The 61,661-nt window shown below is 45.7% G+C and overlaps 6 protein-coding genes across 6 annotated transcripts; all 6 read left to right on the top strand.

Moving 5' to 3' along the window:
• Nucleotides 1-2,940: 2,940 nt before the first annotated feature.
• On the top strand, nucleotides 2,941-5,183 carry LOC134732558 (proline-rich protein 20E-like). The gene is made up of 2 exons (XM_063618492.1): nucleotides 2,941-2,992; nucleotides 4,482-5,183. The coding sequence occupies exons 1-2, from the start codon at nucleotides 2,941-2,943 to the stop codon at nucleotides 5,093-5,095; spliced, it is 666 nt and encodes a 221-aa protein (XP_063474562.1). The 3' UTR covers nucleotides 5,096-5,183.
• A 7,964-nt stretch (nucleotides 5,184-13,147) lies between these two features.
• LOC134732557 (proline-rich protein 20E-like) lies at nucleotides 13,148-15,385 on the top strand. The gene is made up of 2 exons (XM_063618491.1): nucleotides 13,148-13,199; nucleotides 14,684-15,385. The coding sequence occupies exons 1-2, from the start codon at nucleotides 13,148-13,150 to the stop codon at nucleotides 15,295-15,297; spliced, it is 666 nt and encodes a 221-aa protein (XP_063474561.1). The 3' UTR covers nucleotides 15,298-15,385.
• Nucleotides 15,386-24,157: 8,772 nt separating this feature from the next.
• On the top strand, nucleotides 24,158-26,400 carry LOC134732556 (proline-rich protein 20E-like). The gene is made up of 2 exons (XM_063618490.1): nucleotides 24,158-24,209; nucleotides 25,699-26,400. The coding sequence occupies exons 1-2, from the start codon at nucleotides 24,158-24,160 to the stop codon at nucleotides 26,310-26,312; spliced, it is 666 nt and encodes a 221-aa protein (XP_063474560.1). The 3' UTR covers nucleotides 26,313-26,400.
• Nucleotides 26,401-34,365: 7,965 nt separating this feature from the next.
• On the top strand, nucleotides 34,366-36,603 carry LOC134732555 (proline-rich protein 20E-like). Its single transcript, XM_063618489.1, has 2 exons — nucleotides 34,366-34,417; nucleotides 35,902-36,603. The coding sequence occupies exons 1-2, from the start codon at nucleotides 34,366-34,368 to the stop codon at nucleotides 36,513-36,515; spliced, it is 666 nt and encodes a 221-aa protein (XP_063474559.1). The 3' UTR covers nucleotides 36,516-36,603.
• An 8,772-nt stretch (nucleotides 36,604-45,375) lies between these two features.
• LOC129463467 (proline-rich protein 20E-like) lies at nucleotides 45,376-47,530 on the top strand. Its single transcript, XM_055244022.2, has 2 exons — nucleotides 45,376-45,427; nucleotides 46,917-47,530. Exons 1-2 carry the CDS (start codon nucleotides 45,376-45,378, stop codon nucleotides 47,528-47,530), a joined length of 666 nt encoding a protein of 221 aa, XP_055099997.2.
• An 8,053-nt stretch (nucleotides 47,531-55,583) lies between these two features.
• LOC134732554 (proline-rich protein 20E-like) lies at nucleotides 55,584-57,820 on the top strand. The gene is made up of 2 exons (XM_063618488.1): nucleotides 55,584-55,635; nucleotides 57,119-57,820. The coding sequence occupies exons 1-2, from the start codon at nucleotides 55,584-55,586 to the stop codon at nucleotides 57,730-57,732; spliced, it is 666 nt and encodes a 221-aa protein (XP_063474558.1). The 3' UTR covers nucleotides 57,733-57,820.
• Nucleotides 57,821-61,661: the final 3,841 nt, after the last annotated feature.

Genomic DNA, 61,661 nt, shown 5'->3' with positions numbered 1-61,661 from the left:
CAATCAACTTGGAAAGCAAATTGATAATGTGAAAAACTCTAAAAATAACTCTTGATATTTCACCCAGAAATTTCACTTGTAGATATCTACCCAACTAAAATGGAAGTATATGTGTATCCAAAGGCTTGTACACTAGTGTTCTTAGCCTTTTGATTCCTAATAGCCCCAAACTGGAAACAACTCAATCAACCTGTCTGTCGGCTGGTAGTGACGGGATAAACAAAGGGTCGATTATTTGTGGAATGGGACACCGCTCATCAATGAAAATGAATGAAAGACACCTGCATTCTGCAACATAGATGGACCGCAACAACATTATGTCAATCAAGAGAGACCAGGCAGAGAAAAGGGGATCCTGTATGCTTCCATTTATGTGAAATTCTGGAACAGGAAAAATAATCTGTAGAGATGAAAAGCGGATCAGTGGTTGCCTTGGGAAGAGGATGGGGGAAGGGGGCTTACGGCAAAGGACACAAGGGAACAGTCCCCGTGATGAAATTATTCTTCTTTTAATTGTGGAGGTGGTTACCCATGTCTACATGTTTATCAAAACTCACCAAATGGTGTGCTGCAAATGGATGCGTTTTACCATGTATAAATTGTACCTTAATAAAGTTGACTTTTTAAGAAACAAAAGAAACAACAGAAACAAAAAATACTGAGAATCTAAATGGAATTGTATTATTTATACCCCCCCCCTCCGACTTTTTTTTTGTGACAAGGTGTCACTCTGTGTCCCGGTTTGGAATGCAGCCACGCAATCTCGGTTCACTGCAGTCTTGATCTCCGAGATTCAAGCAAGCCTCCCACCTCAGATTTCCTAGTGAATGGGACCCAAAGGCAGGCACCACAACACACGGGTAATTTTTTTTTTTTTTTTTTTTGGAGAGATGGGATTTTGCCACGTAGCCCGGGCTCATCTCAAACCCCTGTGCTGAAGTGATCCTCTCACCTCCATCTCCCAAAGTTTTGGGATTACAGACATGAGCCACCATGCCTGGCCAGAATTTTTTAAACAACAGTATGGGAGCTGGGCGTGACGGCTTATGCCTGTAATCCCAGTGATTTAGGAGGCCAAGGCAGGAGGATTGCTTGAGGCCAGGAGTTTGAGATTAGCCAGAGCAACATAGCAAAACCTAAACTCCACACAAAATAAAAGCGAAAAAGACAATAATTAGTCAGGCACGGTGGCTTGCACCTGTGGTCCCAGCTACTTGGGAGGATTGAACAGGGAGGAACGCTTGAGTTCAAAAGTTCTAGACAAGCCTAAGCACATAGCGAAAACTCATCTCTACAAAAAATACAAAAATTATCCCGATGTGGTGGCGCGAATCTCTAGTCCAGCTACTCCGGAGGCCCACACAGGAGAATCACTTGAACCAATTCTCCTATCTCAGCCTCCCAAGTAGCCGCAGTGAGCCGAGATCGCGCCACTGCACTCCAGCCTGGGCTACAGGACGAGAACCCGTCTCTGTAAAAAACAAGTATGCAAAGCAACCAACTAACCCACTGTGGGTTCCCCTCCAGTGTCCTGGTGTGTTTCCTGCTATCTTCCTCTACCCGTGTGTGCACCCACAGCAATAAACGCCAGTGGTGTGTGTCTCACAGGCATCTGCAGCCCCATCGCCACCGCTCTGAGCTCGACTCTTTTCACAAAAGGCCGTTTGACATCTTCCCTCGGCAGCCCAAAGGCGACTTCAACCCGATGTGCGCAAGCCAAGCTCCGCATCTTCCCATTCAGAGCAGGTTCTTGGTCCACCTCTGTCTGAATGAACGGGCGGGCTACCAAGGCTGCAGTCTCTTCTCCAAGGCCTTTCCACACTGGGTCTCGCTTTCTCTTGTAAATTTCTCTCCCACCAGGGAAATTTCTCCTCCTCTGCCACCCCCAGTCCTAGTGTATAGGACCGTGTGCCCGACCCCGAGGGCTGCAATAGCCTTCTTGCCTCTCCTGAGTTATTCTGTGGACCCTGGGTTGGCTCTCCTTCACAGCCCTGCTTGTCGTTTTTGAAATGGTAACCCACTGCAGGACACCCTTATCACGGTTTTCTGCTGCCTCGGAACAAGACCAGCTCCTGCGCGGCCCCTGCCTCCACCTCGCACCACTTCTGGACCCGGCCCTGGCCTCCTCTCCATTCCCAGAATGTGCTGGTCTCCCTTGCAGGCCGGGCCTCAGCACACTTTCTTCACTCCCCTGCCTCTCCCAGCGCGGTTCCGCGTGACTAATTTCAAAGTTTGTATTCGAGATTTCACCCCAAATATGCCCCCTTTGGATGCTTGCCTTGAACATGCTCAGATCTAATCTAGTCACATCTTCCTATTTGCCACTTTCAGGGCACCACACCTCCGTTTCGCTGACACTTTAAGGTGATTATGCATATTTTTCCTCAATGATTAGATTAATCAGTCAACCATTGATGTCTAGAAACGGCGGCATCTAAGCGGGGCCCCATTTGACAGGCAGGGAACTGGCCCAGTGCACCTTCCAAGCCCAGCCAGGCCCGCCCCAGCCAGCCCCCCTCTGACCACGCCTGTCCCTTACTTGATTGCCTTGCTGCCATATAAGAGGGCCCCGGCTCGGCTTCCAGCATTCGGCTTTCTGCAGGGCTCCCCGCCAGAACCTGCTGCGCGCTCCCTCCTGCCTTGCCTGCCTGGCTGGGGAGGACGAGCTCAGAGCTACAGCGGTGAACCTGTGGACACCTCCAGCTCCTCGGGCCTCTCTTCGTCGAAGAGTCTCCTAATTTTCAGATCTCCGGAGCCAGCTGTACGAAGATCAGGTGTGTGTCTGGGTGGTCCCTGAGGGGTGGATAGAGCTTGGAAGGGTGCAGCTGGGGACACAATCCTCATTCTCCTAGAAAGGCCACGGCCACCCCCCTGCCTTGTCAGGCTGTGGTTTCACTCTACTGATGTGTTTTTCTCCCCACCCGCTCCCGCAGATTGCTCATGGAGGAACCAAGGCGTTCGAAGCGACCTCGCTCCATGGCCACTAATCAAGGTACGTCAAACGCCTGCCACTCTCTTTTTCATTTTTTCTGGATGTTTACTTTACCTTCGGTATTGACTTACAGAACTTCAAGAGGCAAATGTGGCGTGTTATGAAATGCAGCACCTCCTGCTCCTTCTCAATCTCCCACACCTTTGGGCTTTGGGAACACCACCTCCATGTGTGTAGCCAACTTTTTAGCATTCCCTCTCATTCTTTAAATAACATGCATACACTCCTGCTATTTCTTTTCCCATTTAGGGTTTAGTTACGGTCTTCCCTCTAGAGCAGAGGAATATTTAGCTGTAGTTTAAACATTGCCAGCCCCACCACCAATCACCCAAGCGCCAGGCCACACACTCCCCAGGACACACACCCTCTGTCCCTCCCCCAATGCCCAGGAGCGGGGAGAATATTAGGAGGATTATTTTCCTCTTCCTGCATAACTTGAATTTTCCAGGACTTAATACTTACCTTGGGTGATTATGGGCTTACTTATCACTACTTCGTTCCCCAATTCCTCCCCGATTGTTGAGATTCAAACTCAATCAAGCATTCTCTGTTTCACCTTCTCATAGCCTGCTTCAACCTGGGCTGCTTGCTGTAAGTCAGTTCCCAGCTTCCACATCATCTGGGAAATTCCTTTCCCTCTTTTGAGTTGTATCCCGTTTCCCAAATCTGGTGGTTTTTTTTGTTTTGTTTTGTTTTTTTCTTTTTAGTTTTTATTTTTCTTGTTTTACTGTTTCTCTGTAGTGGAGCAAGTCCTTTTACTACATCTTGATCTATAATAAACCAGTACTTCCACCTTGTTCTTTTCTAGAGGAATTGAAATTTTACGTCTATTGCCATGTTGCTCTCCAAAACATTTCCCTTCATACACCGAGTGTCCTAAATCTTTTAATCTTGTCTAGTTCGATAGATGCAGAACAATAAAGCGTCCATTGAAAGGAAATTATTTAAGATCTTGCTTGTCTGAAACATCTTTATTCAACCCTCCCTGATTCTTAAGTGAAACTTTGGTTGGATACGAAATTTTAGGTGGGAAATCCATTTCCTTTGAAATTTTGAAGACATTTTCTGTTAGGTTCTAGAATTAACTGCTGCTTTTGAGAGGTCTGATTTCTGAGACATGTGGAATCCTAACCCTTTCCATGTCACCTTTCCTTTATTTCTCTTTCTCCCGCTCTCTAAAATCTTTTAGAATGTACTCTTCGTTGTCAGCACTCTGAAATTTTACGGTCATCTGTCTCAGTGACAATATACCTCTAGTTTTCTTATATTTTATCCCTCTTTCCGTCATTTCAGATTTTTGCTTTCTTTTCTGGGAAATCTTCTCCACTTCATTCTCAGATTTCCGTGGACAGTTTTGTTTCTTCTCTCATAATTGTAACTTCAAAAATCCCTATTTACTCTGAGTATTTATTTTTAAAAGTATCCTCTAACTGATTGATGGGTACAATTCCTTCTATCTCTCTCTGCTCACACTCTGCTTCTCTTTTAGCCTCAGGTGGGCCTCCTCCGGAGCCAGGCTGCTCTGGTGTGGACCCTGAAGACTCCGTGGAAGCAGACGAGCCCGCACAGCCAGCCCAACCCGCAAAACCCACCGCTTACGTGACACCCTTCAGATGGCAGCCCCCAGCTGGCACAGAGCCAGCTCGTCCTGCAGAGAGAGGCCGGCGCCGGGGAGGAAGCCGGCGGCCAGGGCGAGGCCGTGGCAGAGGGGGCGGGCCCCGCAGGGACGCTGGCCAGAGACAGGGCGCAGAACGCTTGCCGGGACCGGACTTGCACATCCAACTGGACCACCATGGAGAGCCAGGCCACCAGTGGGAACTGGAAATCTGGGAGACCGCAGCCTCCTCTCTTTCTGAAACAGCTCCTGTGCCTGGAACTGTGCAGGAAGGCCCTGGCCCCGACGTGGTCCAGCCTGAGCTGGGGCTTCAGGAGCCACCCCCTGCCTCTGGGCCTCAGGCTGTCGCCGGGCAGCCCATCTTGACCGTCTATCCCTGCATCGGGTTTAGGCCTCTGGGTGGCTCAGCTGCTTTACAGGTCATTCAAACCCCCCACGGCACCTATGTGCAAGGGGTCCCAGTGTTCGTCGCCGACATTGCATACTGACCTCTATCTGTCACCCACGTTGTTCCCAGCCTCCCTTTCCTCCACCTGGACTTTCCCCCCCAGCCCCAAACTCCAGCCCCATTTCTGCTCCACTCCTCCGCTCCCATCCCAACTGGAGCCCTCACCTTACCTTGTCGGAATGGAACCTCCCAGCAGTCCTCCCAGGATCCTGACAGTAGTCCATCGGCTTCCGATGCCCCTCTTGTCTCTGCTTTGTACCTTCTGTCAAAGTCACACATGCACGGAGTTCCTCAGTGGTTGTTAAAATAATCCAGAAGATTCCCTCATTTTATTCTGCTTCTATTAAAACCCAATTGGAGATACTTGGAATGAAAAACAAGGTTGTTGGAGTCCAAACTTATGTTGATGGTTTCAATCACACAGTAGATAGGACAGAGGAACAAATCAGTATAAACTAGGTGCTTAGGCAAGAGAGAGACCGACAGTGCCACACAACAGTCATCCTGGGGACTGGAGGTCATCTAAAATGGAACTCTCCTTGGAGAGCCAGAACTTGTGTATGACATCACGGTACAAGGAAACTATGGCTAATGGTTTCTCCCAACGGAAGAAACAGATGAATCCTGAGCAGGATACGAGAATAACGCCCAATGACAGAATGAAGTATGGTGAAGAGAACATCCCAAAGGCTGCCTGAGAGCTCAAACCTACAAGGAGAGCAGAATTAGCGTGACATTACACTCTGACTGACAGCGTGGATGACTATGGAAAGCAACGGTGAAATATCCTCAGAACTTCGAGAGGGAAATCACTCTCAATCTAGTGTTCTGCGAGCAATCAAAGAAATTGTTGGGGAGAGAAGGAGGCAGACAGTGTCAGCTCAAAGGCAAGGCCACATGAAAGGAGGAATGGCATGGAAAACATGCAGAAGAAGGCAGAATCCTACTCAGACTGGACCTGAAGCCTGAGCTTCCCCTGAACTTAGAGTACACAACTTATAATGTGCAAGCTGCTAAGCCCCCTTTCTGTACGAGGCCATCGGAATGGAACGGAACTGTTTTGTACAGTGAAAGTACAAGTCATGGTTATCGGCCAGGAAAAAGCCAAGCCAGACAACCTGGAACGAGTGGGAGGCAACAAGTGTCAGTAAGCAACAAATTAGGAAACTGTGTTCTTAAGTCTAGAGAAGTATGATTCTGGAAGAAAGATGGATGGCCTAGAATTAAAATTCCAGAAGACTTTGACATAGACAGGTGGGGCATGGGAAAATTCAGAAGGAGCTAGAAGTTACTAAAGTTCTTGTCTAGTGCCCGGAGATGTTAGAGTGGCTGAATAGAAGAGCAATGAAACTCCAGACTCTGACACATTTTTCAGTCGCAATGTAGGAGCCCACTGGGAGCCACTCGATGAATTGGAATAGAATGTAAAATTTCAAACAGATTGAGGGAAAAGGGGATCCAAGGACATTTGATGAATGAAACAAAAGGTGTGGGGGCGGTTAACTGAAACAAGGAGAGTGCACGACACCTGAAAACGCGAAAGAAGGAATCAGTAATTTGATGGCTGCGTCCTTGGCTTCCTCCTGGCTTTAATGGGAATATTTTGAATGTTTCGCCATTAACCAAGATGTGTGCTGTAGGTTTCTCATAGATGTTTAAGTTGAGGTAGTTCCCATCTTTTCAGAGTTTGATAAAAGGTGTATTATGAATTTTTGTATTTTGTATTGTAGCTTGTATTTTATTAAGTAGGCTTTTATTAGCTGATTTTCACTCATTTGTAAATGTCCAAGTCAAATAAAGATAACGTTTTACATCAAAGATTTTTTTGTGTATTCAATCCTTTTAAATAAACCTTCTGTTAAGACTTATTTTCTACCACAGTTCTTTCACTAAAATTTCACAAATTATAAAGATAAAATGCGTTTACTTAAACCAGGAGAAAAGGTAGAAAACTAATGTCTACGCTCTCCGGTCTCCATTCGTATTGTATCTAACAATGCCCAACCCGTTCAAAGCCATTTAGGTTGTACATTTTTCCTTTCATTCGCTTTTCATACCATGCGGCCTCAGCCAAACCTCTTCTTTCAAAATAGTTGTTCCACCAGAATTTCCGTAGAATTGGTGTTATTTCTTCAATGAATGTTTAGGAGAACGAACCAGTAAAACCATGCCTGTGGCAGCGTTCTCTTTTGGAACTTTGCGTAATATTATACTACTTCACGTAGAGTGTAAGGACTACCATGACATGCTTTCAGTCCTCTCTCCTTTGGGCTTTGCTTGTTATAGATGTTACTTTTCATGTGTTCTAAAACCCACCATATATTACTTACTATTTTTGCTTTAGACAATCATCTTACACACTAATGTTGGGAGGACTGAACGCATGAATATGTGAAAACTACTGAAAATAATGCTCAGCACATGGCAGTGTCCAATAGATGTTATCTATTGTTAGCTGATACAAGTTTCTGATCTATTCTCATCCAATAATACAACTATTCCTTGGCCAATGCCGTAGCATTTTGATAGCTGGGAAAGGCTGAACTCACCGTTATTCTTTTTTATGGCGTTTTTCCCCTAAACCTTCATTCTCCCCCTAAAATTTAAAACATGTCATCCACTTTCAAGGGAGAAATAAACGACCAGCATTCCTTTTAACAAATCATGCTGGAGCAAATCGGATACCCATAATTAAAAATACAAATCTCAAACTTTACTTCAACATCTACAAAAAAATTAACAAAAATGCTTTGTTAACCTATGGGTAAAAGCAAAAACTGTAAAACTTCTAGAAGAAAATATGGCAAAAGTCCTCATCACTTTGGAGTAGGCAAAGATTCCTTGGATGGCACATAAAAAACATGAATTGTACAAGAAAGCATTGATGCAATTTATGCAATGGGCACTGTGATTTGCCACCAGACCCTTCTTCAGAAATAAAGGATTTGTGATCTCAGTTATGAGAACTGCCACGGGACAGCCCTCAGCCCTTGGAGATGGACTCTAAGGGAGTGCCTTGGCTGTAGACACTCCCCCGTCCTTACCCACAGACACACCCATCCACCAGGAAGCTTCCATCCAGGGACATTCAGTGGGGACATTAAAGCCTGGCCCTGTCGCCACAAATCAGAACAGCTCTAGTAGCACACTTTACCATAAGAACACCCCATGGGGTCGGCTGAGGCACAGCATTGAGACTGTGCGGTCCTGCTTTCTTCCCTCCCACATCCCTAAAAGGCACACCTTATACATCTTCTGCACTCTAATGTCCATCTCACTGTTGGTTTCCTGGGAATTCCAGCTTGAGACACTGGGCCTTATTACAAGTAACATCTGTTCTTTGAAAGACACTGTTAACAAAATGAAAAGGCAAGCCGTAGCCTGGGAAAACATATTCACAATATGTATCTTAATCAAAGACATGAATCTATAATGCACAGCGAACTCTTACAACTCAATAATAGATAGTCAACCCAATAAGGGCCGGGCGCTGTGGCTCACGTCTGTAATCTCAGCACTTTGGGAAGCCGAGGTGGGTGGATCGCCTGAGGTCAGGAGTTTGAGACCAGCCTGGCCAACATGACAAAATCCAGTCTTTAATAAAAATACAAAAACTTGCCAGGCATTGTGGTGGGCCCCTGCATTCCCAGCTACTCAGAAGCCTGAGGCAGGAGGATCCTTTTAACCCTGGAGGCGGAGGTTGCAGTAAGCCAAGATTGCTCCATTGCAGTGACCCAAGATCATGCTACTGCCCTCCAGCCCGGGTGATAAGAGCAAAACATTGTCTCAAAATGAAAAAAAGAAAAAAAAAAAAAAGCCAACCCAATAAAAAAGATAAAAATTTTGAACAGAAACTTCACGAAAGAATCTATAGGTGTGGCTAGTGAGCACATGAAACCCCAATAAGGATGAGAATATACAAATAAGCATGGAGCATCCTGTGGTGCCAGGGAGAAAGGAGCAGTCCACAACCAAATGAAAACAGAAGTCACGGTGATGGGAGGTTGACAAAAAGACACAGAAGGGAACTACCGTAGCTCCTGGTGGCCAAGGCTGGTAACTTTGAGTACCAAAGTAATTAACTACATAATTAATAATTAAGTATTTAAGTAAAATATTTAATAAAATAAGTAGCTCAATTATTAAATAATTCATCCCCTGCAGTATTGGGTTGTAAACCAAAGCGTACAATATATGTCCGTAAGTCCATACTGATATAAATAAACGATTAAATAAATAAACACATGGGGAAGAATAGGCAAATCCTCCACTCCACGCAGGAGAACTCCAAATAATTTAGGTTGCTATTCCCTGGCAAAGAGGTAAACTATCACTTTCCTTTTTTAAAGTATAGCCTATAGGTAGTGACTTCCAAAAAGTACAGTAGAGAAAGAGGTGGGAAAATCACTTTATGGAGGACAAACCTAATCAACACTGCCCCGGCCAGGTGACCAGGACTAATAGGAGCAGTGATAAGCCATGTTGATGGTGTGTACTCTAGTCAGGATGGGATGGGAATGACACTTCCCCTCTGCAATCTTCCCTACAAAAACATGTAATTCCAGTCAGATCATCAGGAATACATCAGACAAATGTCAGGAGAGGACATCCTACAGTATATCAGAATGGTATTCAAAGTGTCAAGGTCATCAAAAACAAGGCAAGTGTGAGAAACTGTCACAGCCAAGAGAAGCCATGACTAATTGTAATGTGGTACCCTGGATGGGGTCTTGGGACAGAAAAGGTATGTTAGGTCGAAACCAAGGAAATCGGGACCAAACATAGACTTTAGTTAATAATGATGTATTAGAGTGATTAACGTACCAACAATTATTATTGCCATAATAATTAGGACAAATGTACCCCACTGTAAGATCCTAGGAACAGGGTAAATTTAGGGCAGATGAGAACTTTGTGTGTTTCCTCCAACTTTTCTGTAAGTCTGAAACTATTCTAAAATGAAAACACTTATTTTAAAAAATCTATTAAGCGCATCATTAGTCATCAAGGAAAGGCAAGTTAGAACCTCAATGAGACCCCACTCCATAGACACTAGAGTGGCTTAGAGAAAAAGAATCAACAACACCAAGAGTTGGCAGGGAGAGTGGAACACCTAAAACCCCAATACGCTTCAGGAAGGAATGTAAAATCCCACAATCAACTTGGAAAGCAAATTGATAATGTGTAAAAACACTAAAAATAACTCTTGATATTTGACCCAGAAATTTCACTTGTTGATATCTACCCAACTAAAATGGAAGGATATGTGTATCCAAAGACTTGTACACTAGTATTCTTAGCCTTTTGATTCCTAATAGCCCCAAACTGGAAACAACCCAATCAACCTGTCTGTCAGCTGGTAGTGACTGGATAAACAAAGGGTCGATTATTTGTGGAATGGGACACCGCTCATCAATGAAAATGAATGAATGACGCCTGCATTCTGCAACATAGATGGACCGCAACAACATTATGTCAATCAAGAGAGACCAGGCAGAGAAAAGGGGATCCTGTATGCTTCCATTTATGTGAAATTCTGGAACAGGAAAAATAATCTGTAGAGATGAAAAGCGGATCAGTGGTTGCCTTGGGAAGAGGATGGGGGAAGGGGGCTTACGGCAAAGGGCACAAGGGAACTGTCCCCGTGAGGAAATTATTCTTTTTTTAATTGTGGAGGTGGTTACCCATGTCTACATGTTTATCAAAACTCACCAAATGGTGTGCTGCAAGTGGATGCGTTTTACAATGTATAAATTGTACCTTAATAAAGTGGACCTTTTAAGAAACAAAAGAAACAACAAAAACAAAAAATACTGAGAATCTAACTGGAATTGTATTATATATACCCCCCCAACATTTTTTTTTTTGTGACAAGGTGTCACTCTGTGTCCCAGTCTGGAATGCAGCCACGCAATCTGGGTTCACTGCAGTCTTCATCTCCTAGACTCAAGCAAGCCTCCCACCTCAGCTTTCCTAGTGAATGGGACCCAAAGGCAGGCACCACAACACACGGGTAATTTTTTTTTTTTTTTTTTTGGAGAGATGGGATTTTGCCACGTAGCCCGGGCTCATCTCAAACTCCTGTGCTGAAGTGATCCTCTCACCTCCATCTCCCAAAGTTTTGGGATTACAGACATGAGCCACCATGCCTGGCCAGAATTTTTTAAACAACACTATGGGAGCTGGGCGTGACGGCTTATGCCTGTAATCCCAGTGATTTAGGAGGCCAAGGCAGGAGGATTGCTTGAGGCCAGGAGTTTGAGATTAGCCAGAGCAACATAGCAAAACCTAAACTCCACACAAAATAAAAGCGAAAAAGACAATAATTAGTCAGGCACGGTGGCTTGCACCTGTGGTCCCAGCTACTTGGGAGGATTGAACAGGGAGGAACGCTTGAGTTCAAAAGTTCTAGACAAGCCTAAGCACATAGCGAAAACTCATCTCTACAAAAAATACAAAAATTATCCCGATGTGGTGGCGCGAATCTCTAGTCCAGCTACTCCGGAGGCCCACACAGGAGAATCACTTGAACCAATTCTCCTATCTCAGCCTCCCAAGTAGCCGCAGTGAGCCGAGATCGCGCCACTGCACTCCAGCCTGGGCTACAGGACGAGAACCCGTCTCTGTAAAAAACAAGTATGCAAAGCAACCAACTAACCCACTGTGGGTTCCCCTCCAGTGTCCTGGTGTGTTTCCTGCTATCTTCCTCTACCCGTGTGTGCACCCACAGCAATAAACGCCAGTGGTGTGTGTCTCACAGGCATCTGCAGCCCCATCGCCACCGCTCTGAGCTCGACTCTTTTCACAAAAGGCCGTTTGACATCTTCCCTCGGCAGCCCAAAGGCGACTTCAACCCGATGTGCGCAAGCCAAGCTCCGCATCTTCCCATTCAGAGCAGGTTCTTGGTCCACCTCTGTCTGAATGAACGGGCGGGCTACCAAGGCTGCAGTCTCTTCTCCAAGGCCTTTCCACACTGGGTCTCGCTTTCTCTTGTAAATTTCTCTCCCACCAGGGAAATTTCTCCTCCTCTGCCACCCCCAGTCCTAGTGTATAGGACCGTGCGCCCGACCCCGAGGGCTGCAATAGCCTTCTTGCCTCTCCTGAGTTATTCTGTGGACCCTGGGTTGGCTCTCCTTCACAGCCCTGCTTGTCGTTTTTGAAATGGTAACCCACTGCAGGACACCCTTATCACGGTTTTCTGCTGCCTCGGAACAAGACCAGCTCCTGCGCGGCCCCTGCCTCCACCTCGCACCACTTCTGGACCCGGCCCTGGCCTCCTCTCCATTCCCAGAATGTGCTGGTCTCCCTTGCAGGCCGGGCCTCAGCACACTTTCTTCACTCCCCTGCCTCTCCCAGCGCGGTTCCGCGTGACTAATTTCAAAGTTTGTATTCGAGATTTCACCCCAAATATGCCCCCTTTGGATGCTTGCCTTGAACATGCTCAGATCTAATCTAGTCACATCTTCCTATTTGCCACTTTCAGGGCACCACACCTCCGTTTCGCTGACACTTTAAGGTGATTATGCATATTTTTCCTCAATGATTAGATTAATCAGTCAACCATTGATGTCTAGAAACGGCGGCATCTAAGCGGGGCCCCATTTGACAGGCAGGGAACTGGCCCAGTGCACCTTCCAAGCCCAGCCAGGCCCGCCCCAGCCAGCCCCCCTCTGACCACGCCTGTCCCTTACTTGATTGCCTTGCTGCCATATAAGAGGGCCCCTGCTCGGCTTCCAGCATTCGGCTTTCTGCAGGGCTCCCCGCCAGAACCTGCTGCGCGCTCCCTCCTGCCTTGCCTGCCTGGCTGGGGAGGACGAGCTCAGAGCTACAGCGGTGAACCTGTGGACACCTCCAGCTCCTCGGGCCTCTCTTCGTCGAAGAGTCTCCTAATTTTCAGATCTCCGGAGCCAGCTGTACGAAGATCAGGTGTGTGTCTGGGTGGTCCCTGAGGGGTGGATAGAGCTTGGAAGGGTGCAGCTGGGGACACAATCCTCATTCTCCTAGAAAGGCCACGGCCACCCCCCTGCCTTGTCAGGCTGTGGTTTCACTCTACTGATGTGTTTTTCTCCCCACCCGCTCCCGCAGATTGCTCATGGAGGAACCAAGGCGTTCGAAGCGACCTCGCTCCATGGCCACTAATCAAGGTACGTCAAACGCCTGCCACTCTCTTTTTCATTTTTTCTGGATGTTTACTTTACCTTCGGTATTGACTTACAGAACTTCAAGAGGCAAATGTGGCGTGTTATGAAATGCAGCACCTCCTGCTCCTTCTCAATCTCCCACACCTTTGGGCTTTGGGAACACCACCTCCATGTGTGTAGCCAACTTTTTAGCATTCCCTCTCATTCTTTAAATAACATGCATACACTCCTGCTATTTCTTTTCCCATTTAGGGTTTAGTTACGGTCTTCCCTCTAGAGCAGAGGAATATTTAGCTGTAGTTTAAACATTGCCAGCCCCACCACCAATCACCCAAGCGCCAGGCCACACACTCCCCAGGACACACACCCTCTGTCCCTCCCCCAATGCCCAGGAGCGGGGAGAATATTAGGAGGATTATTTTCCTCTTCCTGCATAACTTGAATTTTCCAGGACTTAATACTTACCTTGGGTGATTATGGGCTTACTTATCACTACTTCGTTCCCCAATTCCTCCCCGATTGTTGAGATTCAAACTCAATCAAGCATTCTCTGTTTCACCTTCTCATAGCCTGCTTCAACCTGGGCTGCTTGCTGTAAGTCAGTTCCCAGCTTCCACATCATCTGGGAAATTCCTTTCCCTCTTTTGAGTTGTATCCCGTTTCCCAAATCTGGTGGTTTTTTTTGTTTTGTTTTTTTCTTTTTAGTTTTTATTTTTCTTGTTTTACTGTTTCTCTGTAGTGGAGCAAGTCCTTTTACTACATCTTGATCTATAATAAACCAGTACTTCCACCTTGTTCTTTTCTAGAGGAATTGGAATTTTACGTCTATTGCCATGTTGCTCTCCAAAACATTTCCCTTCATACACCGAGTGTCCTAAATCTTTTAATCTTGTCTAGTTCGATAGATGCAGAACAATAAAGCGTCCATTGAAAGGAAATTATTTAAGATCTTGCTTGTCTGAAACATCTTTATTCAACCCTCCCTGATTCTTAAGTGAAACTTTGGTTGGATACGAAATTTTAGGTGGGAAATCCATTTCCTTTGAAATTTTGAAGACATTTTCTGTTAGGTTCTAGAATTAACTGCTGCTTTTGAGAGGTCTGATTTCTGAGACATGTGGAATCCTAACCCTTTCCATGTCACCTTTCCTTTATTTCTCTTTCTCCCGCTCTCTAAAATCTTTTAGAATGTACTCTTCGTCGTCAGCACTCTGAAATTTTACGGTCATCTGTCTCAGTGACAATATACCTCTAGTTTTCTTATATTTTATCCCTCTTTCCGTCATTTCAGATTTTTGCTTTCTTTTCTGGGAAATCTTCTCCACTTCATTCTCAGATTTCCGTGGACAGTTGTGTTTCTTCTCTCATAATTGTAACTTCAAAAATCCCTATTTACTCTGAGTATTTATTTTTAAAAGTATCCTCTAACTGATTGATGGGTACAATTCCTTCTATCTCTCTCTGCTCACACTCTGCTTCTCTTTTAGCCTCAGGTGGGCCTCCTCCGGAGCCAGGCTGCTCTGGTGTGGACCCTGAAGACTCCGTGGAAGCAGACGAGCCCGCACAGCCAGCCCAACCCGCAAAACCCACCGCTTACGTGACACCCTTCAGATGGCAGCCCCCAGCTGGCACAGAGCCAGCTCGTCCTGCAGAGAGAGGCCGGCGCCGGGGAGGAAGCCGGCGGCCAGGGCGAGGCCGTGGCAGAGGGGGCGGGCCCCGCAGGGACGCTGGCCAGAGACAGGGCGCAGAACGCTTGCCGGGACCGGACTTGCACATCCAACTGGACCACCATGGAGAGCCAGGCCACCAGTGGGAACTGGAAATCTGGGAGACCGCAGCCTCCTCTCTTTCTGAAACAGCTCCTGTGCCTGGAACTGTGCAGGAAGGCCCTGGCCCCGACGTGGCCCAGCCTGAGCTGGGGATTCAGGAGCCACCCCCTGCCTCTGGGCCTCAGGCTGTCGCCGAGCAGCCCATCTTGACCGTCTATCCCTGCATCGGGTTTAGGCATCTGGGTGGCTCAGCTGCTTTACAGGTCATTCAAACCCCCCACGGCACCTATGTGCAAGGGGTCCCAGTGTTCGTCGCCGACATTGCATACTGACCTCTATCTGTCACCCACGTTGTTCCCAGCCTCCCTTTCCTCCACCTGGACTTTCCCCCCCAGCCCCAAACTCCAGCCCCATTTCTGCTCCACTCCTCCCCTCCCATCCCAACTGGAGCCCTCACCTTACCTTGTCGGAATGGAACCTCCCAGCAGTCCTCCCAGGATCCTGACAGTAGTCCATCGGCTTCCAATGCCCCTCTTGTCTCTGCTTTGTACCTTCTGTCAAAGCCCCACATGCACGGAGTTCCTCAGTGGTTGTTAAAATAATCCAGAAGATTCCCTCATTTTATTCTGCTTCTATTAAAACCCAATTGGAGATACTTGGAATGAAAAACAAGGTTGTTGGAGTCCAAACTTATGTTGATGGTTTGAATCACACCATAGATAGCACTGAGGAACAAATCAGTATAAACTAGGTGCTTAGGCAAGAGAGAGACCGACAGTGCCACACAACAGTCATCCTGGGGACTGGAGGTCATCTAAAATGGAACTCTCCTTGGAGAGCCAGAACTTGTGTATGACATCACGATACAAGGAAACTATGGCTAATGGTTTCTCCCAACGGAAGAAACAGATGAATCCTGAGCAGGATACGAGAATAACGCCCAATGACAGAATGAAGTATGGTGAAGAGAACATCCCAAAAGCTGCCTGAGAGCTCAAACCTACAAGGAGAGCAGAATTAGCGTGACATTACACTCTGACTGACAGCGTGGATGACTATGGAAAGCAACGGTGAAATATCCTCAGAACTTCGAGAGGGAAATCACTCTCAATCTAGTGTTCTGCGAGCAATCAAAGAAATTGTTGGGGAGAGAAGGAGGCAGACAGTGTCAGCTCAAAGGCAAGGCCACATGAAAGGAGGAATGGCATGGAAAACATGCAGAAGAAGGCAGAATCCTACTCAGACTGGACCTGAAGCCTGAGCTTCCCCTGAACTTAGAGTACACAACTTATAATATGCAAGCTGCTAAGCCCCCTTTCTGTACGAGGCCATCGGAATGGAACGGAACTGTTTTGTACAGTGAAAGTACAAGTCATGGTTATCGGCCAGGAAAAAGCCAAGCCAGACAACCTGGAACGAGTGGGAGGCAACAAGTGTCAGTAAGCAAGCAAATCAAGAAACTGTGTTCTTAAGTCTAGAGAAGTATGATTCTGGAAGAAAGATGGATGGCCTAGAATTAAAATTCCAGAAGACTTTGACATAGACAGGTGGGGCATGGGAAAATTCAGAAGGAGCTACAAGTTACTAAAGTTCTTGTCTAGTGCCCGGAGATGTTAGAGTGGCTGAATAGAAGAGCAATGAAACTCCAGACTCTGACACATTTTTCAGTCGCAATGTAGGAGCCCACTGGGAGCCACTGGATGAATTGGAATAGAATGTAAAATTTCAAACAGATTGAGGGAAAAGGGGATCCAAGGACATTTAATGAATGAAACAAAAGGTGTGGGGGCGGTTAACTGAAACAAGGAGAGTGCACGACACTCTGGAAATGCTAAAGAAGGAATCAGTAATTTGATGGCAGCGTCCTGGGCTTCCTCCTGGCTTTAATGGGAATATTTTAAATGTTTCGCCATTAACCAAGATGTGTGCTGTAGGTTTCTCGTACATGTTTAAGTTGAGGTAGTTCCCATCTTTTCAGAGTTTGATAAAAGGTGTATTATGAATTTTTGTATTTTGTATTGTATTAAGTAGGCTTTTATTAGCTGATTTTCACTCATTTGTAAACGTCCAAGTCAAATAAAGATAACGTTTTACATCAAAGATTTTTTTGTGCATTCAATCCTTTTAAATAAACCTTCTGTTAAGACTTATTTTCTACTACAGTTCTTTCACTAAAATTTCACAAATTATGAATATAAAACGCGTTTACTTAAACCAGGAGGAAAGGTAGAAAACTAATGTCTACGGTCTCTGGTCTCCATTCGTATTGTATCATTCCCCACGATCACACAAGTCTGTACAAACAAACATATACACTAAGAGCATCGTTGGTGGCTGGATTTCAGGAACACCTGGGATGCCATGTGCCAGGGGTCATGCTGAAGCGACTACAGGGTCCAGGCAGATAACGCACCTGTGGTCAGGACCAGCGCCTCTGCGGAGCCCGCGCCTCTCCAAACTAGGCACAGGCGACTTCGTATTGAAACATGGCGTGGATCACACTGAGCACTGTGCAGGGGGAGCTGCTTCTTGGCTTGCCCTTGGGGTCTGGCATCCATAAGCCAGAAATCACCCTCTCTATCATCCTACACACATGTGCCACTATCTTCTTGCTCTATACCTCTCAGAAAGATGCACAGCTTTTACATTGTGCAGGTGATGGTCTGCTGATAGGCTACTTCCAGGATATTTCTACCACCAAAATGCTTCCTTAAACATTTGTACTTGGAGTAAGACACGGTCTCATTCAGTCACCCACCTGGAGTGCAGTGGTGCAATCACTGCTCACGGCAGCCTGCACATCCTGAGCTCAGGTGATCCTCCTATATCAGCCCGCTAAGTAGCTGGGACTACAGGCAGGCACCAAGACCTCTTGGTAATTTCTCTTGGTTTATTTTTTCATTCATTTATTTATTTATTTTGAAACAGAGTCGCACTCTTTCACCCGGGCTGGAGTGCAGTGGCTTCAGCTCAATGAAACCTCTGCTCCCCAAGTTGAAGGGATTCTCATGCCCCAGCCTCCCAAGTAGCTGGGACCACAGTCCTGTGCCACCACGCCTGGCTAATTTTGTATTTTTAGTAGAGACTAACAATGCCCAACCCGTTCAAAGCCATTTAGGTTGCACATTTTTCCTTTCATTCGCTTTTCATACCATGCGGCCTCAGCCAAACCTCTTCTTTCAAAATAGTTGTCCCACCAGAATTTCCGTAGAATTGGTGTTATTTCTTCGATGAATGTTTAGGAGAACGAACCAGTAAAACCATGCCTGTGGCAGCGTTCTCTTTTGGAAGTTTGCGTAACATTATACTACTTCATGTAGAGTGTAAGGACTACCATGACATGCTTTCAGTCCTCTCTCCGTGGGGCTTTGCTTGTTATAGATGTTACTCTTCATATGTTCTAAAACCCACCATATATTACCTACTATTTTTGCTTTAGACAGTCATCTTACACACTAATGTTGGGAGGACTGAACGCATGAATATGTGAAAACTACTGAAAATAATGCTCAGCACATGGCAGTGTCCAATAGATGTTAGCTGTTGTCAGCTGATGCAGGTTTCTGATCTATTCTCATCCAATAACACAACGATTCCTTGGCCAATGCCGTAGCATTTTGACAGCTGGGAAAGGCTCAACTCACTGTTCTTCTTTTTTATGGCTTTTTTCCCCTAAAGCTTCATTCTCCCCATAAAATTTAAAACATGTCATCCACTTTCAAGGGAGAAATAAACGAGCAGCATTCCTTTTAAGGAATCAGGTTGGACCAAATCGGATACCCATAATTAAAAATACAAATCTCAAACTTTACTTCAACATCTACACAAAAATTAACAAAAATGCTTTGTTAATCTATGGGTAAAAGCAAAAACTGTAAAACTTCTAGAAGAAAATATGGCAAAAGTCCTCATCACTTTGGAGTAGGCAAAGATTCCTTCGATGGCACATAAAAAAACATGAATTGTACAAGAAAGCATTGATGCATTTCATGCAATGGGCACTGTGATTTGCCACCAGATCCTTCTTCAGAAATAAAGGATTTGTGATCTCAGTTATGAGAACTGCCACTGGACAGCCCTCAGCCCTTGGAGATGGACTCTAAGGGAGTGCCTTGGCTGAAGACCCTCCCCCGTCCTTACCCACAGACACACCCATCCACCAGGAAGCTTCCATCCAGGGATGGTTCAGTGTGGATATTAAAGCCTGGCCCTGTCGCCAAAAGTCAGAACAGATCTAGTAGCACACTTTACCATAAGAACACCCCATGGGGTCGGCTGAGGCACAGCATTGAGACTGTGCGGTCCTGTTTTCTTCCCTCCCACATCCCTAAAAGGCACACCTTATACATCTTCTGCACTCTAATGTCCATCTCACTGTTGGTTTCCTGGGAATTCCAGCTTGAGACACTGGGCCTTATTACAAGTAACATCTGTTCTTTGAAACACACTGTTAACAAAATGAAAAGTCAAGCGGTAGACTAGGAAAATATATTCACAATACGTATCTTAATCAAAGACATGTATCTATAATGCACAGCGAACTCTTACAACTCAATAATAGATAGTCAACCTAATAAGGGCCGGGCGCTGTGGCTCACGTCTGTAATCTCAGCACTTTGGGAAGCCGAGGTGGGTGGATCGCCTGAGGTCAGGAGTTTGAGACCAGCCTGGCCAACATGGCAAAATCCCGTCTTTAATAAAAATACAAAAACTTGCCAGGCATGGTGGTGGGCCCCTGCATTCCCAGCTACTTAGAAACCTGAGGCAGGAGGATCCTTTTAACCCTGGAGGCGGAGGTTGCAGTAAGCCAAGATTGCTCCATTGCAGTGACCCAAGATCATGCTACTGCCTTCCAGCCCGGGTGATAAGAGCAAAACATTGTCTCAAAATGAAAAAAAAGAAAAAAAAGAAAAACTCAACCCAACAGAAAAGATGAAAATTTTGAACAGAAACTTCACGAAAGAATCTATGGGTGTGGCCAGTGAGCACTGGAAACCCCAATAAGGATGAGAATATACAAATAAGCGTGGAGCATCCTGTGGTGCCAGGGAGAAAGGAGCAGTCCACAACCAAATGAAAACAGAAGTCACGGTGATGGGAGGTTGACAAAAAGACACAGAAGGGAACTACAGTAGCTCCTGGTGGCCAAAGCTGGTAACTTTGAGTACCAAAGTAATTAACTATATAATTAATAATTAAATATTTAAGTAAAATATTTAACAAAATAAGTAGCTCGATTATTAAATAATTCATCCCCTGCAGTATTGGGTTGTAAACCAAAGCGTACAATATATGTCCGTAAGTCCATACTGATATAAATAAACGATCAAATAAATAAACACATGGGGAAGAATAGGCAAATCCTCCACTCCACGCAGGAGAACTCCAAATAACTTAGGTAGCTATTCCCTGGCAAAGAGGTAAACTATCACCTTCCTTTTTTAAAGTATAGGCTATAGGTAGTGACTTCCAAAAAGTACAGTAGAGAAAGAGGTGGGAAAATCACTTTATGGAGGACAAACCTAATCAACACTGCCCCGGCCAGGTGACCAGGACTAATAGGAGCAGTGATAAGCCATGTTGATGGTGTGTACTCTAGACAGGATGGGATGGGAATGACACTTCCCCTCTGCAATCTTCCCTACAAAAACATGTAATTCCAGTCAGATCATCAGGAATACATCAGACAAATGTCAGGAGAGGACATCCTACAGTATATCTGAACCGTATTCAAAGTGTCAAGGTCATCAAAAACAAGGCAAGTGTGAGAAACTGTCACAGCCAAGAGAAGCCATGACTAATTGTAATGTGGTACCCTGGATGGGGTCTTGGGACAGAAAAGGTATGTTAGGTCGAAACCAAGGAAATCGGGACCAAACATAGACTTTAGTTAATAATGATGTATTAGAGTGATTAACGTACCAACAATTATTATTGCCATAATAATTAGGACAAATGTACCCCACTGTAAGATTCTAGGAACAGGGTAAATTTAGGGCAGAGGAGAAATTTGTGTGTTTCCTCCAACTTTTCTGTGAGTCTGAAGCTATTCTAAAATGAAAACACTTATTTTAAAATATCTATTAAGCGCATCATTAGTCATCAAGGAAAGGCAAGTTAGAACCTCAATGAGACCCCACTCCATAGACACTAGAGTGGCTTAGAGAAAAAGGATCAACAACACCAAGAGTTGGCAGGGAGAGTGGAACACCTAAAACCCCAATACGCTTCAGGAAGGAATGTAAAATCCCACAATCAACTTGGAAAGCAAATTGATAATGTGAAAAACTCTAAAAATAACTCTTGATATTTCACCCAGAAATTTCACTTGTAGATATCTACCCAACTAAAATGGAAGTATATGTGTATCCAAAGGCTTGTACACTAGTGTTCTTAGCCTTTTGATTCCTAATAGCCCCAAACTGGAAACAACTCAATCAACCTGTCTGTCGGCTGGTAGTGACGGGATAAACAAAGGGTCGATTATTTGTGGAATGGGACACCGCTCATCAATGAAAATGAATGAAAGACACCTGCATTCTGCAACATAGATGGACCGCAACAACATTATGTCAATCAAGAGAGACCAGGCAGAGAAAAGGGGATCCTGTATGCTTCCATTTATGTGAAATTCTGGAACAGGAAAAATAATCTGTAGAGATGAAAAGCGGATCAGTGGTTGCCTTGGGAAGAGGATGGGGGAAGGGGGCTTACGGCAAAGGACACAAGGGAACAGTCCCCGTGATGAAATTATTCTTCTTTTAATTGTGGAGGTGGTTACCCATGTCTACATGTTTATCAAAACTCACCAAATGGTGTGCTGCAAATGGATGCGTTTTACCATGTATAAATTGTACCTTAATAAAGTTGACTTTTTAAGAAACAAAAGAAACAACAGAAACAAAAAATACTGAGAATCTAAATGGAATTGTATTATTTATACCCCCCCCCTCCGACTTTTTTTTTGTGACAAGGTGTCACTCTGTGTCCCGGTTTGGAATGCAGCCACGCAATCTCGGTTCACTGCAGTCTTGATCTCCGAGATTCAAGCAAGCCTCCCACCTCAGATTTCCTAGTGAATGGGACCCAAAGGCAGGCACCACAACACACGGGTAATTTTTTTTTTTTTTTTTTTTGGAGAGATGGGATTTTGCCACGTAGCCCGGGCTCATCTCAAACCCCTGTGCTGAAGTGATCCTCTCACCTCCATCTCCCAAAGTTTTGGGATTACAGACATGAGCCACCATGCCTGGCCAGAATTTTTTAAACAACAGTATGGGAGCTGGGCGTGACGGCTTATGCCTGTAATCCCAGTGATTTAGGAGGCCAAGGCAGGAGGATTGCTTGAGGCCAGGAGTTTGAGATTAGCCAGAGCAACATAGCAAAACCTAAACTCCACACAAAATAAAAGCGAAAAAGACAATAATTAGTCAGGCACGGTGGCTTGCACCTGTGGTCCCAGCTACTTGGGAGGATTGAACAGGGAGGAACGCTTGAGTTCAAAAGTTCTAGACAAGCCTAAGCACATAGCGAAAACTCATCTCTACAAAAAATACAAAAATTATCCCGATGTGGTGGCGCGAATCTCTAGTCCAGCTACTCCGGAGGCCCACACAGGAGAATCACTTGAACCAATTCTCCTATCTCAGCCTCCCAAGTAGCCGCAGTGAGCCGAGATCGCGCCACTGCACTCCAGCCTGGGCTACAGGACGAGAACCCGTCTCTGTAAAAAACAAGTATGCAAAGCAACCAACTAACCCACTGTGGGTTCCCCTCCAGTGTCCTGGTGTGTTTCCTGCTATCTTCCTCTACCCGTGTGTGCACCCACAGCAATAAACGCCAGTGGTGTGTGTCTCACAGGCATCTGCAGCCCCATCGCCACCGCTCTGAGCTCGACTCTTTTCACAAAAGGCCGTTTGACATCTTCCCTCGGCAGCCCAAAGGCGACTTCAACCCGATGTGCGCAAGCCAAGCTCCGCATCTTCCCATTCAGAGCAGGTTCTTGGTCCACCTCTGTCTGAATGAACGGGCGGGCTACCAAGGCTGCAGTCTCTTCTCCAAGGCCTTTCCACACTGGGTCTCGCTTTCTCTTGTAAATTTCTCTCCCACCAGGGAAATTTCTCCTCCTCTGCCACCCCCAGTCCTAGTGTATAGGACCGTGTGCCCGACCCCGAGGGCTGCAATAGCCTTCTTGCCTCTCCTGAGTTATTCTGTGGACCCTGGGTTGGCTCTCCTTCACAGCCCTGCTTGTCGTTTTTGAAATGGTAACCCACTGCAGGACACCCTTATCACGGTTTTCTGCTGCCTCGGAACAAGACCAGCTCCTGCGCGGCCCCTGCCTCCACCTCGCACCACTTCTGGACCCGGCCCTGGCCTCCTCTCCATTCCCAGAATGTGCTGGTCTCCCTTGCAGGCCGGGCCTCAGCACACTTTCTTCACTCCCCTGCCTCTCCCAGCGCGGTTCCGCGTGACTAATTTCAAAGTTTGTATTCGAGATTTCACCCCAAATATGCCCCCTTTGGATGCTTGCCTTGAACATGCTCAGATCTAATCTAGTCACATCTTCCTATTTGCCACTTTCAGGGCACCACACCTCCGTTTCGCTGACACTTTAAGGTGATTATGCATATTTTTCCTCAATGATTAGATTAATCAGTCAACCATTGATGTCTAGAAACGGCGGCATCTAAGCGGGGCCCCATTTGACAGGCAGGGAACTGGCCCAGTGCACCTTCCAAGCCCAGCCAGGCCCGCCCCAGCCAGCCCCCCTCTGACCACGCCTGTCCCTTACTTGATTGCCTTGCTGCCATATAAGAGGGCCCCGGCTCGGCTTCCAGCATTCGGCTTTCTGCAGGGCTCCCCGCCAGAACCTGCTGCGCGCTCCCTCCTGCCTTGCCTGCCTGGCTGGGGAGGACGAGCTCAGAGCTACAGCGGTGAACCTGTGGACACCTCCAGCTCCTCGGGCCTCTCTTCGTCGAAGAGTCTCCTAATTTTCAGATCTCCGGAGCCAGCTGTACGAAGATCAGGTGTGTGTCTGGGTGGTCCCTGAGGGGTGGATAGAGCTTGGAAGGGTGCAGCTGGGGACACAATCCTCATTCTCCTAGAAAGGCCACGGCCACCCCCCTGCCTTGTCAGGCTGTGGTTTCACTCTACTGATGTGTTTTTCTCCCCACCCGCTCCCGCAGATTGCTCATGGAGGAACCAAGGCGTTCGAAGCGACCTCGCTCCATGGCCACTAATCAAGGTACGTCAAACGCCTGCCACTCTCTTTTTCATTTTTTCTGGATGTTTACTTTACCTTCGGTATTGACTTACAGAACTTCAAGAGGCAAATGTGGCGTGTTATGAAATGCAGCACCTCCTGCTCCTTCTCAATCTCCCACACCTTTGGGCTTTGGGAACACCACCTCCATGTGTGTAGCCAACTTTTTAGCATTCCCTCTCATTCTTTAAATAACATGCATACACTCCTGCTATTTCTTTTCCCATTTAGGGTTTAGTTACGGTCTTCCCTCTAGAGCAGAGGAATATTTAGCTGTAGTTTAAACATTGCCAGCCCCACCACCAATCACCCAAGCGCCAGGCCACACACTCCCCAGGACACACACCCTCTGTCCCTCCCCCAATGCCCAGGAGCGGGGAGAATATTAGGAGGATTATTTTCCTCTTCCTGCATAACTTGAATTTTCCAGGACTTAATACTTACCTTGGGTGATTATGGGCTTACTTATCACTACTTCGTTCCCCAATTCCTCCCCGATTGTTGAGATTCAAACTCAATCAAGCATTCTCTGTTTCACCTTCTCATAGCCTGCTTCAACCTGGGCTGCTTGCTGTAAGTCAGTTCCCAGCTTCCACATCATCTGGGAAATTCCTTTCCCTCTTTTGAGTTGTATCCCGTTTCCCAAATCTGGTGGTTTTTTTTGTTTTGTTTTGTTTTTTTCTTTTTAGTTTTTATTTTTCTTGTTTTACTGTTTCTCTGTAGTGGAGCAAGTCCTTTTACTACATCTTGATCTATAATAAACCAGTACTTCCACCTTGTTCTTTTCTAGAGGAATTGAAATTTTACGTCTATTGCCATGTTGCTCTCCAAAACATTTCCCTTCATACACCGAGTGTCCTAAATCTTTTAATCTTGTCTAGTTCGATAGATGCAGAACAATAAAGCGTCCATTGAAAGGAAATTATTTAAGATCTTGCTTGTCTGAAACATCTTTATTCAACCCTCCCTGATTCTTAAGTGAAACTTTGGTTGGATACGAAATTTTAGGTGGGAAATCCATTTCCTTTGAAATTTTGAAGACATTTTCTGTTAGGTTCTAGAATTAACTGCTGCTTTTGAGAGGTCTGATTTCTGAGACATGTGGAATCCTAACCCTTTCCATGTCACCTTTCCTTTATTTCTCTTTCTCCCGCTCTCTAAAATCTTTTAGAATGTACTCTTCGTTGTCAGCACTCTGAAATTTTACGGTCATCTGTCTCAGTGACAATATACCTCTAGTTTTCTTATATTTTATCCCTCTTTCCGTCATTTCAGATTTTTGCTTTCTTTTCTGGGAAATCTTCTCCACTTCATTCTCAGATTTCCGTGGACAGTTTTGTTTCTTCTCTCATAATTGTAACTTCAAAAATCCCTATTTACTCTGAGTATTTATTTTTAAAAGTATCCTCTAACTGATTGATGGGTACAATTCCTTCTATCTCTCTCTGCTCACACTCTGCTTCTCTTTTAGCCTCAGGTGGGCCTCCTCCGGAGCCAGGCTGCTCTGGTGTGGACCCTGAAGACTCCGTGGAAGCAGACGAGCCCGCACAGCCAGCCCAACCCGCAAAACCCACCGCTTACGTGACACCCTTCAGATGGCAGCCCCCAGCTGGCACAGAGCCAGCTCGTCCTGCAGAGAGAGGCCGGCGCCGGGGAGGAAGCCGGCGGCCAGGGCGAGGCCGTGGCAGAGGGGGCGGGCCCCGCAGGGACGCTGGCCAGAGACAGGGCGCAGAACGCTTGCCGGGACCGGACTTGCACATCCAACTGGACCACCATGGAGAGCCAGGCCACCAGTGGGAACTGGAAATCTGGGAGACCGCAGCCTCCTCTCTTTCTGAAACAGCTCCTGTGCCTGGAACTGTGCAGGAAGGCCCTGGCCCCGACGTGGTCCAGCCTGAGCTGGGGCTTCAGGAGCCACCCCCTGCCTCTGGGCCTCAGGCTGTCGCCGGGCAGCCCATCTTGACCGTCTATCCCTGCATCGGGTTTAGGCCTCTGGGTGGCTCAGCTGCTTTACAGGTCATTCAAACCCCCCACGGCACCTATGTGCAAGGGGTCCCAGTGTTCGTCGCCGACATTGCATACTGACCTCTATCTGTCACCCACGTTGTTCCCAGCCTCCCTTTCCTCCACCTGGACTTTCCCCCCCAGCCCCAAACTCCAGCCCCATTTCTGCTCCACTCCTCCGCTCCCATCCCAACTGGAGCCCTCACCTTACCTTGTCGGAATGGAACCTCCCAGCAGTCCTCCCAGGATCCTGACAGTAGTCCATCGGCTTCCGATGCCCCTCTTGTCTCTGCTTTGTACCTTCTGTCAAAGTCACACATGCACGGAGTTCCTCAGTGGTTGTTAAAATAATCCAGAAGATTCCCTCATTTTATTCTGCTTCTATTAAAACCCAATTGGAGATACTTGGAATGAAAAACAAGGTTGTTGGAGTCCAAACTTATGTTGATGGTTTCAATCACACAGTAGATAGGACAGAGGAACAAATCAGTATAAACTAGGTGCTTAGGCAAGAGAGAGACCGACAGTGCCACACAACAGTCATCCTGGGGACTGGAGGTCATCTAAAATGGAACTCTCCTTGGAGAGCCAGAACTTGTGTATGACATCACGGTACAAGGAAACTATGGCTAATGGTTTCTCCCAACGGAAGAAACAGATGAATCCTGAGCAGGATACGAGAATAACGCCCAATGACAGAATGAAGTATGGTGAAGAGAACATCCCAAAGGCTGCCTGAGAGCTCAAACCTACAAGGAGAGCAGAATTAGCGTGACATTACACTCTGACTGACAGCGTGGATGACTATGGAAAGCAACGGTGAAATATCCTCAGAACTTCGAGAGGGAAATCACTCTCAATCTAGTGTTCTGCGAGCAATCAAAGAAATTGTTGGGGAGAGAAGGAGGCAGACAGTGTCAGCTCAAAGGCAAGGCCACATGAAAGGAGGAATGGCATGGAAAACATGCAGAAGAAGGCAGAATCCTACTCAGACTGGACCTGAAGCCTGAGCTTCCCCTGAACTTAGAGTACACAACTTATAATGTGCAAGCTGCTAAGCCCCCTTTCTGTACGAGGCCATCGGAATGGAACGGAACTGTTTTGTACAGTGAAAGTACAAGTCATGGTTATCGGCCAGGAAAAAGCCAAGCCAGACAACCTGGAACGAGTGGGAGGCAACAAGTGTCAGTAAGCAACAAATTAGGAAACTGTGTTCTTAACTCTAGAGAAGTATGATTCTGGAAGAAAGATGGATGGCCTAGAATTAAAATTCCAGAAGACTTTGACATAGACAGGTGGGGCATGGGAAAATTCAGAAGGAGCTAGAAGTTACTAAAGTTCTTGTCTAGTGCCCGGAGATGTTAGAGTGGCTGAATAGAAGAGCAATGAAACTCCAGACTCTGACACATTTTTCAGTCGCAATGTAGGAGCCCACTGGGAGCCACTCGATGAATTGGAATAGAATGTAAAATTTCAAACAGATTGAGGGAAAAGGGGATCCAAGGACATTTGATGAATGAAACAAAAGGTGTGGGGGCGGTTAACTGAAACAAGGAGAGTGCACGACACCTGAAAACGCGAAAGAAGGAATCAGTAATTTGATGGCTGCGTCCTTGGCTTCCTCCTGGCTTTAATGGGAATATTTTGAATGTTTCGCCATTAACCAAGATGTGTGCTGTAGGTTTCTCATAGATGTTTAAGTTGAGGTAGTTCCCATCTTTTCAGAGTTTGATAAAAGGTGTATTATGAATTTTTGTATTTTGTATTGTAGCTTGTATTTTATTAAGTAGGCTTTTATTAGCTGATTTTCACTCATTTGTAAATGTCCAAGTCAAATAAAGATAACGTTTTACATCAAAGATTTTTTTGTGTATTCAATCCTTTTAAATAAACCTTCTGTTAAGACTTATTTTCTACCACAGTTCTTTCACTAAAATTTCACAAATTATAAAGATAAAATGCGTTTACTTAAACCAGGAGAAAAGGTAGAAAACTAATGTCTACGCTCTCCGGTCTCCATTCGTATTGTATCTAACAATGCCCAACCCGTTCAAAGCCATTTAGGTTGTACATTTTTCCTTTCATTCGCTTTTCATACCATGCGGCCTCAGCCAAACCTCTTCTTTCAAAATAGTTGTTCCACCAGAATTTCCGTAGAATTGGTGTTATTTCTTCAATGAATGTTTAGGAGAACGAACCAGTAAAACCATGCCTGTGGCAGCGTTCTCTTTTGGAACTTTGCGTAATATTATACTACTTCACGTAGAGTGTAAGGACTACCATGACATGCTTTCAGTCCTCTCTCCTTTGGGCTTTGCTTGTTATAGATGTTACTTTTCATGTGTTCTAAAACCCACCATATATTACTTACTATTTTTGCTTTAGACAATCATCTTACACACTAATGTTGGGAGGACTGAACGCATGAATATGTGAAAACTACTGAAAATAATGCTCAGCACATGGCAGTGTCCAATAGATGTTATCTATTGTTAGCTGATACAAGTTTCTGATCTATTCTCATCCAATAATACAACTATTCCTTGGCCAATGCCGTAGCATTTTGATAGCTGGGAAAGGCTGAACTCACCGTTATTCTTTTTTATGGCGTTTTTCCCCTAAACCTTCATTCTCCCCCTAAAATTTAAAACATGTCATCCACTTTCAAGGGAGAAATAAACGACCAGCATTCCTTTTAACAAATCATGCTGGAGCAAATCGGATACCCATAATTAAAAATACAAATCTCAAACTTTACTTCAACATCTACAAAAAAATTAACAAAAATGCTTTGTTAACCTATGGGTAAAAGCAAAAACTGTAAAACTTCTAGAAGAAAATATGGCAAAAGTCCTCATCACTTTGGAGTAGGCAAAGATTCCTTGGATGGCACATAAAAAACATGAATTGTACAAGAAAGCATTGATGCAATTTATGCAATGGGCACTGTGATTTGCCACCAGACCCTTCTTCAGAAATAAAGGATTTGTGATCTCAGTTATGAGAACTGCCACGGGACAGCCCTCAGCCCTTGGAGATGGACTCTAAGGGAGTGCCTTGGCTGTAGACACTCCCCCGTCCTTACCCACAGACACACCCATCCACCAGGAAGCTTCCATCCAGGGACATTCAGTGGGGACATTAAAGCCTGGCCCTGTCGCCACAAATCAGAACAGCTCTAGTAGCACACTTTACCATAAGAACACCCCATGGGGTCGGCTGAGGCACAGCATTGAGACTGTGCGGTCCTGCTTTCTTCCCTCCCACATCCCTAAAAGGCACACCTTATACATCTTCTGCACTCTAATGTCCATCTCACTGTTGGTTTCCTGGGAATTCCAGCTTGAGACACTGGGCCTTATTACAAGTAACATCTGTTCTTTGAAAGACACTGTTAACAAAATGAAAAGGCAAGCCGTAGCCTGGGAAAACATATTCACAATATGTATCTTAATCAAAGACATGAATCTATAATGCACAGCGAACTCTTACAACTCAATAATAGATAGTCAACCCAATAAGGGCCGGGCGCTGTGGCTCACGTCTGTAATCTCAGCACTTTGGGAAGCCGAGGTGGGTGGATCGCCTGAGGTCAGGAGTTTGAGACCAGCCTGGCCAACATGACAAAATCCAGTCTTTAATAAAAATACAAAAACTTGCCAGGCATTGTGGTGGGCCCCTGCATTCCCAGCTACTCAGAAGCCTGAGGCAGGAGGATCCTTTTAACCCTGGAGGCGGAGGTTGCAGTAAGCCAAGATTGCTCCATTGCAGTGACCCAAGATCATGCTACTGCCCTCCAGCCCGGGTGATAAGAGCAAAACATTGTCTCAAAATGAAAAAAAGAAAAAAAAAAAAAAAGCCAACCCAATAAAAAAGATAAAAATTTTGAACAGAAACTTCACGAAAGAATCTATAGGTGTGGCTAGTGAGCACATGAAACCCCAATAAGGATGAGAATATACAAATAAGCATGGAGCATCCTGTGGTGCCAGGGAGAAAGGAGCAGTCCACAACCAAATGAAAACAGAAGTCACGGTGATGGGAGGTTGACAAAAAGACACAGAAGGGAACTACCGTAGCTCCTGGTGGCCAAGGCTGGTAACTTTGAGTACCAAAGTAATTAACTACATAATTAATAATTAAGTATTTAAGTAAAATATTTAATAAAATAAGTAGCTCAATTATTAAATAATTCATCCCCTGCAGTATTGGGTTGTAAACCAAAGCGTACAATATATGTCCGTAAGTCCATACTGATATAAATAAACGATTAAATAAATAAACACATGGGGAAGAATAGGCAAATCCTCCACTCCACGCAGGAGAACTCCAAATAATTTAGGTTGCTATTCCCTGGCAAAGAGGTAAACTATCACTTTCCTTTTTTAAAGTATAGCCTATAGGTAGTGACTTCCAAAAAGTACAGTAGAGAAAGAGGTGGGAAAATCACTTTATGGAGGACAAACCTAATCAACACTGCCCCGGCCAGGTGACCAGGACTAATAGGAGCAGTGATAAGCCATGTTGATGGTGTGTACTCTAGTCAGGATGGGATGGGAATGACACTTCCCCTCTGCAATCTTCCCTACAAAAACATGTAATTCCAGTCAGATCATCAGGAATACATCAGACAAATGTCAGGAGAGGACATCCTACAGTATATCAGAATGGTATTCAAAGTGTCAAGGTCATCAAAAACAAGGCAAGTGTGAGAAACTGTCACAGCCAAGAGAAGCCATGACTAATTGTAATGTGGTACCCTGGATGGGGTCTTGGGACAGAAAAGGTATGTTAGGTTGAAACCAAGGAAATCGGGACCAAACATAGACTTTAGTTAATAATGATGTATTAGAGTGATTAACGTACCAACAATTATTATTGCCATAATAATTAGGACAAATGTACCCCACTGTAAGATCCTAGGAACAGGGTAAATTTAGGGCAGATGAGAACTTTGTGTGTTTCCTCCAACTTTTCTGTAAGTCTGAAACTATTCTAAAATGAAAACACTTATTTTAAAAAATCTATTAAGCGCATCATTAGTCATCAAGGAAAGGCAAGTTAGAACCTCAATGAGACCCCACTCCATAGACACTAGAGTGGCTTAGAGAAAAAGAATCAACAACACCAAGAGTTGGCAGGGAGAGTGGAACACCTAAAACCCCAATACGCTTCAGGAAGGAATGTAAAATCCCACAATCAACTTGGAAAGCAAATTGATAATGTGTAAAAACACTAAAAATAACTCTTGATATTTGACCCAGAAATTTCACTTGTTGATATCTACCCAACTAAAATGGAAGGATATGTGTATCCAAAGACTTGTACACTAGTATTCTTAGCCTTTTGATTCCTAATAGCCCCAAACTGGAAACAACCCAATCAACCTGTCTGTCAGCTGGTAGTGACTGGATAAACAAAGGGTCGATTATTTGTGGAATGGGACACCGCTCATCAATGAAAATGAATGAATGACGCCTGCATTCTGCAACATAGATGGACCGCAACAACATTATGTCAATCAAGAGAGACCAGGCAGAGAAAAGGGGATCCTGTATGCTTCCATTTATGTGAAATTCTGGAACAGGAAAAATAATCTGTAGAGATGAAAAGCGGATCAGTGGTTGCCTTGGGAAGAGGATGGGGGAAGGGGGCTTACGGCAAAGGGCACAAGGGAACTGTCCCCGTGAGGAAATTATTCTTTTTTTAATTGTGGAGGTGGTTACCCATGTCTACATGTTTATCAAAACTCACCAAATGGTGTGCTGCAAGTGGATGCGTTTTACAATGTATAAATTGTACCTTAATAAAGTGGACCTTTTAAGAAACAAAAGAAACAACAAAAACAAAAAATACTGAGAATCTAACTGGAATTGTATTATATATACCCCCCCAACATTTTTTTTTTTGTGACAAGGTGTCACTCTGTGTCCCAGTCTGGAATGCAGCCACGCAATCTGGGTTCACTGCAGTCTTCATCTCCTAGACTCAAGCAAGCCTCCCACCTCAGCTTTCCTAGTGAATGGGACCCAAAGGCAGGCACCACAACACACGGGTAATTTTTTTTTTTTTTTTTTTGGAGAGATGGGATTTTGCCACGTAGCCCGGGCTCATCTCAAACTCCTGTGCTGAAGTGATCCTCTCACCTCCATCTCCCAAAGTTTTGGGATTACAGACATGAGCCACCATGCCTGGCCAGAATTTTTTAAACAACACTATGGGAGCTGGGCGTGACGGCTTATGCCTGTAATCCCAGTGATTTAGGAGGCCAAGGCAGGAGGATTGCTTGAGGCCAGGAGTTTGAGATTAGCCAGAGCAACATAGCAAAACCTAAACTCCACACAAAATAAAAGCGAAAAAGACAATAATTAGTCAGGCACGGTGGCTTGCACCTGTGGTCCCAGCTACTTGGGAGGATTGAACAGGGAGGAACGCTTGAGTTCAAAAGTTCTAGACAAGCCTAAGCACATAGCGAAAACTCATCTCTACAAAAAATACAAAAATTATCCCGATGTGGTGGCGCGAATCTCTAGTCCAGCTACTCCGGAGGCCCACACAGGAGAATCACTTGAACCAATTCTCCTATCTCAGCCTCCCAAGTAGCCGCAGTGAGCCGAGATCGCGCCACTGCACTCCAGCCTGGGCTACAGGACGAGAACCCGTCTCTCTAAAAAACAAGTATGCAAAGCAACCAACTAACCCACTGTGGGTTCCCCTCCAGTGTCCTGGTGTGTTTCCTGCTATCTTCCTCTACCCGTGTGTGCACCCACAGCAATAAACGCCAGTGGTGTGTGTCTCACAGGCATCTGCAGCCCCATCGCCACCGCTCTGAGCTCGACTCTTTTCACAAAAGGCCGTTTGACATCTTCCCTCGGCAGCCCAAAGGCGACTTCAACCCGATGTGCGCAAGCCAAGCTCCGCATCTTCCCATTCAGAGCAGGTTCTTGGTCCACCTCTGTCTGAATGAACGGGCGGGCTACCAAGGCTGCAGTCTCTTCTCCAAGGCCTTTCCACACTGGGTCTCGCTTTCTCTTGTAAATTTCTCTCCCACCAGGGAAATTTCTCCTCCTCTGCCACCCCCAGTCCTAGTGTATAGGACCGTGCGCCCGACCCCGAGGGCTGCAATAGCCTTCTTGCCTCTCCTGAGTTATTCTGTGGACCCTGGGTTGGCTCTCCTTCACAGCCCTGCTTGTCGTTTTTGAAATGGTAACCCACTGCAGGACACCCTTATCACGGTTTTCTGCTGCCTCGGAACAAGACCAGCTCCTGCGCGGCCCCTGCCTCCACCTCGCACCACTTCTGGACCCGGCCCTGGCCTCCTCTCCATTCCCAGAATGTGCTGGTCTCCCTTGCAGGCCGGGCCTCAGCACACTTTCTTCACTCCCCTGCCTCTCCCAGCGCGGTTCCGCGTGACTAATTTCAAAGTTTGTATTCGAGATTTCACCCCAAATATGCCCCCTTTGGATGCTTGCCTTGAACATGCTCAGATCTAATCTAGTCACATCTTCCTATTTGCCACTTTCAGGGCACCACACCTCCGTTTCGCTGACACTTTAAGGTGATTATGCATATTTTTCCTCAATGATTAGATTAATCAGTCAACCATTGATGTCTAGAAACGGCGGCATCTAAGCGGGGCCCCATTTGACAGGCAGGGAACTGGCCCAGTGCACCTTCCAAGCCCAGCCAGGCCCGCCCCAGCCAGCCCCCCTCTGACCACGCCTGTCCCTTACTTGATTGCCTTGCTGCCATATAAGAGGGCCCCTGCTCGGCTTCCAGCATTCGGCTTTCTGCAGGGCTCCCCGCCAGAACCTGCTGCGCGCTCCCTCCTGCCTTGCCTGCCTGGCTGGGGAGGACGAGCTCAGAGCTACAGCGGTGAACCTGTGGACACCTCCAGCTCCTCGGGCCTCTCTTCGTCGAAGAGTCTCCTAATTTTCAGATCTCCGGAGCCAGCTGTACGAAGATCAGGTGTGTGTCTGGGTGGTCCCTGAGGGGTGGATAGAGCTTGGAAGGGTGCAGCTGGGGACACAATCCTCATTCTCCTAGAAAGGCCACGGCCACCCCCCTGCCTTGTCAGGCTGTGGTTTCACTCTACTGATGTGTTTTTCTCCCCACCCGCTCCCGCAGATTGCTCATGGAGGAACCAAGGCGTTCGAAGCGACCTCGCTCCATGGCCACTAATCAAGGTACGTCAAACGCCTGCCACTCTCTTTTTCATTTTTTCTGGATGTTTACTTTACCTTCGGTATTGACTTACAGAACTTCAAGAGGCAAATGTGGCGTGTTATGAAATGCAGCACCTCCTGCTCCTTCTCAATCTCCCACACCTTTGGGCTTTGGGAACACCACCTCCATGTGTGTAGCCAACTTTTTAGCATTCCCTCTCATTCTTTAAATAACATGCATACACTCCTGCTATTTCTTTTCCCATTTAGGGTTTAGTTACGGTCTTCCCTCTAGAGCAGAGGAATATTTAGCTGTAGTTTAAACATTGCCAGCCCCACCACCAATCACCCAAGCGCCAGGCCACACACTCCCCAGGACACACACCCTCTGTCCCTCCCCCAATGCCCAGGAGCGGGGAGAATATTAGGAGGATTATTTTCCTCTTCCTGCATAACTTGAATTTTCCAGGACTTAATACTTACCTTGGGTGATTATGGGCTTACTTATCACTACTTCGTTCCCCAATTCCTCCCCGATTGTTGAGATTCAAACTCAATCAAGCATTCTCTGTTTCACCTTCTCATAGCCTGCTTCAACCTGGGCTGCTTGCTGTAAGTCAGTTCCCAGCTTCCACATCATCTGGGAAATTCCTTTCCCTCTTTTGAGTTGTATCCCGTTTCCCAAATCTGGTGGTTTTTTTTGTTTTGTTTTTTTCTTTTTAGTTTTTATTTTTCTTGTTTTACTGTTTCTCTGTAGTGGAGCAAGTCCTTTTACTACATCTTGATCTATAATAAACCAGTACTTCCACCTTGTTCTTTTCTAGAGGAATTGGAATTTTACGTCTATTGCCATGTTGCTCTCCAAAACATTTCCCTTCATACACCGAGTGTCCTAAATCTTTTAATCTTGTCTAGTTCGATAGATGCAGAACAATAAAGCGTCCATTGAAAGGAAATTATTTAAGATCTTGCTTGTCTGAAACATCTTTATTCAACCCTCCCTGATTCTTAAGTGAAACTTTGGTTGGATACGAAATTTTAGGTGGGAAATCCATTTCCTTTGAAATTTTGAAGACATTTTCTGTTAGGTTCTAGAATTAACTGCTGCTTTTGAGAGGTCTGATTTCTGAGACATGTGGAATCCTAACCCTTTCCATGTCACCTTTCCTTTATTTCTCTTTCTCCCGCTCTCTAAAATCTTTTAGAATGTACTCTTCGTCGTCAGCACTCTGAAATTTTACGGTCATCTGTCTCAGTGACAATATACCTCTAGTTTTCTTATATTTTATCCCTCTTTCCGTCATTTCAGATTTTTGCTTTCTTTTCTGGGAAATCTTCTCCACTTCATTCTCAGATTTCCGTGGACAGTTGTGTTTCTTCTCTCATAATTGTAACTTCAAAAATCCCTATTTACTCTGAGTATTTATTTTTAAAAGTATCCTCTAACTGATTGATGGGTACAATTCCTTCTATCTCTCTCTGCTCACACTCTGCTTCTCTTTTAGCCTCAGGTGGGCCTCCTCCGGAGCCAGGCTGCTCTGGTGTGGACCCTGAAGACTCCGTGGAAGCAGACGAGCCCGCACAGCCAGCCCAACCCGCAAAACCCACCGCTTACGTGACACCCTTCAGATGGCAGCCCCCAGCTGGCACAGAGCCAGCTCGTCCTGCAGAGAGAGGCCGGCGCCGGGGAGGAAGCCGGCGGCCAGGGCGAGGCCGTGGCAGAGGGGGCGGGCCCCGCAGGGACGCTGGCCAGAGACAGGGCGCAGAACGCTTGCCGGGACCGGACTTGCACATCCAACTGGACCACCATGGAGAGCCAGGCCACCAGTGGGAACTGGAAATCTGGGAGACCGCAGCCTCCTCTCTTTCTGAAACAGCTCCTGTGCCTGGAACTGTGCAGGAAGGCCCTGGCCCCGACGTGGCCCAGCCTGAGCTGGGGATTCAGGAGCCACCCCCTGCCTCTGGGCCTCAGGCTGTCGCCGAGCAGCCCATCTTGACCGTCTATCCCTGCATCGGGTTTAGGCATCTGGGTGGCTCAGCTGCTTTACAGGTCATTCAAACCCCCCACGGCACCTATGTGCAAGGGGTCCCAGTGTTCGTCGCCGACATTGCATACTGACCTCTATCTGTCACCCACGTTGTTCCCAGCCTCCCTTTCCTCCACCTGGACTTTCCCCCCCAGCCCCAAACTCCAGCCCCATTTCTGCTCCACTCCTCCCCTCCCATCCCAACTGGAGCCCTCACCTTACCTTGTCGGAATGGAACCTCCCAGCAGTCCTCCCAGGATCCTGACAGTAGTCCATCGGCTTCCAATGCCCCTCTTGTCTCTGCTTTGTACCTTCTGTCAAAGCCCCACATGCACGGAGTTCCTCAGTGGTTGTTAAAATAATCCAGAAGATTCCCTCATTTTATTCTGCTTCTATTAAAACCCAATTGGAGATACTTGGAATGAAAAACAAGGTTGTTGGAGTCCAAACTTATGTTGATGGTTTGAATCACACCATAGATAGCACTGAGGAACAAATCAGTATAAACTAGGTGCTTAGGCAAGAGAGAGACCGACAGTGCCACACAACAGTCATCCTGGGGACTGGAGGTCATCTAAAATGGAACTCTCCTTGGAGAGCCAGAACTTGTGTATGACATCACGATACAAGGAAACTATGGCTAATGGTTTCTCCCAACGGAAGAAACAGATGAATCCTGAGCAGGATACGAGAATAACGCCCAATGACAGAATGAAGTATGGTGAAGAGAACATCCCAAAAGCTGCCTGAGAGCTCAAACCTACAAGGAGAGCAGAATTAGCGTGACATTACACTCTGACTGACAGCGTGGATGACTATGGAAAGCAACGGTGAAATATCCTCAGAACTTCGAGAGGGAAATCACTCTCAATCTAGTGTTCTGCGAGCAATCAAAGAAATTGTTGGGGAGAGAAGGAGGCAGACAGTGTCAGCTCAAAGGCAAGGCCACATGAAAGGAGGAATGGCATGGAAAACATGCAGAAGAAGGCAGAATCCTACTCAGACTGGACCTGAAGCCTGAGCTTCCCCTGAACTTAGAGTACACAACTTATAATATGCAAGCTGCTAAGCCCCCTTTCTGTACGAGGCCATCGGAATGGAACGGAACTGTTTTGTACAGTGAAAGTACAAGTCATGGTTATCGGCCAGGAAAAAGCCAAGCCAGACAACCTGGAACGAGTGGGAGGCAACAAGTGTCAGTAAGCAAGCAAATCAAGAAACTGTGTTCTTAAGTCTAGAGAAGTATGATTCTGGAAGAAAGATGGATGGCCTAGAATTAAAATTCCAGAAGACTTTGACATAGACAGGTGGGGCATGGGAAAATTCAGAAGGAGCTACAAGTTACTAAAGTTCTTGTCTAGTGCCCGGAGATGTTAGAGTGGCTGAATAGAAGAGCAATGAAACTCCAGACTCTGACACATTTTTCAGTCGCAATGTAGGAGCCCACTGGGAGCCACTGGATGAATTGGAATAGAATGTAAAATTTCAAACAGATTGAGGGAAAAGGGGATCCAAGGACATTTAATGAATGAAACAAAAGGTGTGGGGGCGGTTAACTGAAACAAGGAGAGTGCACGACACTCTGGAAATGCTAAAGAAGGAATCAGTAATTTGATGGCAGCGTCCTGGGCTTCCTCCTGGCTTTAATGGGAATATTTTAAATGTTTCGCCATTAACCAAGATGTGTGCTGTAGGTTTCTCGTACATGTTTAAGTTGAGGTAGTTCCCATCTTTTCAGAGTTTGATAAAAGGTGTATTATGAATTTTTGTATTTTGTATTGTATTAAGTAGGCTTTTATTAGCTGATTTTCACTCATTTGTAAACGTCCAAGTCAAATAAAGATAACGTTTTACATCAAAGATTTTTTTGTGCATTCAATCCTTTTAAATAAACCTTCTGTTAAGACTTATTTTCTACTACAGTTCTTTCACTAAAATTTCACAAATTATGAATATAAAACGCGTTTACTTAAACCAGGAGGAAAGGTAGAAAACTAATGTCTACGGTCTCTGGTCTCCATTCGTATTGTATCATTCCCCACGATCACACAAGTCTGTACAAACAAACATATACACTAAGAGCATCGTTGGTGGCTGGATTTCAGGAACACCTGGGATGCCATGTGCCAGGGGTCATGCTGAAGCGACTACAGGGTCCAGGCAGATAACGCACCTGTGGTCAGGACCAGCGCCTCTGCGGAGCCCGCGCCTCTCCAAACTAGGCACAGGCGACTTCGTATTGAAACATGGCGTGGATCACACTGAGCACTGTGCAGGGGGAGCTGCTTCTTGGCTTGCCCTTGGGGTCTGGCATCCATAAGCCAGAAATCACCCTCTCTATCATCCTACACACATGTGCCACTATCTTCTTGCTCTATACCTCTCAGAAAGATGCACAGCTTTTACATTGTGCAGGTGATGGTCTGCTGATAGGCTACTTCCAGGATATTTCTACCACCAAAATGCTTCCTTAAACATTTGTACTTGGAGTAAGACACGGTCTCATTCAGTCACCCACCTGGAGTGCAGTGGTGCAATCACTGCTCACGGCAGCCTGCACATCCTGAGCTCAGGTGATCCTCCTATATCAGCCCGCTAAGTAGCTGGGACTACAGGCAGGCACCAAGACCTCTTGGTAATTTCTCTTGGTTTATTTTTTCATTCATTTATTTATTTATTTTGAAACAGAGTCGCACTCTTTCACCCGGGCTGGAGTGCAGTGGCTTCAGCTCAATGAAACCTCTGCTCCCCAAGTTGAAGGGATTCTCATGCCCCAGCCTCCCAAGTAGCTGGGACCACAGTCCTGTGCCACCACGCCTGGCTAATTTTGTATTTTTAGTAGAGACTAACAATGCCCAACCCGTTCAAAGCCATTTAGGTTGTACATTTTTCCTTTCATTCGCTTTTCATACCATGCGGCCTCAGCCAAACCTCTTCTTTCAAAATAGTTGTCCCACCAGAATTTCCGTAGAATTGGTGTTATTTCTTCGATGAATGTTTAGGAGAACGAACCAGTAAAACCATGCCTGTGGCAGCGTTCTCTTTTGGAAGTTTGCGTAACATTATACTACTTCATGTAGAGTGTAAGGACTACCATGACATGCTTTCAGTCCTCTCTCCGTGGGGCTTTGCTTGTTATAGATGTTACTCTTCATATGTTCTAAAACCCACCATATATTACCTACTATTTTTGCTTTAGACAGTCATCTTACACACTAATGTTGGGAGGACTGAACGCATGAATATGTGAAAACTACTGAAAATAATGCTCAGCACATGGCAGTGTCCAATAGATGTTAGCTGTTGTCAGCTGATGCAGGTTTCTGATCTATTCTCATCCAATAACACAACGATTCCTTGGCCAATGCCGTAGCATTTTGACAGCTGGGAAAGGCTCAACTCACTGTTCTTCTTTTTTATGGCTTTTTTCCCCTAAAGCTTCATTCTCCCCATAAAATTTAAAACATGTCATCCACTTTCAAGGGAGAAATAAACGAGCAGCATTCCTTTTAAGGAATCAGGTTGGACCAAATCGGATACCCATAATTAAAAATACAAATCTCAAACTTTACTTCAACATCTACACAAAAATTAACAAAAATGCTTTGTTAATCTATGGGTAAAAGCAAAAACTGTAAAACTTCTAGAAGAAAATATGGCAAAAGTCCTCATCACTTTGGAGTAGGCAAAGATTCCTTCGATGGCACATAAAAAAACATGAATTGTACAAGAAAGCATTGATGCATTTCATGCAATGGGCACTGTGATTTGCCACCAGATCCTTCTTCAGAAATAAAGGATTTGTGATCTCAGTTATGAGAACTGCCACTGGACAGCCCTCAGCCCTTGGAGATGGACTCTAAGGGAGTGCCTTGGCTGAAGACCCTCCCCCGTCCTTACCCACAGACACACCCATCCACCAGGAAGCTTCCATCCAGGGATGGTTCAGTGTGGATATTAAAGCCTGGCCCTGTCGCCAAAAGTCAGAACAGATCTAGTAGCACACTTTACCATAAGAACACCCCATGGGGTCGGCTGAGGCACAGCATTGAGACTGTGCGGTCCTGTTTTCTTCCCTCCCACATCCCTAAAAGGCACACCTTATACATCTTCTGCACTCTAATGTCCATCTCACTGTTGGTTTCCTGGGAATTCCAGCTTGAGACACTGGGCCTTATTACAAGTAACATCTGTTCTTTGAAACACACTGTTAACAAAATGAAAAGTCAAGCGGTAGACTAGGAAAATATATTCACAATACGTATCTTAATCAAAGACATGTATCTATAATGCACAGCGAACTCTTACAACTCAATAATAGATAGTCAACCTAATAAGGGCCGGGCGCTGTGGCTCACGTCTGTAATCTCAGCACTTTGGGAAGCCGAGGTGGGTGGATCGCCTGAGGTCAGGAGTTTGAGACCAGCCTGGCCAACATGGCAAAATCCCGTCTTTAATAAAAATACAAAAACTTGCCAGGCATGGTGGTGGGCCCCTGCATTCCCAGCTACTTAGAAACCTGAGGCAGGAGGATCCTTTTAACCCTGGAGGCGGAGGTTGCAGTAAGCCAAGATTGCTCCATTGCAGTGACCCAAGATCATGCTACTGCCTTCCAGCCCGGGTGATAAGAGCAAAACATTGTCTCAAAATGAAAAAAAAGAAAAAAAAGAAAAACTCAACCCAACAGAAAAGATGAAAATTTTGAACAGAAACTTCACGAAAGAATCTATGGGTGTGGCCAGTGAGCACTGGAAACCCCAATAAGGATGAGAATATACAAATAAGCGTGGAGCATCCTGTGGTGCCAGGGAGAAAGGAGCAGTCCACAACCAAATGAAAACAGAAGTCACGGTGATGGGAGGTTGACAAAAAGACACAGAAGGGAACTACAGTAGCTCCTGGTGGCCAAAGCTGGTAACTTTGAGTACCAAAGTAATTAACTATATAATTAATAATTAAATATTTAAGTAAAATATTTAACAAAATAAGTAGCTCGATTATTAAATAATTCATCCCCTGCAGTATTGGGTTGTAAACCAAAGCGTACAATATATGTCCGTAAGTCCATACTGATATAAATAAACGATCAAATAAATAAACACATGGGGAAGAATAGGCAAATCCTCCACTCCACGCAGGAGAACTCCAAATAACTTAGGTAGCTATTCCCTGGCAAAGAGGTAAACTATCACCTTCCTTTTTTAAAGTATAGGCTATAGGTAGTGACTTCCAAAAAGTACAGTAGAGAAAGAGGTGGGAAAATCACTTTATGGAGGACAAACCTAATCAACACTGCCCCGGCCAGGTGACCAGGACTAATAGGAGCAGTGATAAGCCATGTTGATGGTGTGTACTCTAGACAGGATGGGATGGGAATGACACTTCCCCTCTGCAATCTTCCCTACAAAAACATGTAATTCCAGTCAGATCATCAGGAATACATCAGACAAATGTCAGGAGAGGACATCCTACAGTATATCTGAACCGTATTCAAAGTGTCAAGGTCATCAAAAACAAGGCAAGTGTGAGAAACTGTCACAGCCAAGAGAAGCCATGACTAATTGTAATGTGGTACCCTGGATGGGGTCTTGGGACAGAAAAGGTATGTTAGGTCGAAACCAAGGAAATCGGGACCAAACATAGACTTTAGTTAATAATGATGTATTAGAGTGATTAACGTACCAACAATTATTATTGCCATAATAATTAGGACAAATGTACCCCACTGTAAGATTCTAGGAACAGGGTAAATTTAGGGCAGAGGAGAAATTTGTGTGTTTCCTCCAACTTTTCTGTGAGTCTGAAGCTATTCTAAAATGAAAACACTTATTTTAAAATATCTATTAAGCGCATCATTAGTCATCAAGGAAAGGCAAGTTAGAACCTCAATGAGACCCCACTCCATAGACACTAGAGTGGCTTAGAGAAAAAGGATCAACAACACCAAGAGTTGGCAGGGAGAGTGGAACACCTAAAACCCCAATACGCTTCAGGAAGGAATGTAAAATCCCACAATCAACTTGGAAAGCAAATTGATAATGTGAAAAACTCTAAAAATAACTCTTGATATTTCACCCAGAAATTTCACTTGTAGATATCTACCCAACTAAAATGGAAGTATATGTGTATCCAAAGGCTTGTACACTAGTGTTCTTAGCCTTTTGATTCCTAATAGCCCCAAACTGGAAACAACTCAATCAACCTGTCTGTCGGCTGGTAGTGACGGGATAAACAAAGGGTCGATTATTTGTGGAATGGGACACCGCTCATCAATGAAAATGAATGAAAGACACCTGCATTCTGCAACATAGATGGACCGCAACAACATTATGTCAATCAAGAGAGACCAGGCAGAGAAAAGGGGATCCTGTATGCTTCCATTTATGTGAAATTCTGGAACAGGAAAAATAATCTGTAGAGATGAAAAGCGGATCAGTGGTTGCCTTGGGAAGAGGATGGGGGAAGGGGGCTTACGGCAAAGGACACAAGGGAACAGTCCCCGTGATGAAATTATTCTTCTTTTAATTGTGGAGGTGGTTACCCATGTCTACATGTTTATCAAAACTCACCAAATGGTGTGCTGCAAATGGATGCGTTTTACCATGTATAAATTGTACCTTAATAAAGTTGACTTTTTAAGAAACAAAAGAAACAACAGAAACAAAAAATACTGAGAATCTAAATGGAATTGTATTATTTATACCCCCCCCCTCCGACTTTTTTTTTGTGACAAGGTGTCACTCTGTGTCCCGGTTTGGAATGCAGCCACGCAATCTCGGTTCACTGCAGTCTTGATCTCCGAGATTCAAGCAAGCCTCCCACCTCAGATTTCCTAGTGAATGGGACCCAAAGGCAGGCACCACAACACACGGGTAATTTTTTTTTTTTTTTTTTTTGGAGAGATGGGATTTTGCCACGTAGCCCGGGCTCATCTCAAACCCCTGTGCTGAAGTGATCCTCTCACCTCCATCTCCCAAAGTTTTGGGATTACAGACATGAGCCACCATGCCTGGCCAGAATTTTTTAAACAACAGTATGGGAGCTGGGCGTGACGGCTTATGCCTGTAATCCCAGTGATTTAGGAGGCCAAGGCAGGAGGATTGCTTGAGGCCAGGAGTTTGAGATTAGCCAGAGCAACATAGCAAAACCTAAACTCCACACAAAATAAAAGCGAAAAAGACAATAATTAGTCAGGCACGGTGGCTTGCACCTGTGGTCCCAGCTACTTGGGAGGATTGAACAGGGAGGAACGCTTGAGTTCAAAAGTTCTAGACAAGCCTAAGCACATAGCGAAAACTCATCTCTACAAAAAATACAAAAATTATCCCGATGTGGTGGCGCGAATCTCTAGTCCAGCTACTCCGGAGGCCCACACAGGAGAATCACTTGAACCAATTCTCCTATCTCAGCCTCCCAAGTAGCCGCAGTGAGCCGAGATCGCGCCACTGCACTCCAGCCTGGGCTACAGGACGAGAACCCGTCTCTGTAAAAAACAAGTATGCAAAGCAACCAACTAACCCACTGTGGGTTCCCCTCCAGTGTCCTGGTGTGTTTCCTGCTATCTTCCTCTACCCGTGTGTGCACCCACAGCAATAAACGCCAGTGGTGTGTGTCTCACAGGCATCTGCAGCCCCATCGCCACCGCTCTGAGCTCGACTCTTTTCACAAAAGGCCGTTTGACATCTTCCCTCGGCAGCCCAAAGGCGACTTCAACCCGATGTGCGCAAGCCAAGCTCCGCATCTTCCCATTCAGAGCAGGTTCTTGGTCCACCTCTGTCTGAATGAACGGGCGGGCTACCAAGGCTGCAGTCTCTTCTCCAAGGCCTTTCCACACTGGGTCTCGCTTTCTCTTGTAAATTTCTCTCCCACCAGGGAAATTTCTCCTCCTCTGCCACCCCCAGTCCTAGTGTATAGGACCGTGTGCCCGACCCCGAGGGCTGCAATAGCCTTCTTGCCTCTCCTGAGTTATTCTGTGGACCCTGGGTTGGCTCTCCTTCACAGCCCTGCTTGTCGTTTTTGAAATGGTAACCCACTGCAGGACACCCTTATCACGGTTTTCTGCTGCCTCGGAACAAGACCAGCTCCTGCGCGGCCCCTGCCTCCACCTCGCACCACTTCTGGACCCGGCCCTGGCCTCCTCTCCATTCCCAGAATGTGCTGGTCTCCCTTGCAGGCCGGGCCTCAGCACACTTTCTTCACTCCCCTGCCTCTCCCAGCGCGGTTCCGCGTGACTAATTTCAAAGTTTGTATTCGAGATTTCACCCCAAATATGCCCCCTTTGGATGCTTGCCTTGAACATGCTCAGATCTAATCTAGTCACATCTTCCTATTTGCCACTTTCAGGGCACCACACCTCCGTTTCGCTGACACTTTAAGGTGATTATGCATATTTTTCCTCAATGATTAGATTAATCAGTCAACCATTGATGTCTAGAAACGGCGGCATCTAAGCGGGGCCCCATTTGACAGGCAGGGAACTGGCCCAGTGCACCTTCCAAGCCCAGCCAGGCCCGCCCCAGCCAGCCCCCCTCTGACCACGCCTGTCCCTTACTTGATTGCCTTGCTGCCATATAAGAGGGCCCCGGCTCGGCTTCCAGCATTCGGCTTTCTGCAGGGCTCCCCGCCAGAACCTGCTGCGCGCTCCCTCCTGCCTTGCCTGCCTGGCTGGGGAGGACGAGCTCAGAGCTACAGCGGTGAACCTGTGGACACCTCCAGCTCCTCGGGCCTCTCTTCGTCGAAGAGTCTCCTAATTTTCAGATCTCCGGAGCCAGCTGTACGAAGATCAGGTGTGTGTCTGGGTGGTCCCTGAGGGGTGGATAGAGCTTGGAAGGGTGCAGCTGGGGACACAATCCTCATTCTCCTAGAAAGGCCACGGCCACCCCCCTGCCTTGTCAGGCTGTGGTTTCACTCTACTGATGTGTTTTTCTCCCCACCCGCTCCCGCAGATTGCTCATGGAGGAACCAAGGCGTTCGAAGCGACCTCGCTCCATGGCCACTAATCAAGGTACGTCAAACGCCTGCCACTCTCTTTTTCATTTTTTCTGGATGTTTACTTTACCTTCGGTATTGACTTACAGAACTTCAAGAGGCAAATGTGGCGTGTTATGAAATGCAGCACCTCCTGCTCCTTCTCAATCTCCCACACCTTTGGGCTTTGGGAACACCACCTCCATGTGTGTAGCCAACTTTTTAGCATTCCCTCTCATTCTTTAAATAACATGCATACACTCCTGCTATTTCTTTTCCCATTTAGGGTTTAGTTACGGTCTTCCCTCTAGAGCAGAGGAATATTTAGCTGTAGTTTAAACATTGCCAGCCCCACCACCAATCACCCAAGCGCCAGGCCACACACTCCCCAGGACACACACCCTCTGTCCCTCCCCCAATGCCCAGGAGCGGGGAGAATATTAGGAGGATTATTTTCCTCTTCCTGCATAACTTGAATTTTCCAGGACTTAATACTTACCTTGGGTGATTATGGGCTTACTTATCACTACTTCGTTCCCCAATTCCTCCCCGATTGTTGAGATTCAAACTCAATCAAGCATTCTCTGTTTCACCTTCTCATAGCCTGCTTCAACCTGGGCTGCTTGCTGTAAGTCAGTTCCCAGCTTCCACATCATCTGGGAAATTCCTTTCCCTCTTTTGAGTTGTATCCCGTTTCCCAAATCTGGTGGTTTTTTTTGTTTTGTTTTGTTTTTTTCTTTTTAGTTTTTATTTTTCTTGTTTTACTGTTTCTCTGTAGTGGAGCAAGTCCTTTTACTACATCTTGATCTATAATAAACCAGTACTTCCACCTTGTTCTTTTCTAGAGGAATTGAAATTTTACGTCTATTGCCATGTTGCTCTCCAAAACATTTCCCTTCATACACCGAGTGTCCTAAATCTTTTAATCTTGTCTAGTTCGATAGATGCAGAACAATAAAGCGTCCATTGAAAGGAAATTATTTAAGATCTTGCTTGTCTGAAACATCTTTATTCAACCCTCCCTGATTCTTAAGTGAAACTTTGGTTGGATACGAAATTTTAGGTGGGAAATCCATTTCCTTTGAAATTTTGAAGACATTTTCTGTTAGGTTCTAGAATTAACTGCTGCTTTTGAGAGGTCTGATTTCTGAGACATGTGGAATCCTAACCCTTTCCATGTCACCTTTCCTTTATTTCTCTTTCTCCCGCTCTCTAAAATCTTTTAGAATGTACTCTTCGTTGTCAGCACTCTGAAATTTTACGGTCATCTGTCTCAGTGACAATATACCTCTAGTTTTCTTATATTTTATCCCTCTTTCCGTCATTTCAGATTTTTGCTTTCTTTTCTGGGAAATCTTCTCCACTTCATTCTCAGATTTCCGTGGACAGTTTTGTTTCTTCTCTCATAATTGTAACTTCAAAAATCCCTATTTACTCTGAGTATTTATTTTTAAAAGTATCCTCTAACTGATTGATGGGTACAATTCCTTCTATCTCTCTCTGCTCACACTCTGCTTCTCTTTTAGCCTCAGGTGGGCCTCCTCCGGAGCCAGGCTGCTCTGGTGTGGACCCTGAAGACTCCGTGGAAGCAGACGAGCCCGCACAGCCAGCCCAACCCGCAAAACCCACCGCTTACGTGACACCCTTCAGATGGCAGCCCCCAGCTGGCACAGAGCCAGCTCGTCCTGCAGAGAGAGGCCGGCGCCGGGGAGGAAGCCGGCGGCCAGGGCGAGGCCGTGGCAGAGGGGGCGGGCCCCGCAGGGACGCTGGCCAGAGACAGGGCGCAGAACGCTTGCCGGGACCGGACTTGCACATCCAACTGGACCACCATGGAGAGCCAGGCCACCAGTGGGAACTGGAAATCTGGGAGACCGCAGCCTCCTCTCTTTCTGAAACAGCTCCTGTGCCTGGAACTGTGCAGGAAGGCCCTGGCCCCGACGTGGTCCAGCCTGAGCTGGGGCTTCAGGAGCCACCCCCTGCCTCTGGGCCTCAGGCTGTCGCCGGGCAGCCCATCTTGACCGTCTATCCCTGCATCGGGTTTAGGCCTCTGGGTGGCTCAGCTGCTTTACAGGTCATTCAAACCCCCCACGGCACCTATGTGCAAGGGGTCCCAGTGTTCGTCGCCGACATTGCATACTGACCTCTGTCTGTCACCCACGTTGTTCCCAGCCTCCCTTTCCTCCACCTGGACTTTCCCCCCCAGCCCCAAACTCCAGCCCCATTTCTGCTCCACTCCTCCGCTCCCATCCCAACTGGAGCCCTCACCTTACCTTGTCGGAATGGAACCTCCCAGCAGTCCTCCCAGGATCCTGACAGTAGTCCATCGGCTTCCGATGCCCCTCTTGTCTCTGCTTTGTACCTTCTGTCAAAGTCACACATGCACGGAGTTCCTCAGTGGTTGTTAAAATAATCCAGAAGATTCCCTCATTTTATTCTGCTTCTATTAAAACCCAATTGGAGATACTTGGAATGAAAAACAAGGTTGTTGGAGTCCAAACTTATGTTGATGGTTTCAATCACACAGTAGATAGGACAGAGGAACAAATCAGTATAAACTAGGTGCTTAGGCAAGAGAGAGACCGACAGTGCCACACAACAGTCATCCTGGGGACTGGAGGTCATCTAAAATGGAACTCTCCTTGGAGAGCCAGAACTTGTGTATGACATCACGGTACAAGGAAACTATGGCTAATGGTTTCTCCCAACGGAAGAAACAGATGAATCCTGAGCAGGATACGAGAATAACGCCCAATGACAGAATGAAGTATGGTGAAGAGAACATCCCAAAAGCTGCCTGAGAGCTCAAACCTACAAGGAGAGCAGAATTAGCGTGACATTACACTCTGACTGACAGCGTGGATGACTATGGAAAGCAACGGTGAAATATCCTCAGAACTTCGAGAGGGAAATCACTCTCAATCTAGTGTTCTGCGAGCAATCAAAGAAATTGTTGGGGAGAGAAGGAGGCAGACAGTGTCAGCTCAAAGGCAAGGCCACATGAAAGGAGGAATGGCATGGAAAACATGCAGAAGAAGGCAGAATCCTACTCAGACTGGACCTGAAGCCTGAGCTTCCCCTGAACTTAGAGTACACAACTTATAATGTGCAAGCTGCTAAGCCCCCTTTCTGTACGAGGCCATCGGAATGGAACGGAACTGTTTTGTACAGTGAAAGTACAAGTCATGGTTATCGGCCAGGAAAAAGCCAAGCCAGACAACCTGGAACGAGTGGGAGGCAACAAGTGTCAGTAAGCAACAAATTAGGAAACTGTGTTCTTAACTCTAGAGAAGTATGATTCTGGAAGAAAGATGGATGGCCTAGAATTAAAATTCCAGAAGACTTTGACATAGACAGGTGGGGCATGGGAAAATTCAGAAGGAGCTAGAAGTTACTAAAGTTCTTGTCTAGTGCCCGGAGATGTTAGAGTGGCTGAATAGAAGAGCAATGAAACTCCAGACTCTGACACATTTTTCAGTCGCAATGTAGGAGCCCACTGGGAGCCACTCGATGAATTGGAATAGAATGTAAAATTTCAAACAGATTGAGGGAAAAGGGGATCCAAGGACATTTGATGAATGAAACAAAAGGTGTGGGGGCGGTTAACTGAAACAAGGAGAGTGCACGACACCTGAAAACGCGAAAGAAGGAATCAGTAATTTGATGGCTGCGTCCTTGGCTTCCTCCTGGCTTTAATGGGAATATTTTGAATGTTTCGCCATTAACCAAGATGTGTGCTGTAGGTTTCTCATAGATGTTTAAGTTGAGGTAGTTCCCATCTTTTCAGAGTTTGATAAAAGGTGTATTATGAATTTTTGTATTTTGTATTGTAGCTTGTATTTTATTAAGTAGGCTTTTATTAGCTGATTTTCACTCATTTGTAAATGTCCAAGTCAAATAAAGATAACGTTTTACATCAAAGATTTTTTTGTGTATTCAATCCTTTTAAATAAACCTTCTGTTAAGACTTATTTTCTACCACAGTTCTTTCACTAAAATTTCACAAATTATAAAGATAAAATGCGTTTACTTAAACCAGGAGAAAAGGTAGAAAACTAATGTCTACGCTCTCCGGTCTCCATTCGTATTGTATCTAACAATGCCCAACCCGTTCAAAGCCATTTAGGTTGTACATTTTTCCTTTCATTCGCTTTTCATACCATGCGGCCTCAGCCAAACCTCTTCTTTCAAAATAGTTGTTCCACCAGAATTTCCGTAGAATTGGTGTTATTTCTTCAATGAATGTTTAGGAGAACAAACCAGTAAAACCATGCCTGTGGCAGCGTTCTCTTTTGGAACTTTGCGTAATATTATACTACTTCACGTAGAGTGTAAGGACTACCATGACATGCTTTCAGTCCTCTCTCCTTTGGGCTTTGCTTGTTATAGATGTTACTTTTCATGTGTTCTAAAACCCACCATATATTACTTACTATTTTTGCTTTAGACAATCATCTTACACACTAATGTTGGGAGGACTGAACGCATGAATATGTGAAAACTACTGAAAATAATGCTCAGCACATGGCAGTGTCCAATAGATGTTATCTATTGTTAGCTGATACAAGTTTCTGATCTATTCTCATCCAATAATACAACTATTCCTTGGCCAATGCCGTAGCATTTTGATAGCTGGGAAAGGTTGAACTCACCGTTATTCTTTTTTATGGCGTTTTTCCCCTAAACCTTCATTCTCCCCCTAAAATTTAAAACATGTCATCCACTTTCAAGGGAGAAATAAACGACCAGCATTCCTTTTAACAAATCATGCTGGAGCAAATCGGATACCCATAATTAAAAATACAAATCTCAAACTTTACTTCAACATCTACACAAAAATTAACAAAAATGCTTTGTTAACCTATGGGTAAAAGCAAAAACTGTAAAACTTCCAGAAGAAAATATGGCAAAAGTCCTCATCACTTTGGAGTAGGCAAAGATTCCTTGGATGGCACATAAAAAACATGAATTGTACAAGAAAGCATTGATGCAATTTATGCAATGGGCACTGTGATTTGCCACCAGACTCTTCTTCAGAAATAAAGGATTTGTGATCTCAGTTATGAGAACTGCCACGGGACAGCCCTCAGCCCTTGGAGATGGACTCTAAGGGAGTGCCTTGGCTGAAGACCCTCCCCCGTCCTTACCCACAGACACACCCATCCACCAGGAAGCTTCCATCCAGGGACATTCAGTGGGGACATTAAAGCCTGGCCCTGTCGCCACAAATCAGAACAGCTCTAGTAGCACACTTTACCATAAGAACACCCCATGGGGTCGGCTGAGGCACAGCATTGAGACTGTGCGGTCCTGCTTTCTTCCCTCCCACATCCCTAAAAGGCACACCTTATACATCTTCTGCACTCTAATGTCCATCTCACTGTTGGTTTCCTGGGAATTCCAGCTTGAGACACTGGGCCTTATTACAAGTAACATCTGTTCTTTGAAAGACACTGTTAACAAAATGAAAAGGCAAGCCGTAGCCTGGGAAAACATATTCACAATATGTATCTTAATCAAAGACATGAATCTATAATGCACAGCGAACTCTTACAACTCAATAATAGATAGTCAACCCAATAAGGGCCGGGCGCTGTGGCTCACGTCTGTAATCTCAGCACTTTGGGAAGCCGAGGTGTGTGGATCGCCTGAGGTCAGGAGTTTGAGACCAGCCTGGCCAACATGGCAAAATCCAGTCTTTAATAAAAATACAAAAACTTGCCAGGCATGGTGGTGGGCCCCTGCATTCCCAGCTACTCAGAAGCCTGAGGCAGGAGGATCCTTTTAACCCTGGAGGCGGAGGTTGCAGTAAGCCAAGATTGCTCCATTGCAGTGACCCAAGATCATGCTACTGCCCTCCAGCCCGGGTGATAAGAGCAAAACATTGTCTCAAAATGAAAAAAAGAAAAAAAAAAAAAAAGCCAACCCAATAAAAAAGATAAAAATTTTGAACAGAAACTTCACGAAAGAATCTATGGGTGTGGCTAGTGAGCACATGAAACCCCAATAAGGATGAGAATATACAAATAAGCATGGAGCATCCTGTGGTGCCAGGGAGAAAGGAGCAGTCCACAACCAAATGAAAACAGAAGTCACGGTGATGGGAGGTTGACAAAAAGACACAGAAGGGAACTACCGTAGCTCCTGGTGGCCAAGGCTGGTAACTTTGAGTACCAAAGTAATTAACTACATAATTAATAATTAAGTATTTAAGTAAAATATTTAATAAAATAAGTAGCTCAATTATTAAATAATTCATCCCCTGCAGTATTGGGTTGTAAACCAAAGCGTACAATATATGTCCGTAAGTCCATACTGATATAAATAAACGATTAAATAAATAAACACATGGGGAAGAATAGGCAAATCCTCCACTCCACGCAGGAGAACTCCAAATAATTTAGGTTGCTATTCCCTGGCAAAGAGGTAAACTATCACTTTCCTTTTTTAAAGTATAGCCTATAGGTAGTGACTTCCAAAAAGTACAGTAGAGAAAGAGGTGGGAAAATCACTTTATGGAGGACAAACCTAATCAACACTGCCCCGGCCAGGTGACCAGGACTAATAGGAGCAGTGATAAGCCATGATGATGGTGTGTACTCTAGTCAGGATGGGATGGGAATGACACTTCCCCTCTGCAATCTTCCCTACAAAAACATGTAATTCCAGTCAGATCATCAGGAATACATCAGACAAATGTCAGGAGAGGACATCCTACAGTATATCAGAATGGTATTCAAAGTGTCAAGGTCATCAAAAACAAGGCAAGTGTGAGAAACTGTCACAGCCAAGAGAAGCCATGACTAATTGTAATGTGGTACCCTGGATGGGGTCTTGGGACAGAAAAGGTATGTTAGGTCGAAACCAAGGAAATCGGGACCAAACATAGACTTTAGTTAATAATGATGTATTAGAGTGATTAACGTACCAACAATTATTATTGCCATAATAATTAGGACAAATGTACCCCACTGTAAGATCCTAGGAACAGGGTAAATTTAGGGCAGATGAGAACTTTGTGTGTTTCCTCCAACTTTTCTGTAAGTCTGAAACTATTCTAAAATGAAAACACTTATTTTAAAAAATCTATTAAGCGCATCATTAGTCATCAAGGAAAGGCAAGTTAGAACCTCAATGAGACCCCACTCCATAGACACTAGAGTGGCTTAGAGAAAAAGAATCAACAACACCAAGAGTTGGCAGGGAGAGTGGAACACCTAAAACCCCAATACGCTTCAGGAAGGAATGTAAAATCCCACAATCAACTTGGAAAGCAAATTGATAATGTGTAAAAACACTAAAAATAACTCTTGATATTTGACCCAGAAATTTCACTTGTTGATATCTACCCAACTAAAATGGAAGGATATGTGTATCCAAAGACTTGTACACTAGTATTCTTAGCCTTTTGATTCCTAATAGCCCCAAACTGGAAACAACCCAATCAACCTGTCTGTCAGCTGGTAGTGACTGGATAAACAAAGGGTCGATTATTTGTGGAATGGGACACCGCTCATCAATGAAAATGAATGAATGACGCCTGCATTCTGCAACATAGATGGACCGCAACAACATTATGTCAATCAAGAGAGACCAGGCAGAGAAAAGGGGATCCTGTATGCTTCCATTTATGTGAAATTCTGGAACAGGAAAAATAATCTGTAGAGATGAAAAGCGGATCAGTGGTTGCCTTGGGAAGAGGATGGGGGAAGGGGGCTTACGGCAAAGGGCACAAGGGAACTGTCCCCGTGAGGAAATTATTCTTTTTTTAATTGTGGAGGTGGTTACCCATGTCTACATGTTTATCAAAACTCACCAAATGGTGTGCTGCAAGTGGATGCGTTTTACAATGTATAAATTGTACCTTAATAAAGTGGACCTTTTAAGAAACAAAAGAAACAACAAAAACAAAAAATACTGAGAATCTAACTGGAATTGTATTATATATACCCCCCCAACATTTTTTTTTTTGTGACAAGGTGTCACTCTGTGTCCCAGTCTGGAATGCAGCCACGCAATCTGGGTTCACTGCAGTCTTCATCTCCTAGACTCAAGCAAGCCTCCCACCTCAGCTTTCCTAGTGAATGGGACCCAAAGGCAGGCACCACAACACACGGGTAATTTTTTTTTTTTTTTTTTTGGAGAGATGGGATTTTGCCACGTAGCCCGGGCTCATCTCAAACTCCTGTGCTGAAGTGATCCTCTCACCTCCATCTCCCAAAGTTTTGGGATTACAGACATGAGCCACCATGCCTGGCCAGAATTTTTTAAACAACACTATGGGAGCTGGGCGTGACGGCTTATGCCTGTAATCCCAGTGATTTAGGAGGCCAAGGCAGGAGGATTGCTTGAGGCCAGGAGTTTGAGATTAGCCAGAGCAACATAGCAAAACCTAAACTCCACACAAAATAAAAGCGAAAAAGACAATAATTAGTCAGGCACGGTGGCTTGCACCTGTGGTCCCAGCTACTTGGGAGGATTGAACAGGGAGGAACGCTTGAGTTCAAAAGTTCTAGACAAGCCTAAGCACATAGCGAAAACTCATCTCTACAAAAAATACAAAAATTATCCCGATGTGGTGGCGCGAATCTCTAGTCCAGCTACTCCGGAGGCCCACACAGGAGAATCACTTGAACCAATTCTCCTATCTCAGCCTCCCAAGTAGCCGCAGTGAGCCGAGATCGCGCCACTGCACTCCAGCCTGGGCTACAGGACGAGAACCCGTCTCTCTAAAAAACAAGTATGCAAAGCAACCAACTAACCCACTGTGGGTTCCCCTCCAGTGTCCTGGTGTGTTTCCTGCTATCTTCCTCTACCCGTGTGTGCACCCACAGCAATAAACGCCAGTGGTGTGTGTCTCACAGGCATCTGCAGCCCCATCGCCACCGCTCTGAGCTCGACTCTTTTCACAAAAGGCCGTTTGACATCTTCCCTCGGCAGCCCAAAGGCGACTTCAACCCGATGTGCGCAAGCCAAGCTCCGCATCTTCCCATTCAGAGCAGGTTCTTGGTCCACCTCTGTCTGAATGAACGGGCGGGCTACCAAGGCTGCAGTCTCTTCTCCAAGGCCTTTCCACACTGGGTCTCGCTTTCTCTTGTAAATTTCTCTCCCACCAGGGAAATTTCTCCTCCTCTGCCACCCCCAGTCCTAGTGTATAGGACCGTGCGCCCGACCCCGAGGGCTGCAATAGCCTTCTTGCCTCTCCTGAGTTATTCTGTGGACCCTGGGTTGGCTCTCCTTCACAGCCCTGCTTGTCGTTTTTGAAATGGTAACCCACTGCAGGACACCCTTATCACGGTTTTCTGCTGCCTCGGAACAAGACCAGCTCCTGCGCGGCCCCTGCCTCCACCTCGCACCACTTCTGGACCCGGCCCTGGCCTCCTCTCCATTCCCAGAATGTGCTGGTCTCCCTTGCAGGCCGGGCCTCAGCACACTTTCTTCACTCCCCTGCCTCTCCCAGCGCGGTTCCGCGTGACTAATTTCAAAGTTTGTATTCGAGATTTCACCCCAAATATGCCCCCTTTGGATGCTTGCCTTGAACATGCTCAGATCTAATCTAGTCACATCTTCCTATTTGCCACTTTCAGGGCACCACACCTCCGTTTCGCTGACACTTTAAGGTGATTATGCATATTTTTCCTCAATGATTAGATTAATCAGTCAACCATTGATGTCTAGAAACGGCGGCATCTAAGCGGGGCCCCATTTGACAGGCAGGGAACTGGCCCAGTGCACCTTCCAAGCCCAGCCAGGCCCGCCCCAGCCAGCCCCCCTCTGACCACGCCTGTCCCTTACTTGATTGCCTTGCTGCCATATAAGAGGGCCCCTGCTCGGCTTCCAGCATTCGGCTTTCTGCAGGGCTCCCCGCCAGAACCTGCTGCGCGCTCCCTCCTGCCTTGCCTGCCTGGCTGGGGAGGACGAGCTCAGAGCTACAGCGGTGAACCTGTGGACACCTCCAGCTCCTCGGGCCTCTCTTCGTCGAAGAGTCTCCTAATTTTCAGATCTCCGGAGCCAGCTGTAGGAAGATCAGGTGTGTGTCTGGGTGGTCCCTGAGGGGTGGATAGAGCTTGGAAGGGTGCAGCTGGGGACACAATCCTCATTCTCCTAGAAAGGCCACGGCCACCCCCCTGCCTTGTCAGGCTGTGGTTTCACTCTACTGATGTGTTTTTCTCCCCACCCGCTCCCGCAGATTGCTCATGGAGGAACCAAGGCGTTCGAAGCGACCTCGCTCCATGGCCACTAATCAAGGTACGTCAAACGCCTGCCACTCTCTTTTTCATTTTTTCTGGATGTTTACTTTACCTTCGGTATTGACTTACAGAACTTCAAGAGGCAAATGTGGCGTGTTATGAAATGCAGCACCTCCTGCTCCTTCTCAATCTCCCACACCTTTGGGCTTTGGGAACACCACCTCCATGTGTGTAGCCAACTTTTTAGCATTCCCTCTCATTCTTTAAATAACATGCATACACTCCTGCTATTTCTTTTCCCATTTAGGGTTTAGTTACGGTCTTCCCTCTAGAGCAGAGGAATATTTAGCTGTAGTTTAAACATTGCCAGCCCCACCACCAATCACCCAAGCGCCAGGCCACACACTCCCCAGGACACACACCCTCTGTCCCTCCCCCAATGCCCAGGAGCGGGGAGAATATTAGGAGGATTACTTTCCTCTTCCTGCATAACTTGAATTTTCCAGGACTTAATACTTACCTTGGGTGATTATGGGCTTACTTATCACTACTTCGTTCCCCAATTCCTCCCCGATTGTTGAGATTCAAACTCAATCAAGCATTCTCTGTTTCACCTTCTCATAGCCTGCTTCAACCTGGGCTGCTTGCTGTAAGTCAGTTCCCAGCTTCCACATCATCTGGGAAATTCCTTTCCCTCTTTTGAGTTGTATCCCGTTTTCCAAATCTGGTGGTTTTTTTTTTTTTCTCTTTTCTTTTTAGTTTTTATTTTTCTTGTTTTACTGTTTCTCTGTAGTGGAGCAAGTCCTTTAACTACATCTTGATCTATAATAAACCAGTACTTCCACCTTGTTCTTTTCTAGAGGAATTGGAATTTTACGGCTATTGCCACGTTGCTCTCCAAAACATTTCCCTTCATACACCGAGTGTCCTAAATCTTTTAATCTTGTCTAGTTCGATAGATGCAGAACAATAAAGCGTCCATTGAAAGGAAATTATTTAAGATCTTGCTTGTCTGAAACATCTTTATTCAACCCTCCCTGATTCTTAAGTGAAACTTTGGTTGGATACGAAATTTTAGGTGGGAAATCCATTTCCTTTGAAATTTTGAAGACATTTTCTGTTAGGTTCTAGAATTAACTGCTGCTTTTGAGAGGTCTGATTTCTGAGACATGTGGAATCCTAACCCTTTCCATGTCACCTTTCCTTTATTTCTCTTTCTCCCGCTCTCTAAAATCTTTTAGAATGTACTCTTCGTCGTCAGCACTCTGAAATTTTACGGTCATCTGTCTCAGTGACAATATACCTCTAGTTTTCTTATATTTTATCCCTCTTTCCGTCATTTCAGATTTTTGCTTTCTTTTCTGGGAAATCTTCTCCACTTCATTCTCAAATTTCCGTGGACAGTTTTGTTTCTTCTCTCATAATTGTAACTTCAAAAATCCCTATTTACTCTGAGTATTTATTTTTAAAAGTATCCTCTAACTGATTGATGGGTACAATTCCTTCTATCTCTCTCTGCTCACACTCTGCTTCTCTTTTAGCCTCAGGTGGGCCTCCTCCGGAGCCAGGCTGCTCTGGTGTGGACCCTGAAGACTCCGTGGAAGCAGACGAGCCCGCACAGCCAGCCCAACCCGCAAAACCCACCGCTTACGTGACACCCTTCAGATGGCAGCCCCCAGCTGGCACAGAGCCAGCTCGTCCTGCAGAGAGAGGCCGGCGCCGGGGAGGAAGCCGGCGGCCAGGGCGAGGCCGTGGCAGAGGGGGCGGGCCCCGCAGGGACGCTGGCCAGAGACAGGGCGCAGAACGCTTGCCGGGACCAGACTTGCACATCCAACTGGACCACCATGGAGAGCCAGGCCACCAGTGGGAACTGGAAATCTGGGAGACCGCAGCCTCCTCTCTTTCTGAAACAGCTCCTGTGCCTGGAACTGTGCAGGAAGGCCCTGGCCCCGACGTGGCCCAGCCTGAGCTGGGGCTTCAGGAGCCACCCCCTGCCTCTGGGCCTCAGGCTGTCGCCGAGCAGCCCATCTTGACCGTCTATCCCTGCATCGGGTTTAGGCCTCTGGGTGGCTCAGCTGCTTTACAGGTCATTCAAACCCCCCACGGCACCTATGTGCAAGGGGTCCCAGTGTTCGTCGCCGACATTGCATACTGACCTCTATCTGTCACCCACGTTGTTCCCAGCCTCCCTTTCCTCCACCTGGACTTTCCCCCCCAGCCCCAAACTCCAGCCCCATTTCTGCTCCACTCCTCCCCTCCCATCCCAACTGGAGCCCTCACCTTACCTTGTCGGAATGGAACCTCCCAGCAGTCCTCCCAGGATCCTGACAGTAGTCCATCGGCTTCCGATGCCCCTCTTGTCTCTGCTTTGTACCTTCTGTCAAAGTCACACATGCACGGAGTTCCTCAGTGGTTGTTAAAATAATCCAGAAGATTCCCTCATTTTATTCTGCTTCTATTAAAACCCAATTGGAGATACTTGGAATGAAAAACAAGGTTGTTGGAGTCCAAACTTATGTTGATGGTTTGAATCACACCATAGATAGCACTGAGGAACAAATCAGTATAAACTAGGTGCTTAGGCAAGAGAGAGACCGACAGTGCCACACAACAGTCATCCTGGGGACTGGAGGTCATCTAAAATGGAACTCTCCTTGGAGAGCCAGAACTTGTGTATGACATCACGATACAAGGAAACTATGGCTAATGGTTTCTCCCAACGGAAGAAACAGATGAATCCTGAGCAGGATACGAGAATAACGCCCAATGACAGAATGAAGTATGGTGAAGAGAACATCCCAAAAGCTGCCTGAGAGCTCAAACCTACAAGGAGAGCAGAATTAGCGTGACATTACACTCTGACTGACAGCGTGGATGACTATGGAAAGCAACGGTGAAATATCCTCAGAACTTCGAGAGGGAAATCACTCTCAATCTAGTGTTCTGCGAGCAATCAAAGAAATTGTTGGGGAGAGAAGGAGGCAGACAGTGTCAGCTCAAAGGCAAGGCCACATGAAAGGAGGAATGGCATGGAAAACATGCAGAAGAAGGCAGAATCCTACTCAGACTGGACCTGAAGCCTGAGCTTCCCCTGAACGTAGAGTACACAACTTATAATGTGCAAGCTGCTAAGCCCCCTTTCTGTACGAGGCCATCGGAATGGAACGGAACTGTTTTGTACAGTGAAAGTACAAGTCATGGTTATCGGCCAGGAAAAAGCCAAGCCAGACAACCTGGAACGAGTGGGAGGCAACAAGTGTCAGTAAGCAAGCAAATTAGGAAACTGTGTTCTTAAGTCTAGAGAAGTATGATTCTGGAAGAAAGATGGATGGCCTAGAATTAAAATTCCAGAAGACTTTGACATAGACATGTGGGGCATGGGAAAACTCAGAAGGAGCTAGAAGTTACTAAAGTTCTTGTCTAGTGTCCGGAGATGTTAGAGTGGCTGAATAGAAGAGCAATGAAACTCCAGACTCTGACACATTTTTCAGTCGCAATGTAGGAGCCCACTGGGAGCCACTGGATGAATTGGAATAGAATGTAAAATTTCAAACAGATTGAGGGAAAAGGGGATCCAAGGACATTTGATGAATGAAACAAAAGGTGTGGGGGCGGTTAACTGAAACAAGGAGAGTGCACGACACTCTGAAAATGCTAAAGAAGGAATCAGTAATTTGATGGCAGCGTCCTGGGCTTCCTCCTGGCTTTAATGGGAATATTTTAAATGTTTCGCCATTAACCAAGATGTGTGCTGTAGGTTTCTCGTACATGTTTAAGTTGAGGTAGTTCCCATCTTTTCAGAGTTTGATAAAAGGTGTATTATGAATTTTTGTATTTTGTATTGTATTAAGTAGGCTTTTATTAGCTGATTTTCACTCATTTGTAAATGTCCAAGTCAAATAAAGATAACGCTTTACATCAAAGATTTTTTTGTGCATTCAATCCTTTTAAATAAACCTTCTGTTAAGACTTATTTTCTACTACAGTTCTTTCACTAAAATTTCACAAATTATGAATATAAAACGCGTTTACTTAAACCAGGAGGAAAGGTAGAAAACTAATGTCTACGGTCTCTGGTCTCCATTCGTATTGTATCATTCCCCACGATCACACAAGTCTGTACAAACAAACATATACACTAAGAGCATCGTTGGTGGCTGGATTTCAGGAACACCTGGCATGCCATGTGCCAGGGGTCATGCTGAAGCGACTACAGGGTCCAGGCAGATAACGCACCTGTGGTCAGGACCAGCGCCTCTGCGGAGCCCGCGCCTCTCCAAACTAGGCACAGGCGACTTCGTATTGAAACATGGCGTGGATCACACTGAGCACTGTGCAGGGGGAGCTGCTTCTTGGCTTGCCCTTGGGTTCTGGCATCCATAAGCCAGAAATCACCCTCTCTATCATCCTACACACATGTGCCACTATCTTCTTACTCTATACCTCTCAGAAAGATGCACAGCTTTTACATTGTGCAGGTGATGGTCTGCTGATAGGCTACTTCCAGGATATTTCTACCACCAAAATGCTTCCTTAAACATTTGTACTTGGAGTAAGACACGGTCTCATTCAGTCACCCACCTGGAGTGCAGTGGTGCAGTCACTGCTCACGGCAGCCTGCACATCCTGAGCTCAGGTGATCCTCCCATATCAGCCTGCTAAGTAGCTGGGACTACAGGCAGGCACCAAGACCTCTTGGTAATTTCTCTTGGTTTATTTTTTCATTCATTTATTTATTTATTTTGAAACAGAGTCGCACTCTTTCACCCGGGCTGGAGTGCAGTGGCTTCAGCTCACTGAAACCTCTGCTCCCCGGGTTGAAGGGATTCTCATGCCCCAGCCTCCCAAGTAGCTGGGACCACAGTCCTGTGCCACCACGCCTGGCTAATTTTGTATTTTTAGTAGAGACTAACAATGCCCAACCCGTTCAAAGCCATTTAGGTTGTACATTTTTCCTTTCATTCGCTTTTCATACCATGCGGCCTCAGCCAAACCTCTTCTTTCAAAATAGTTGTCCCACCAGAATTTCCGTAGAATTGGTGTTATTTCTTCGATGAATGTTTAGGAGAACGAACCAGTAAAACCATGCCTGTGGCAGCGTTCTCTTTTGGAAGTTTGCGTAACATTATACTACTTCATGTAGAGTGTAAGGACTACCATGACATGCTTTCAGTCCTCTCTCCGTGGGGCTTTGCTTGTTATAGATGTTACTCTTCATATGTTCTAAAACCCACCATATATTACCTACTATTTTTGCTTTAGACAGTCATCTTACACACTAATGTTGGGAGGACTGAACGCATGAATATGTGAAAACTACTGAAAATAATGCTCAGCACATGGCAGTGTCCAATAGATGTTAGCTGTTGTTAGCTGATGCAGGTTTCTGATCTATTCTCATCCAATAACACAACGATTCCTTGGCCAATGCCGTAGCATTTTGACAGCTGGGAAAGGCTCAACTCACTGTTCTTCTTTTTTATGGCTTTTTTCCCCTAAAGCTTCATTCTCTCCATAAAATTTAAAACATGTCATCCACTTTCAAGGGAGAAATAAACGAGCAGCATTCCTTTTAAGGAATCAGGTTGGACCAAATCGGATACCCATAATTAAAAATACAAATCTCAAACTTTACTTCAACATCTACACAAAAATTAACAAAAATGCTTTGTTTTCCTATGGGTAAAAGCAGTGGAAGAATTAGAAAGAAACAAATATTCAAGGCAATAAATGTATATTACAAATGATATGCTCTATGCTCTGTGATACTCTCTTAAAATACTGTGTAACGGATTTTAGGTTTCTGATCCAGGGAAGGGCTCTGAAGAAGCCCTTTATTGCTATTATTGCTATTTTAAAAATTTCCATTATTCCTAGATGCATTTCACTCTATTATTCAAGAAAGTTTACACTCGGCCTGGAAGGTCCAAAGGAAACATGGTAGACAAGTATGGGTGTTAAATCTAACCTAACCTATGTGCTTCAACATGGAAGAATCTTCAGCAGAAGTGACATACTCAAACAAATTACAGACTGAGTTGGTCAGGAGAAATGGGGAGAGGCATGAGTAGTGCCTGCGATGAG

This window comes from Symphalangus syndactylus, chromosome 15 (assembly GCF_028878055.3).
Source record: "Symphalangus syndactylus isolate Jambi chromosome 15, NHGRI_mSymSyn1-v2.1_pri, whole genome shotgun sequence".
In the NCBI taxonomy this organism is placed as follows: domain Eukaryota; kingdom Metazoa; phylum Chordata; class Mammalia; order Primates; family Hylobatidae; genus Symphalangus; species Symphalangus syndactylus.
This window is presented reverse-complemented; position numbering and strand designations above follow the sequence as displayed.

Excerpts from the sequence above, each read along its gene's own strand:
- LOC134732554 (XM_063618488.1), top strand. The coding sequence starts at position 55,584 with ATGGAGGAACCAAGGCGTTCGAAGCGACCTCGCTCCATGGCCACTAAT. Across the intron at positions 55,636-57,118 it reads CTCCATGGCCACTAATCAAG|CCTCAGGTGGGCCTCCTCCG; the intron begins GTACGTCAAACG and ends CTTCTCTTTTAG.
- LOC134732558 (XM_063618492.1), top strand. The coding sequence starts at position 2,941 with ATGGAGGAACCAAGGCGTTCGAAGCGACCTCGCTCCATGGCCACTAAT. Across the intron at positions 2,993-4,481 it reads CTCCATGGCCACTAATCAAG|CCTCAGGTGGGCCTCCTCCG; the intron begins GTACGTCAAACG and ends CTTCTCTTTTAG.
- LOC134732555 (XM_063618489.1), top strand. The coding sequence starts at position 34,366 with ATGGAGGAACCAAGGCGTTCGAAGCGACCTCGCTCCATGGCCACTAAT. Across the intron at positions 34,418-35,901 it reads CTCCATGGCCACTAATCAAG|CCTCAGGTGGGCCTCCTCCG; the intron begins GTACGTCAAACG and ends CTTCTCTTTTAG.
- LOC129463467 (XM_055244022.2), top strand. The coding sequence starts at position 45,376 with ATGGAGGAACCAAGGCGTTCGAAGCGACCTCGCTCCATGGCCACTAAT. Across the intron at positions 45,428-46,916 it reads CTCCATGGCCACTAATCAAG|CCTCAGGTGGGCCTCCTCCG; the intron begins GTACGTCAAACG and ends CTTCTCTTTTAG.
- LOC134732556 (XM_063618490.1), top strand. The coding sequence starts at position 24,158 with ATGGAGGAACCAAGGCGTTCGAAGCGACCTCGCTCCATGGCCACTAAT. Across the intron at positions 24,210-25,698 it reads CTCCATGGCCACTAATCAAG|CCTCAGGTGGGCCTCCTCCG; the intron begins GTACGTCAAACG and ends CTTCTCTTTTAG.
- LOC134732557 (XM_063618491.1), top strand. The coding sequence starts at position 13,148 with ATGGAGGAACCAAGGCGTTCGAAGCGACCTCGCTCCATGGCCACTAAT. Across the intron at positions 13,200-14,683 it reads CTCCATGGCCACTAATCAAG|CCTCAGGTGGGCCTCCTCCG; the intron begins GTACGTCAAACG and ends CTTCTCTTTTAG.